The sequence below is a fragment of the Saccoglossus kowalevskii genome, chromosome 20 (assembly GCF_978046115.1).
Source record: "Saccoglossus kowalevskii chromosome 20, keSacKowa6.1, whole genome shotgun sequence".
Taxonomy (NCBI): Eukaryota; Metazoa; Hemichordata; class Enteropneusta; family Harrimaniidae; genus Saccoglossus; species Saccoglossus kowalevskii.
Window position 1 is genome coordinate 19,743,099 of NC_140660.1, and position 60,543 is coordinate 19,803,641.

Here is a 60,543-nt window from a genome sequence, read left to right on the forward strand (position 1 = left end):
GCAAAGGCATATGTAGCTATTTTTCAAAGGTGATAAAAATATATTATCATTTTTCTTATTTTAACTTGTACATGAAGCTAACTTTCTGCATCTGATTTGACGAAATAAGTTAGGGGATCTTTTAGCTAGAACATAATTTAGTACAACAACAAACATCAGTATAGTGTTTTATTATATTTATTGAGTTTATCATATAGGCTACTACATTGATAAGGTGTATATGCTAACTCGTACATAGACAACTCAGTCTATAAAGGAGACAATCCATAATGATTGTTCATGACGTCTATTACTACTTCATTTTCATTTTAATCCCGGGATACCCCATCGTTTTTCCGATGAATTCTCGGTTTTATCTTGATTCTGTTTCTTGATTGCATTATCATAATCTATCGTGTCTCTTCCAATTTTCTTAAGAAGCCCTCCGACTACCATATGTACTTATATCACTGACAGTGATATCAATACCAGCAACATTACAAGTCGAGTTGATGCCATTTCTACGTGGAAATACTCGGTATACATCAATACTCACTGTTGATAGAAAGAAATACGCTGAACATATTCACCAATTTTTATAAAAATGGAATTCAACGAGATGTTAACCGATATTTGATCGAATATTGATGTGATTAAAATGTTCACAGTAGGATTTATTACCCCAGGAATCTTCATACTGCGATATTGGAACAAGTTAATCTAATTGGACTATTGTTTATTCTATAACACCGTTATGTATATAATGCTATTCACAGTGAATATCACTTGAATACAATACCTGAAGCATTTATATTCTATTTTATTAAAAAAACGGAAATATTCAGCCTTACCTGTTATTGTATTGCGATTGAAATTACTGAAAATGGTATGGTATGGTACGTTGTTGCTATAAATACGTCTTGGATAAACAGGATTATGTTAATTGTCGACATGTTTTATTCATCAGGTGGTTATCTCAATGACAGAGGAAGGGGAAATAACATACTCGACTGTAGATCTTTAGACAAAAAGTCGTATAGGGCAATTTACAATTCCGGAGTATGTCCGTACGTCAATATGGAACGTGACATATCTGCTGGGTTGAAAAATCAAATGAACTGTGATTTCTGCTTTTTGATTATTTCATCCTCGCACAACAAACATATGTAATGGGTTGAAATATCCATTAATTGGAACGCTACGTTTTATAAAATGTTGTTAAACGACTTCCTTGTTTGTGAAATATGATTAAGGGCACCTGTTTTTATTTTCACCTCTTTGACATTATCATAATTTTGATAATCGAAAATAAAGTTCAATGAATTTAACGACTTCATTTGTAAGTAAAACGCTTAGGTGTCTGCACACAATGTTCCATATTTAACCATAATAACAGTTAAACTGGTAGTTGAAGGACATCTGCGAGAATACTAAGGGTACAGGAACCTCGACCTCAACCAGGCCTAACTACTGTTAGTGTCCAAGATGCCGTAATTTAACAAAGTGAAACAACATATTTTGCGAGATGTAGGTGGTTGTCGGTGGTGTGTGTTGGACAATAGACCAATGACATATCATACGATACAACATGATGTATCCATAAAACAAAGCATCCAGCTTAGTTCACTCCGTAAAATGTTGGTCGAATCTATGATTTTGCTGCCCAAAACAATTGCTTATATCTAAATAGTTTATTGCGCCTATGAACTACTTATATAAATGCACAGATCACATACATACATACTTTGTAAAGTTTATTCGTAGGAACTTTTTTCAAATATGGTGAATTTGTATATATATATACATTTATCAATATTTAAGTCACCTTTTTGCGTGTATTTTTAGATATCACATTTAAAACAAAATAAACGTCATCGTCATTGAGGTGAAATTCTGGAATAATCAGGGTTGAGTCATTTGTGTAAATAGTGTACTATGTTCAACAAGGTGCCAGACACTGTGTACGTGCTTTCGATGGTTTTAAACACAAACCTTTCTTGTGACAACAAATATTATACAGTTATATGTATGAACGAAACAACAATGTGTGCGTGTAAAGTAGGTATAAAAAGTGAAGAAATTTAAAATCCAGATATTAAAATAAATATATATTTATTTTGTATCCAGGGGTTGTCAAATGTTTGCACATTTGTAATCCAGACATCAAGAGGGCGCTATACTGAATACGAGTGTTAAATATATGTTTAATTTTTAAAATCCAATATGGCTGGAAAAGGCACGTATCCGCTGACTTTTTATTTGTAAAATCATCTATATAGTCTATAATATAATATGACAAGGTTCAAAATGGCAACTTTGTATTTAACTTCAGTACAACAGCCGAAGCAGTTTACCAATAATAATTCTGCAAATTAGGTGCATCAGATCAAACCGGGGTCAATAAGCACAGCAAGGTTGCAAGTTTGGAAGTATGACGTTCAGCGGATCAGCAACTAGTGTCAGTGTTTATGCTAAACTAAATGGGGACGAATATACACATGAAATAGTTCAAATTTGTTGGTTCTGTGGATTATTAAAACAAATCACGAAGATAGAAAATCTAGTAGTTGTTCACACTGCAAGACAAAAATCATAGTACTACATCATGTAAGATGCCTGCTGGAGTGAAGCAGTCAATATAACATTATTGTGGAAGGAATCATAGATGGGATAAATGTCCCACACATGGTATGCAATGTCATAACTGCAAGAAAATGAAGCATTTTTTCATCACATTGCATGCAAAGAAAACTGAAACCTAGACAAATTTACAGCATAGCTAAAAATAAGGTTGACGAATTCGAGAAAATACAGTTACTAACTCTGTCATCGAAATGAAAGTAAGGCCTTTTCCAAAGTAATGTTATGCCGAAATCGTTTATTTAAGGAAGAGAATTGCCAACAAAATCTGGGAGAAACATGTAATATTATTCTAGTGATATTTCTTAGTGACCTGATGAGCTACAGGTACATACAGGTAGAAAAGTCATTATGTACAACAAGGCAACAATAAAGCCTACGGAGAAATTACATCCCTACTTGGCTGCAGAATCATACAGCATATTGTGAAATCCATAGTTGATATTAGCTGATAATAGTCTAGTAAATGGGAATGGTAAATGGTATAAGGCGAGATTTTGAAAAAGTTACCATCATGACCAAAAGTTGAAGTCACGGATATCATCGCACCCAAGCCCTGCAAATGTGAAATCAGTAATGAAAATGTCTAAACCAATAGTTGTAACTGAAATCCATAAATTCGTTGCATTCGTCAGATATCTAAGCATGTTTCTACCAAGACTGATGGAAGTGTGAACCAATAAGAAACAAATAATCCCATGAGACAGCGAGTGATGTTCATCTCAAAACGCAAGTGGCGTATCTGCATGTACGTGAGTGACTAGGATACTACTCATTTTAGCTTATCTTCATGCTGCTACAAGGCTATTCACAGCCCAAATTACTTGCGTCGTAGCTAAAATTTCTCAGCATAGTAAAGGTATGCAAGCACAAGATAAATAAATTTGAAAGCAAAAAATGCAAACCTATTCGAAAAATATTTTGAAAAAATAGTGAAAATTTATTTATATCATAGAAAATATATTATCTATTTTGATCAACTTCATGTTTATGCATTTAAAATCCAAAGAAAATTAACTGGACTCAAGAAAATGATAAGTAATATGTTTATCTACAAGGCAAAAACGTAGAAACCCCAGTACAGTTGAACTATCGAGTCTACGTTTGAGCTATGATCCTATGTAAATGAGCAAGCATCACGTGACGGGCCGTCAGTTCATGTTACAGACAACTAGTTTAGCGCTGGAATAATGTCGCCTGCGTGTTACTACCAATAAATTATGTGGTAATCAATTGATTTGCCCATTGTCTTCAGCCAAAAAATTTTCTTGAGTGGTCCAGGCGAATTATAAACACTTTTCGACAAATAAGGGAATATATAACATTGATACAATAACTTGGAATCATCAACTGTTATTTCGCTCCGGATTTTAGTTAGTGTTCTTCATTATACAGCATGCATATGTACGTAATTATTAGTTTAACCTGGTGGACAAACAGCGCCTCTAGTTGCAGGTTTGGGTAAGCCTAGGTCAGAGGTCAGTTGTGTGTATAGGTATGTAAAAGTTGTCTGCATTACTGCCGTCGAGCACTCCTAATCCTGACTGATTTAAAGCCTCATAATTGTGTTTGCTGGGTCAATCTATAAATACGGTGAGAATATTATTTCTTGCAATTTGCTGTGTTCATGTCAGATTATAGCTCTGCATGAATATTTACTGTATGAATTCAGTGAATGTGAATTTACCCGCTTGAGGGCACTGTTTCTCAAGTCATGTCGTTTATCGTATGCTGTATTTTACTGTATGAATTATTGTGTACAGCAATTCACTTATTGACTGTTTTTGTCTGTTTGCAGTCAATCGTTGCTTGTCATGCAATATTGGGACTGTAATAAATTAGTTGCAAGTAATATTTGTGTATATTGATTTGTTTCATTCGTTGGCAAGTGACGCATTGGCAAGAGACACTCAGCTGACATTCTAATAGCAGTGGGCATTTTCATGGGTCACATGACACTTATATTGGACGCCAAGAATTTTGGAGTTTGTTCATAGTTCGCTACACAATTCATGGAATTGTATGAATGCATTGGAATGTTATTTGTGCTACACTGGTGTCAACAAGGTGTGTAAAATACTCATTATATGGGAGAGAATGTGTTGCTTTATTTAAAAAAAATACATATGGCTAAGATCACTGCCATATATTTTGCAAATAAATGTATAATTTGTGAACTAAAATTACTAATTACCTAAGTGATTAGTCATGGTGTTTGAAGAAAATAATGAGTTCACATGTTTTTCTTTGTCCTAAATTAAAAATATTTGTTTCTGCCATGGTGGGTGAATGTTTGTATTGATAGAACTGTATTTGTTTTCTTTAAAGATTACCTGTAAGAAAACCTGATAGATGGGAAACAATTGACAGTATACACAGCAATATTTAAAGAGAGTACTTCATTGAAACTGCGTAGTAAACATTAAAGGCCACCAAAAGGTGGGTCATTGAGGCAATTGCCTGTCGCTTTTCAGAGAAAACATTTCAGATGAGCGACTGTTAAATTATAAACATCAATAGCTAACTGTATGTACGTTTTTATTTGTAGAGGCGATGGAGACCTCAGAAACCACTTAGATTATAAAATAAAAGATTCTTTAACTTTATATGTCGTATACTTGTAAGCAACACATTTTTTAAATAATGATAATGTAATTTAGTATGGCAGTGGAAAAAATAAACATTTTTTTTTTTATTTACACAATGGACATGATATACCATAACCACCGATGCTCAAGAAGTCTGATTTTTTTTTTGGGGGGGGCTTGAAATGTGTTTTGTGTTTCATACTTCATGTTGTATGTTTTTTAATACCAATTGTTGATACTTTGATTTTGTGCTTCATGGGATATGGCTGTACTTATACACCCAGTGCATGTAAGACATTTAATTTTCAATAACTCATTTATTTTTATAATAATCTTTAATTTGTAATAAAGCGGATTGTGAATAGTGTTTTTTTTAGCAATGTATGTTCATTATTTTCAGAAACCTTTGATTCTAAAAATATATTTATACTCACAATCCAGTGACTGCTGATGATTCTGTTCAAAAAGTATTTACACTAAGCATTTATTTATAGATGCATTTTAACGTGTTTTTTTTATAAATACGCTTTAAAAATATTTATACTACGCGATACATAGTAAAATGCATTTTAAACGCATTTATTTCCAAACAAATATGGATCAATATTATAAACATGTTTAAAACGCATTTTAAACTTTATCAAGTGTCGAAAACATGGCAGTTTAAGGCTATTTAAGTCAAGCAAAAGTTGCAGTGAGAGGCTCACCAGGCAATTAAGCCATTCTGGACGAAAACAAAAGTGGAAATTATATGAATAATTGAATGATACTCAAAAATGAATGAATGAATTAATGAATGAATGAATTAATGAATGAATGAATGAACCTTCCGGAGAATTGCATGATTTTCCTTCCATGTGTTTTTTAAAGTTTCTCACAAAATTCCTCATCTAGGTAAAAGGATAAATTGGCCAATAAAAGAGTACATTCTCATTGAAATGTCAATGCTTTGTTGAAAGACATGGCCACCAAATCCCATGAATATGTTGTCAAGCAAATATTCAAATATACTGACGATGTTATCATCTGTGTGTACATGTTTATCATTAAAAATATTTAAATCGGAGTGGAAATATATAATATTGTATTTCATGAATAATGAATTTCATGTTGAGATGTTGAGCGAGGTATGGTATTATTTTACAGCGTTACTGAATTTCAAAGTTGTTATAAAATAAACTCAAACAAACCACATATTTTGTTTAATCTGCAATTATTATTTATTTTCAACGTTTATGTTTATTGATTATTTGTTATATTACTCCACGTGCAATGAGTGGCATTTGATTTTTAAATGCAACCAGTCTATCTCTCTTTGGGACTTGTGTCTCCGTGCTTCCAAAAACAATGAATACAAGATGAATTTTCTCACTCCAGCTATTTCTTTTTTTCTCTTGATCTTAGTGATAACCTTGTTTCATTTAATGTACGTAACTATTTATACCACATTTCCCATAATTATATAACCCATTTACTCTCTAGTTTACCTAATACCGGATTCTGCCGTAAATTCGTCCTGGGCCGTTAAACGGCAGTTTGGGTTTTCAAAAAAATAAAATAGGACCAAGAAATCGCCCAGGTTGTTGTTTTTTAAATATTTTGGTGTCATTTTTCGGATATTTCAATCTTTCCTGACGCCTAAAATAGAGTCTATTTAAGTTTTTATTTCAAGAGTATGTTTATTGTGACTAGAGTGACATTGTTTCTACAATGAGCTGTTATCATTGTAAACAATGTTAAATTATTAAATTATTCTTCTAATGCTCGGATTAGCTTTTGAAAACAACTATATTTTGACTTGAAAAAAAAATCATCCCGTTTTCCCATCAAAATCCAAGACAAAATATCGTACTACAACATCGGCAAATCTCTTCCGCGTTGCGTTCAGTAACATTAACTTATTTAAATGAGCTATGGTAATTCGAACACGTTGGCATCATCCAGCATTTTGATTGGTTAATTAGCGATTTGACCTATTAGGTCATGCAAGAGAAGAACAACGGCGGATACTCGACAGCATCGATCGTTAAAATGCGACCGGAATCATTTGCCTACCATGAAAATAAGTTATTATAATCAATACTGAGTAATAATCAACAATTGTGAAACGCAGCATGACCGGATTGCGCAACCATGATCATTTGCTGCTACCGTGACGCAATGCAGTTGTGTTCGTTTTTATTTGAAACTTCGTTTAAAATATACTTACCAATAAAATTTAAAAAAATGTATTTGACGTACCAGGTTCTTTAATGTGATTTTTTTGGAGAAAAATGACACTGGGTGACATTGTAATGAAATTTTAGGCGGTCTACTTTTTAATTCAGCAAGAAAAACATGTATCAAATTTTAGATTAGCTTCTGCAATAGATTCTTTCGTCTTGGGTGGCCCAACTGCCGGCGTTCAAGTCCCCAAAAAATATTTGATGATCTTTTTATGAAATTGTTAACCCCAAATTTACGGCAGAATCCGGTATATTCCTAAACACCAACACTTACAATTAACCAACATAACCATGAAAAATATTGCACGATTCAATTAAAACCATCTCTGACGTCACATATTCAACACTAATTCTTTCGCTTCTGAAATCGGATGAAGAAAGGCATGATTTTCGTCATACCAAGGGACTTGATATTAGCGTCCTTGACGAGATATATATTGTAATGCTGCAGTAAATTTGCAAAGAAAATAAACAACTCCATTTTAGCTAACTGTTGACCGAGACAGGCACGTGGAAGGAAATAAATAAATAAATAAATAAATAAATAAATAAATAAATAAATAAATAAATAAATAAATAAATAAATAAATAAATAAATAAATAAATAAATAAAAAGGGATTTGCCTTTTTCGGGTAAGCGTCATGTATATGGTTGGATGATTGGTTATTGAAGTTTGTATCAATGTTATTGTCGAGTATCTGATCTTTGACACACGAATGTTTTGATAGAAAATACAGATGTTTTAGAATATAATACACATGTTTTAAATTTAAACAGTGTGCTTTTTATTAAAACAGTGTATTTTAATGAAAAAAAGAGTCATATTGTCCCTATAAATTATAAAAACTTTTACTATGCACAAAGGTACGAAACATTAAACAATATGATAACTATGCTGGCAGAAACATAATATTTCAAATGTGAAACAGTTTATGTCCGTTTACTTCGAAACACCCGACACCCCTTGTATGTATACCCCGTGGTCTATGTATATTGTTTTGAGTTTACATTTATTTTTTCAATGGAAATTTGCTCGATGATCTACGATTGAATATGCTATTTCTTGGTCTCCCATTATGCCAATATGTTAGAGGTCACGCATCTAGTACTTTTGTGAGGTTATTGTTAATAATAATGTGAGGTAATTACGAGGATAACTCAAAGTATGCAGGAAGACAGTACAGCGGAGAATCGACCGACGCGCAGCAGCGTACTGTCTGCGTGCATAATTTGAGGTATCCTCGAAATAACCTTATTATTATACATCTTTTCCTTCCAAGGATACATTATGGGAATGTCGAAATCAAAAAAGTTTAGAACAGAGTCAGCAAACTACTTTGTGTGGAATCCGTTCAAACTCTGGTGGCAGCTATGTTTGTTTTTATTATTAAACGACGCTTAGGCGCGTAATTATTCCATATTTGGAATTCGCATTTCCACTATGATAGGATGAAAATATCCCATAAAATACCGCAAAATGTCGGGACACTCTGTAACTTATAGCGTTACGGTGACAAATGTATAATAATATTCAGTATTCGCTATGTTACATTCTTTTTGAACTGCTTGTCTCTTTTGGGGATTTCGAAATTCCCAATGATAAGAATATGTCCCACTCGCAAATGATTTCCGGATGTATGTATAGAGCCTCGAACAGAACAAAAATGTGCATAATCTTTAAGCAATTGTTTTAGTTATGTATATATGTACTTACCTATTCCAAATGGCAAGTGTACACGGCTTTGTTGAGTGAAAACTCCATTATTATCCAGATTTCTCTCAGGATCGAACTTCATAGGATTGGGCCAGTATTTTCCGTCTCCCTGCACGGACCACAAGTTTGGCACTACATAAGTTTTCTTGGGAATAAAATAACCACAGATCGATGTGTCTTCATTGGTCATACGAGGGATGCCGAATGGCGAGTTGGGGCGAATTCGAGTAGCTTCAAATAGAACTGCATTTAGGTAATGAAGATTGTATCTGTCATTTGCATCTGAATCTCTATCAGGACCAATTACACGATCTAGTTCTGTTTGTACCTTCTTCTGCACTTCTGGGTGATACACCATCATTAATGTTGTCCATGTGAGTACATCACCAACTGTCTGGTTGCCGAAAAATATGTCGAGTAGGGCTAATATTAAAAAGTCATTGCTGAACTCCAACTCGGGCTGATCACGTCTCGCTTCAATCTCATCCAAGTAGCAGTCGATATAGTTTTTCCTGGCTGGTTTGTAAGAGTTTCCAAGTTTCTTCCGCAGTGCAAGTCTGTTCTCAATTTGACCTCTGATAAATGTACGTGCTACAAATATATGGCTGAGTACCCGTTTAGTGCTTCCAAATGGGATTTTGACCAATAAGGAAAAAATGGTCATCATGACAGCTGGGTTGGTATCCAAGGAGAATCCTTCTAATGCGTCAAAAAATTGTATAGCCTTTTTGTCATTATACTCGAATATATTACCAAAAATAAATTGACACTGGATGTTACAGACAGAATGATGGTAGAATATATCAGGATCAAAGGATTCGCCTTTTTTAGTATCAATCAATTCCTTCATCACACATTTTACCTCTGTTTGAATTATCTTGTAATAGTCATCCGTTTTTCCCCAACCAAACTCACGGATTAAAACTCTAGTAAACTTCCTATGCTCCTGCCAGTGTACACCTCTAGCGTAAGCTATTCCTATAAAAAGATAATTAGCTTTCATTATATACACTCAACCCGTTATATGAAACACATTCTCCACGTTTTCCCTACTTGTCCAGGTCGATTTAGAGCAATAGTTGCCAATATATATATATATATATACAGCGATTTTGTAACGTTTCGTAATATTGAAAGTGGCATAACCATTATGATAGTAGGTTGTTCAGAGCTCGAAACACATCAAATTGGGACAACGCACGCTAGCGACAAAAAGTTCATACCAAATAACTTTTTTCCCTTTTTCATTGATTTATTATGAATCCTGAGAATTGTTATTTCTGGAACAATAAATCTGCTCAATTTCAAAGAATCGAGTAATTATGTCAAAATAATGCTCATTACTATTATAATAATGTGTTAACACGGATATTTAGGGAACTAGGCGCACGAAATGAAAATAATGATGAAGAGTATATATAAAACGTGACACATGTATTCCATCACATTGTCTTAACCGACAATATGCTTCCCCGGTACCGCTATTCATTTTCAATTAGTTAATTTGAAAAGTAGATCTAGAGCAGTACGTGATTGGTGTTCTTTTGAACGCCATAATCTGTCTTTCTTAAATTTGGTTGGCAACATTTTTGCAATTTGGTCGGTAACTCACAGTTGTGTCTGTAAGGATTGAAATAAATTTAATTTTATAATATTCATATGCATATAAAAAGTCTTTCTTACCATGATTATACGGAGCTTTTATTGTGTGTAAAATTGTATTAAAATTGACGTCATAGAATCAAATTACGTATGTCCATCTAATCACTGTAATTCACTGCCCGCGGTTTCTTATTTGGTATAGTACGATATGGCGTAACGAAAAACGTGTCTGCTTACAATGGAGAGGCGCATTTGAAGAGTTGCAATTTCTAATATATCGTGTTTCATGTTATATCTTCGTAAATTTGTCTGTTATTTGACACAGGATTTGATCAGAATTTTCGATAAAATAGATTATCTCTGCGCTCTAAAGTTAAATGTTAAATATTTCTCATTGAATCATTTAACAGTACACATCGTAATCAAATTATATCATTGCTTTTTTGGCCAACCATTTGACTGTTCTCCTTATCTATCTATGTATTTGTAACAGTAGACGAAATGACGGAAAAGAATGTGACACTGTTTAAGAAGCTGGGACAATTATCATGATTCTCTTGTTATCAACAATATCTCAAATTTGAAAATCTCGTTCAAGGGCTTCTTTTGTGGTTAATTTCCAGTTGTTCCACGCTCCTTCTTCTAATAATTAAGTTAGTTGAATTGTTTTTCTCTCGAAAATACGGTTCTCAACGTTTTCCATGCAAATAGGCGAATTTTAAATATAAGTTTGTTGAAGGATGAAATTGAGAGCAATGTTTAATGACCGTAAGATGTTTCTCACCTCTTCCTTGGTTGTCCAGAATCTCAATCTGAATGTTGACAGATCTTTCATTGAAACTCTCGTTCTGTCTCAACAGAGCTTGCTTAATTGCATCATAACCATTCAACACAACCACTTCTTTTGTGCCTAGCTGTAGTCTGTACACGTTGCCGTATCTTTTGGCAATGTTCATCATATCCTGCCAAGGGTTTCGACTCCATATCATGTGCAGGTTTCCGATGATGGACAGGACAGGTGGAAGAGGTGGTAGTATTTTTCCACAGCGATAATTTGACCCTTGTCCATAATGTCCAGGAGATGAATATAAAAATGATGGTGCCTAAAACGATGGTTGTAACATCATTAAGAACTGTACTCATGGTAGCAGCAATTTGTAGACGCCGGACTTCAACTGGCTAACTAATTTTCTTCTTAACTGTCCTAGCAAGACAAGTATCATAAGGTACACGTGATTAATGTGGTAGTGACAGACGGTCGATCGAAAAAAAACTACGGTATCACGGTAAAATTATTTATAGATTTTATAGATTTATTTCCTTTGTAAAAAAGATCGAATTAAAATAGTGTTGATCAAAAGATTATAGTGTTATCGCAAAAAGGCGAAAATTGTATCTTTATATGCATTCTTAACATAAAGTATTATTTTATACTGTCAGTGTGTTATTAATAAATGTGTTATGTGTAATTGCTACCAATGCGTTCTGACGTTTCTAACAATTATCAATCAAAAAATACCACGTGTTTTGGCGTAGAATAATTATGACCAGATACATTTACGTTTGTATAAGAAAAGTTATTTAAGAACCGATCTTGATAAAAATTTGTGTTACGCCAAAACTCCATACAGACGCTATTGTAAATGTGTATAACAACTACTCTGCGTTGTATATATATTTTTCCTTCAATTTTGCAACTCGAAATATTTTTGTATGTAAATTATTAATTTATTTTCATACCATATGAGGCTATTTTCACTAATGCAATATTATTAAAATGTATTTGTATGTCATATATATACTTGAAATTTATCTGTCATTGGCATCGCTACATTTCTTTGAAAATTAATTCCATCGAATCCATGTCCCATGCTACCAATTGAATCAAAACAAGCAGCTTTACGAGCAAGATGTATGAGGCTGTAACTTTCTTCTCCAGAAATGATATAGTGAGTTGATCGTAAACCGGATCACGAATTTCGATGTTATATTTATCCTAGGTATCTGCTTTCATTAACAAAACTGTGTGACATACCAGCACCTTAGTCAACCGAATACGTCGCTCTGGTTGACCAGCAAAATTACATGTCGAGTTGATGCCATTTTTAACCGAAAAAAGTTCCTTTATTGTTGGTCAATACTAAAGCGTTTAATTGTAAACAGATTTTGACATGTAAAACAACAACTTACTAGTAGAAGTCCAACCTATGACGCTGCGTTGAGCTTACATTAACATTATTGTTAGTCATTCTTTGTCACCATGCATTCATGCTTGAATTGTCTATATTAAGTTGGGCACATTACAAATACGACCCTCACTTGACATTGGCTTTTAGTTTTTGGCAATATTTTTGACCAAAGAGCTTTGCAAAACTTTGATAATTTTAAATTTAACTTTTACTATACTGTGGCCTTTGCAAAGCAATATCCCAAAATCTAATCACACCATGCAAAGTATATGCTACAAATGCGTGGGAAGTTTTATTTGAAAAGACCCTCGATACAAATGGTTAACGAGAATTCTTGAAGGGAAAGACTTGTTTTTGTCCTCTCCATTAGAGTTTGATTCTCTTGTGTCATCGCACCACTGTTCCAAATCCATAACATGAATCAGCGAAACAGGAGACTCAATGACATCTGAGAATTGGACACCATTTGAGTGCCTAAACCAAGTTCTGGCAGCCGTTTTCGATTAATTTGCAATTCACACTGATCACAGCCATAATTACCAATTACACATCTTGAAGAATATAGTCACTTTCCCTTTAACGCAAATATCAGAGGTTCATTTATTACTATTTAAAATAGTTTAAATACAAATTACGAGTGTTCAGGTAACAGGTAACGTTTATGTTCCAGTACGTCTACACTTGCTCTTTTGTGGTCACACTTGTTTATAGTTTATCATCTTATATTATGTACAGTCACACAACTATACATTTGCAGTTACTCATCGATCATTTTCATACGTTCATGGGTGATTCATGTGAACTCAGATGGAGGCTTCCGAGGGAGCCCTTTTATGGTGTATGCAAAGGCGTATGTAGCTACTTTTTCAAAGCTGATAAAAAATATATTATCATTTTTCTTATTTTAACTTGTACATGAAGCTAACTTTCTGCATCTGACTTGACAAAGTAACTAAGGGGGATGTTATAGCTAGAACATAATTAAGTACAACAACAAACATCAGTATAGTGTTTTATTATATTTATTGAGTTTATCATATAGGCTACTACATTGATGTGTATATGCTAACTCATACATAGACAATGCAGTCCACTAGGGAAACAATTATGGTTGTTTATGACGTCTATTAATACTTCATTTTCATTTTAATCCCGGGATATCCGATTGTTTTTCTGATGAAATGTCGGTTTTATCTTCATTCTGTTTCTTGATCGCATTATCATCATCTTTCATGTCTCTTCCAATTTCCTTAAGAAGCCCTCCGACTACCATATGTACTTGTTTCACTGACAGTGTTATCAGGACCAGCAACATTACAAGTCGGGTTGATGCCATTTCTACGTGGAAATACACGGTATATATCAATACTCACAGCTGATAAAAAAAAATACGCTGAATATATTCACCAACATTCATAAAAATGGAATTCAACGAGATGTTAACCGATATTTGAACAAACATTGATGTGATTAAAATTTTCACAGTAGGATTTATTACCCCACGAATCTTCATACTGTGATATTGGAACAAGTTAATCTAATTGGACTATTGTTCATTTGATAACACCGTTATGTATATAATGTTATTCACAGTGAATATCACTTGAATACAATATCTGAAGTCTTTCTATTGTATTTTATTAAAAAAACGGAAATATTCAGCCTTACCTGTTATTGTATTGCGATTGAAATTACTTAAAATGGTATGGTATGGTACGTTGTTGCTATAAATACGTATTGGATAATCAGGATTATGTTAATTGTCGACATGTTTTATTCATCAGGTGGTTATCTCAATGACAGAGGGATGGGGAAATAACATACTCGACTGTAGATCTTTAGACAAAACGTCGTATAGGGCAATTTACAATTCCGGAGTATGTCCGTACGTCAATATGGAACATAAATACGTGACATATCTGCTGGGTTGAAAAATCAAATGAACTGCGATTTCTGCTTTTTGATTATTTCATCCTCGCACAACAAACATATGTGATGGGTTGAAATATCCATTAATTGGAACGCTACGTTTTATAAAATGTTGTTAAACGACTTCCTTGTTTGTGAAATATGATTAGGGGCACCTGTTTTTATCTTCACCTCTTTGAAATTATCATAATTTTGATAATCGAAAATAAAGTTCAATGAATTTAACGACTTAACAATAATAACAGTTTAACTGGTAGCTAAAGGACATCTGCGAGAATACTAAGGGTACTGGAACCTCGACCTCAACCAGGCCTAACTACTGTTAATGTTCAAGATGCCGTAATTTAACAAAGTGATACAACAGATTTGGCGAGATGTAGGTGGTTGTCTGAGGTGTGTGTTGGACAATAGACCAATGACATATCATACGATACAACATGATGTATCCATAAAACAAATCATCCAACTTAGTTCACTCCGTAAAATGTTGGTCGAATCTATGATTTTGCTGCCCAAAACAATTGCTTATATCTAAATAAGTTATTGCGCCTATGAACTACTTATATAAATGCACAGTTCACATACATACAGAAACTAGCTTTTGTAAAGTTTATTCGTAGGAACTTTTTTCAAATATGGTGAATTTGCATATTTAAGTCACCTTTTTGCGTGTAATTTTAGATATCACATTTAAAACAAAATAAACGTAATCGTATTGAGGTGAAATTCTGGAATAATCATGGTTGAGTCATTTGTGTAAATAGTGTACTAGTGTACCTGCTTTCGATGATTTTAAACACAAACCTTTCTTGTGACAACAAATATTATTCAGTTATATGTATGAACGAAACAACAATGTTTGCGTCTAGAGTAGGTATAAAAAGTGAAGAAATTTAAAATCCAGATATTAAAATAAATATATATTTGTTTGCACATTTGTAATCCAGACATCAAGAGGGCACTATACTGAATACAAGTGTTAAATATATGTTTAATTTTTAAAATCCAATATGGCTAGAAAAGGCACGTATCCGCTGACGTTTTTATTTGTAAAATCATCTATATCATCTATATAGTCTGTAATATAATTTGACAAATTGGCAACTTTCTATTTAACTTCAGTACAACAGCCGAAGCAGTTTACCAATAAATATTCTGCAAGTTAGGTGCATCAGATCAAACCCGGGGTCAATAAGTACAGCAAAGTTGCAAGTTTGAAAGCATGACGTTCAGCGGATCACCAAGTAGTGTCAGTGTTTTACGCTAAACTGAAGGGGGACGAACGTACAAGTGAAATAGTTCAAATTTGTTGGTTCTGTGGATTATTAAAACAAATCACGAAGATAGAAAATCTAGTAGTTGCAACAAACCTAGACAAATGTACAGTATAGCTGAAAATAAAGTTGATGAATTCGAGAAAGTGACTAACTCTGTCATAGGAATCAAAGTAAGGCCCTTTCCAAAGTAAGGTTATGCCGCGATCAATTATTTAAGTAATAGAATTGCCAACAAAATCTGTGAGAAACATGTAATATTATTCTAGTGATATTTCCTAGTGACCTGAAGAGCTACACATACAGGTAGAAAAGTCATTATGTACAACAAGGCAACAATAAAACCTACGGAGAAATTACATCCCTACTTGGCAGCAGAACCATACAGCATATTGTGAAATCCATAGTTGATATTAGCTGATAATAGTCTAGTAAATGGGAATGGTAAATGGTATAAGGCGAAAGCTACCATCATGACCAAAAGTTCAAGTCACGGATATCATCGCATCCAAACCCTGCAAATGTAAAATCAGTAATGAAAATGTCTAAACCAATAGTTGTAACTGAAATCCTGAAATTCGTTGGATTCGTCAGATATCTAAGCATGTTTTTACCAAGACTGGTGGAAGAGTGAACCATTAAGGAAGAACTAATCCTACGAGACAGCGAGTGATGTCCATCTCAACACAAGTCGTGTATCTAAGACAATGGATTGCTTGAAACATCAGAGGAATGTGAGGAATTAACTAGAAAGTGGGGTTTTGAGCAGAAATCATTTGAGAAAAGCACATGAGAAATATATATCCAATAGACGTTTGGTTAATAGGCCCAAGAGTAATTGAACTAGGGTAATAGACTTTTGATTAATTGACCTATAAGTAACTGATATCTAAGTAATTGACCTTTGAGTAATTAACCTAGGGAAATAGATGTATGGTTAATTGGCCAATAAGTAATTGAACTAGGGTAATAGATTTTTGATTAATTGACCTATAAGTAACTGACATCTAAGTAATTGACCTTTGAGTGATTAACCAATGGAAATAGACGTATTGGCCCAAGAGTAATTGAACTAGGGTAATATACTTTTGATTAATTGACCCATAAGTAACTGATATCAGAGTAATTACGCTTTGAGTATAGAGTATTTGAATTAGGTTAATAAACTTTTGATTAATTGACCTATAAGTAACTGACATCTAAGTAATTGACCTTTGAGTAATTAACCTAGGGAAATAGACTTTCGATTAATTGACCTCCAGGAAATGCATATGTAAAATTCTAGTAGTAACGTGAGAACACCATGTAATCTAGTAATGATTAAATGATTCGGTCGTATTGATAAAAGGCCTCAATACTCGAAAGACTATCTAGAGAACTTAAATAGGAAATTAACATAGTGAACCTTACTTAAAGCGGGGCAATCGTCACCTGCGCATGCGGGAACAGCTATAGCGTGTCGTTGGTTACAAACAAGCGTCTACCTATGAACCTTTGCGATTTAGAACGCGCATGCGCATGTGACGACCCCTTCGCTTTAAATTAGAAGACACTCCAACTTATACTCGAAATCATCATTTCGAAAAATGGGCCCAGCGGATAAAATGATCACATCATTCTAAACTCTACTTTGGGTAAACAGTTCTGTGATATATACAACAGTTACAATACTCCAGTTTCTGGAGTCCTTTGTAACCATCCACGCTGAATGAAAAAACGGACAAAACACGTGACAGAAATACACGAATTTGGGATAGTCGTTTATTCAATATCTCATGTGATTGTTTACGTGCGACTCGTCGAAAAACTAACAACAAATAATATAAAAATTTTAAAAATGGCCTATACCTATGTCGGATTTTAATTCGTAAAATTAAATCAAAACTAATTTCTTCCATCCACCATAGTCTTGTTCGGTGGATCTGAAAATAAAAACACAAAGCGCCCATAAGAAGTGTTACTTTTACACATTAGTTACCATGGTAAAACGGATGACCACCATTGAAACAGATAAATTAACTTATCTCAGCCTATTCAGTTGGTTCAATACATAATTTCAAATTACCTGTACCTTGGTTGTCTGGGACATCATTGTAACTTTAAAATAAATATTCAACACGTGACCCTGTTGCTTGAACACTTAATGCCCGCGGCCAGCTTACGTCTTATACATTGCTGAATGCTCCCTTGTCGTTTCAAGACACCCGTGTTACAATAACATTTCACTGTAATGAGAGTAAATCGCTTACCTGCATCTCACAGCTAGTTTCTGGTCAGCAGTAATACACACAGCAGACTTCCAGTAAATAGAAATACACTGTGCTGTACCATCACACCGTGATTGCCGGCTTCTAATAAAAGAGAAAACAAACGATAGACAAATTCATTAAAATGTTTGTTCTCGTGAACATTTTCTGGCCGATTGTCCCAGTGCAGGCAATGTTTAGATATTGGCCGTGAAATATATTTATTCAAAATACCAAACTTATGCACCACGGAGCTGTACACTGATAGAGTATGGGCTCATCTCATTTTTCAACTAATATACTATACATACTATTCAGATATACTGTCAAAACACTCAACAAACTCAAACGCATCGATGTCGTCCCATAGCAACGTTCACCGACGGTTAACGCACAGCAAATGGTTGTATCGTCTATTCATAGTTCCCTCTTGGAGAACTGATACCGCTAATCATTTGGATGCCAACATAGGCACTTTAATTTGTGTGCATTATATGATGCCTGGCCAAGTACGCCCTCTGTGTTGATATACTTTATTTGAAAATGTCTCCCGTGATCTCGTTGACAGCGAGAATTCACGTGAGTTGCTTTTATTAATTTATCTACTGTTCCACTGTCCTATGTAACCACAGAACACAAGTATATCACATGATGCTCTCGGTTTCAACGAGATTTCGTCGGTCATTTGCAAATAAGATCCCTTTATTATCCACGGTTCATGGAACATCATGAAAAGATGGCGACGGAGATGAGGGGACATGTAGGGAAAATAAAATGCTGAAATAAAACCTAAATTATTTACCACAGTCCAATGCGTCATCCTCGAGGGTAACACAGTACTTGTCGTTGTCATGGTTACTGTCTTTGGTGTATGCTACATCTACAACAAAACACGACTTTGTATATGATGCACATTTTTCATCGACGCTCGTTGGCACCACGACTGTAACCTGGCCCGAAATGTTTTCATCGTCCGCGGAGACAGTCACGTCGGAAGTGCTGTACTCTTCAGACAACGCAGTCGTTTCGTCATCACTGGCGAAGAAGGTACGGAATCCTTCCACATCAACACCGCCTTCACTCTGGGTTAAGTTCGCCTCAAAGGAGAGGGTGGTTTCCAGTACAGATATGGCAACTGACGTCAACGCCACGTCTGAAGAGAAATGTAATGGTTAAAAAATGGAAATAACACCAAATATTGATGTCAATATCTTAAAATAAAATCTGCGCAACTCTTGGCTCAGTTGAAGTTTGTTTGTGAGTGATTCTATCAGATAAATCAAAGAAAGCTTAGAAAGAACTCCCATGTGCTGAGAGTATTGGAGACACATTAAATATAATTCGAAATTACTTAGCTGAAAACTAATTATGCAAATCAGAAAATTAATATGACCAGATTTGAGTGTAAAACTAATGAGGTCTGCGCAATGTAACAGAAAATCTATGTCTCCAAGTTTAATTGAAATGTGATTAGAACCAAAAAATTATGAATTATTATGCTTATTAGGGAATTAATATGAACAGATTTTTACCCCAAACTAATTAGGTTTGTACATTGTCCTAGAGCATCTTTGTACTAAGTTTCATTGAAATGGAATAATTAGAACCGTGAAAACTCCAAAATTTCGACCCCTCTAAAAATTCGCCCGCCTATTTATTTGCCGGGTTTCGGTGTTTTATTTACCTCCAAATTTTCGACTCCACTAAAAATTGTCGACTCATTCTTATTCGAAAATTGCGACCAGTTTTAGTTTTCCCCCAAACGAAAAAAAACGATGTGAGCGTTCAAACGGGACCTTCCTCAAAGGCATGAATCCGGGTTTCTGATTGACTGAGAGATTTTTATTTTATTGGTAACGAAAATATATTCTAAATAAACGAAGTTTCAAATAAAAACGAACACAAAAATCTCGGCATGCTGCGTTTCTGAATTGTTGATTATTACTGTACTCAGTAGTGATTATAATAATGTACACAAAATAAATTTGTTGAATGGTTATGAAATACAAATAAAAGTCAACTTAGTTTCATCGTAAGCGAATGATTCCGGTCTCGTATAAACGTTTGATGCTGTAGGATATCCGCCATGTTCTCTTAGGTCAAATAGGTCAAATCGCTAATTAACCAATCAAAAAGCTGGATGATGCCAACGTGTTCAAATTACCATAACTTATTTAAATATGTTAATGTTATTGAACGCAATGCGGAAGAGATTGATGTTGTAGTACGATATTTTGGCTTGGATTTTGATGCGAAAACGGCATGATTTTTTTTAAATAAAAAAATTAGTTGTTTTTAAAAAATAAACTGGTCATCTGAAGAATAATTTAACATTGTTCACAGTGATAACAGCTCATTCTCGAAAGGAAGCTTACCCGCTCACGCTAGTCACGATAAAAATCATACACGTGTACTCTTGAATAGACAGACGTCAATGACTACGGTAAAACTTAGACTCTATTTTAGCCGGCAGGATTGATTGAAATGTCCGAAAAATGACGCCAAAATACACCTTAAAAGTCCCATTTTATTTTCTTAAATCCCATTTTATTTTTTAATCCAAGGGCGAATTTACGGCAGAATTTGGTCCCTCAAATAAGGGACACGTGAGCTTTGATTCTAACCGGATACATTGCACTGGGTCGGGGAGATCGTTTGCTAAACTTCCATGTATCTTTTGTCCAATGGGTACCTGTACTTCGAACATTCGCAAGTTTTCCTAGGTAGTGCGAGACAGCTTTGTCTTTTGACCTATTAGTTTTGTGCTGACCTCTTCTCCGCGTCTTGATGTTTTGTTTTGCTTGTCATAATACTCACTGATTGATGACTTTGTTTAGATTTTGAGTTACAACTCGGCCACGACCTTTGCTTTTACCGTGAAACATGAGGAAGTTTACGTCAATTGACGGACATTGCATTTTTTAAAAACTAATGAAGCACACTGTCTATCATCCCCATTTTTTTTTGCTGATTTCTATTCTGAAAAATTCGACCGTCCGAAAATGCACCTTAATTTTGACTCTAAAAACACGTCACATTTCTAACACCAATTATTTAAAACCGGTCGAAATTTTTGAGTTTTTACGGTACTTTAGATATCAGTGTGAAAGCTTAAAATTGGTTAATTATGCAAATTAGGTAATTAATATGTACAGATTTTAACCCACAATTATTCAGGTCTGTCTATTGTCCTACAGCATCCATGTACATTCATTGATATGTGATGTATAGTACCTGAGATATCAGTGTGAAAGTTGGTTAATTATGCAAATTAGGTGATTAATATGCACAAATATTTACCGGAAACTAATTGGGTCTGCATAATTCTAGATTCATTGAAATGTGATGATTAGTACTTTAGATATCAGTAGAAAAGCTGAAAATTAATTATGCAAATTAGGTAATTAATATGCACAATTATTTACCCTAAAACTAATCAGGTCTCTGCATAGTCCTAAAGGATCTATGTACCAAGTTTCATTGAAATGCGATGATTAGTACTTGAGATACCCGTGGAAAAGCTGAAAATTAACTAATTATGCAAATTAGGTGATTAATATGCACAAATATTTATCGAAAACAATCAATCTCTGCATAGTCCTTGAGTATGTAAGTATCAAGTTTCATTGAAATGTAATGCTAACTACTTATATCAAATGCTGAAAATTAATTAATTATGCAAATTAGGTAATTAATATGTACTGATATTACCATAAAAACTATCAGGTCTGTGCAGTGTCGTATGACATCTATGTACCAAGTTTCATTGAAATGTGATGATTAGTACTTGAGATATCAGTGGAAAAACCGAAAATTGACTAATCATTATGCAAATTAGGTAATTAGTATCCACGGATTATTACCAAAAACTAATCAAAACCTAGCATTAGTTCAGAGCATCTATGTACCAAGTTTCATCAAAATCCAATGAGTGGTTGTTTAGATATCAGTGGAACAGTCATGGAACCACTAAAAAATAGCTAATTATCATGCAAATTAGGTAATTAATATGCACGGATTTTCACCAAAAATTAATCAAATCTGCGCATATGTTCAGAGCATCTATGTACCAAGTTTGATCAAAATCCAATGAGTGGTTCTTTAGATATCAGTGGAACAGTCATAGAACAGCTAAAAATTAGCTAATTATCATGCAAATTAGGTAATTAACGAGCATGGATTTTTACCAAAACCTAATCAAATCTGCGCATTGGCCCAGAGCATCTATGCACCAAGTTTCATCAAAAACCGATGTATGGTTCTTGAGATAGCAGTGGAACAGTCGGACACACATACACACACACACACATACACACATACACACACACATACAGACACACTAACTGCAAAGACTCACATTTTGTGCTTCGCACATGGGAGTCAAAAATAAGTACACCCAAACAAGCGAACACTGTTCCCAGCATTATCCTTTACCTTTACTGATTCCAAGGGGAGGGATAGCACCATTAGGAAAAGCCACTGCTGGGAATTACTCAGCCTGATTAACATGATGTTCAATGCTCCGACGGTCAAAAGGAGACATTTTATTCACACCCACCCACCCCCTCCCTCCTGTGCAATAGATAACTGCAACCGTTCCAACTTGTTTTGTGGTCCGCAAATTTTGAATTCAGCACGTGCGCATCAAATTAATTCGCCCACGGGCACAATATATTTTCTAAGCTGAAATATGAAAATACAGCAACTATAAGTTAAGGGGTCTTACAAGGAGGCAATACAATTGAAAATATGTTAATATATTCAAAGAGAATGCCCACCAAAAAAATAATTGATTTTCGCATGTTTTACTAAATAACAACAAATTGGTAAATTTTAGTCGATTTCGGAAAATGTCTGCTCAATTGCCGTCCTTACAACGCCTTACTCGAATTGAAATTTAATCTAGTATTGATATGTGTCAAATATTATATATCGGAATAACTACATCCAAAACAAAAATTTATGCAGAGATAATCTTTATAAAGTGGATTTAGACAATTAAATATTTGGCTCAAAATTTGAAATCGTTACCGTGACGTGGCATCCATTTTTTCCAGCTGCCAACGGAATTATTTTATTTTCAAACACTTAATAATTAAATATTTAGTGACTTTTTACAAAAATCTGCAACCTTGAAATGCAAGAGTGATGCCAGTACCGCCGCCATTAAACTAGCACATTGTCCACGGACGCCGTTTGTTCCCATTCATTTCGGCTAGCCGTGAAGACTTTCGGCAGAAAATATTCGAAAAGTGTTTTTGACAGATTTCGGCAACCCGAGGCAAAATTCAAGTGAAATTTAACTTATGTTGCAATGTCCAATTCCTTAGCTGCGCCACTAACTACCATTATCCAATAAGACACATTTCTGTAGAAATGTGTTCATTTTTGAGTATTTTCGCCGTTTTAAACCTGATTCTGTGGGCTTAACGTGCTAAATTATAGAAGGAATCCGTCCCCAGGGTTGAACGTAACTTTCTGTGATATACATTTTACATCCAAATGTAAAATGTAATTTTTGACCATCCGATTTATTTGTGCTTAGCTTTTAGTGGCAGCGTAACATGTGATCAACAAGATATCAGATTCATCAAAGGCTCAAAACAAATGAGAATTGCCACACCCGTTTAATAAATACAGTAAGAGACTAATCACGCCCCAAATTCATCAATCACGCCCTCTGGTGGCGAAGCGCTTCCTTGACGTCACTGAAGCCATTGAATACTGTAAAACATGTTGAAAAAGCGACATACTATTTAAGCGAATTGTGGAAAAAATGTTGATTTATCGAATTCCTCTTGTCTTTGTTGATTTCCTGTTTTCACAATACTTGTCTGTCGTCTGCTAAAACAAATGCGCAGCTATCACCTCCATAAAACAAGGAAAAACTGTCAAGTGTAATAAGAAAGCGCTCCAGATTATTACGTTTTCTGTGTTGTTTACAATGTGTGTGTAAGGAGAAAATAAACGTTGTTTGGCCGCCATTTTGAATTTATAATGAAGTCATTAGCGACATTTTAAATTAGCGAATTTGTTCTCTTGCTAAATTCGCGAAAAAGACATGTTTTACAGTATCTTGTAATCGACAAATATCGATACAAACGCAATGAACTACATTCTTTGTTATCTATATACGTCATAAAACCACCTTGTTACTGGAAGGCGCGATTTTTAAAACAATGTTTATTGGTCACAAAGTTTTACCAGAGTATAATCTGTAAACCGATAAAATAAATGCACAGGGAAATGACTTATGCAGAGAGTTACCAAACTTACGGACAGAAATTCGTTCAATAGTTGGTCACGCGAGAACATATGATTGTCACGTGACAACCTATATGATTCTGTTTACCTGGGCATCGCTTATGTCCTGCCTCGCCGCGGCCGTTACTGTTGCCAAAAGGAAGACATTTAATGTCATTGGACGGATCGTCGTCCTCCGCCATGTCGTACTCCAGTACGAAACACAGGTTGGTGTAATCAAGACAGTCTGCTCCGTCCGTCGTATCTATAGTTACCGGCATTTCTACGTCCACGATTTCGGTTTCGTCAGCGGCAGCCGTGGCAGTTCCTGCATTCTGTATCTGATTAGACGACATGCCGCCAGCTCCGTTTTCGAAATATACCGATACTCCCGTGACCGCAACACCTCCGTTGCTCTGACCGAGAGTAATATCCACTGTAACTGTAGTAGTTGTTGTGGTAGAATACTTTATGCTATTCAAACTATTTGGAGATGTGATATCAACTTCCTCCAGAGATACGTCTGAAAATAAAATAATCGCTCGATTATTATCAATTATTAAAACTGATAATAAACATAGTCAAATTATTTATATTTGTTAATATTTCAGTCATTATTTAATTTTAAAGTGGGAGGGTCGTCACCTGCGCACGCACGGGAATTGAGTCCCAAGCGACGATAGCAACATACGCTAAAAACGCAAAGGATCATGGATAGACGCTTGTTTGTAAACAATGACACGCTATGGCCATCTGACGCATGCGCAGGTAACGACTCCCCCGCTTTAAATCAGCGTACCTTCTTATGGCAAAGAATGTGAAGTGAAGATCGCGATGAGAACAGGCGTGAGATTTGTGTTCTCCCCTCCAATGGTGTTCTATTCTCGCCGTCATCGCGTCAACCCATGGTATTTGGAACAATAGACGAGATGACTAAAGACAAGGGGACATTATTTGCGGTGCAAAAACAAGTTACGTGGCTCTCTCCTTCCCAGCTCGATTTCAGAGGCCGCTTGCGCATAATTATGCCACGCGTGCGTTTTGACATATGCGCACATTTTAGCGCACGAAACAGTGTCAATATTTCGTTTCAAATTCAGTCTATGGTTAATTGTCATTGTCTTAATGGAATTTTCTGTTTACTATCTATCTAATTTAAAAAAAAACACAATGCAAACATTATTGTCTTCAAAACACGCTGGAAATTACGGAAGTTACGACACGCAGTAACCTATGGCGACAAGGTAGCAGATTTGTAACCATAACAATTAGTAAATAATACCAACTAATACTTACCGCCTGCAAGGCATGTCTTCATAATTACCATAAGCACAAGAGACCATTGAAGAGTGCTGAAAAGTAGGAAATTTGAAAAGTTCAAAATTAATGTGTAATTCAGTCAGACATGTCTTCCACGGACATTAATCAGATAATCCAACTATATAATCCTATGCCCCAAAGTGTCTTACTGTTGTCATATTTATATGGTCATGTGATCAGTGTTGCCAGTACAAGACTGTCTGTAATCTTCTTGACGTTGTCATGACAACAGCTCTAGCGCTGTCCTCTGTAAATACAAAATACTAGCTACGGTGAATAATATAAAACAATACAGACATGTTCGAGTGGTACATTCTTGATATTTCAACTCGGCATGTTATGTTTCTAAAACGCGTTCATTGGTAGGATCACAACAATAATTGAACGGTCGTGGAATACTGACAGATAACGCCCGTAATACGATACAGTGATGTCAGGGAGCACGATAGACAATCCATCAATTCGGCTGAATCAACATTTTTTTCTTTTTTCACTTGAAATTCATTTAGATTATTTGTAAAGCACGCCCAATTGTAATTTCTTTTCACTTCCACGTGCCCAGATTACGTGACTTTATGAACGCTCACACGTGAAACACGTGGTTATTTCGTATATTACCTGACCGTGTTTCAACAATAATGCGTAAGCTAGTATCAATTTCACATCCAACACTAAGGTTATAGTGACGTAGATAACAGTGATCTTAATCCAGGGACCTTGTTTTCAAATAAATGGACGTTGCCTTCAACCGACAATTTTGTGGACCTTTCTCAAATTCATTCGAGGTCTCTTTCAAACTCGTGTACCTTTTTTGCGCTCCTAGTTGTTGAAACAATTGTACTCAGTACACACAAATAGCGTTTCGTTCGAAAAGCGAGTGGTACCGACACTAGCGATAGCAGGTGTCACGAGTCACCGCCACTTTGTACAAGACCGGTGCAAATACGTACCTTTTCTCGGTCATAGTGATGAACGTGTTGAAACCACTGCAAAACTGCGGAATAACCTATTTCTATAGATGCTTCAAAACCCGAATGTCACAGTATAGCGAGTGGAGTGTATCCTATTATCAGGGCAGAACAGCGTGTGCGATGGTGGGCGTTGCTATGGCAACTATAACTGTGGTGTTCTCGGTAATCATCAACAAATGACAGTCGTTACAGGGGATTCAAACGAGAGGTTTCTATTGGCCGCTTGAATAACATTCGAACGTTTTCAGATGATGTCGTTGCACACTGTACTTGATTGGCTGGTTTGATTCGACTGTCAATTTGAAATAATTATAAATATAGAAGAAATACATTTGTCACGCCCTTATTATAAGACTCGTAAGTGACACACTGAGGATATCTAATGACTCACCCTCGCATATGAGATTTGTTAAACGATTGTGTTAACTGTTATTTAACTGTTCCGAGACACCAGTTATGGGCGAAACATTTTTAGGGACGCGGAGAAGTTGATGTTGAAGGATTGAAATTACGTATCAAATATAGGCGGCTTTATATAATTCTAACATCAGCACTCTAGCATTGTACCGCGCGGCCAAATAATTTGTAAAATCGTTGATTATTCTTTATACAAAATGTATAAGATCCCAGCATACGTAAATCCTCCCAATTGTATTTGTGTTCTAGCTAGAGGCAAAATAATTTGGAAATTCGGTGATCAGTTTTTATACAAAATTTATAAAAAAACGCATATTGCCTGGGGGCATTTTTGCGTAAATTATCCCAATTGTAGTGTTCTACGCGCGGCAAAATAATTTATAAATTTGTTGATCAGTTTTTACAAGATTAAATATTGTCATTCGCTGTCACCAATTATGATTACAGACGTGTTCTCTCAAACCCCATGGTGAAATTAACACATATTGACTTGTAGAGGGTGTATCATATGTCTTAGACTATTACCTCTGACGAATACTGAGAAAATGTAGTTAATTGGAAATATGCTGTGTTTTTTTGTTTAAAGCTAGTTAATATGTGTTTTATATCAGACAATATTCAAACGATCACACAAAACGAATGAAACACGCTAGTCACGTGGATTTTTGGGTATGTCAAATTAAATGTTTAATTTAAAACAAAGCAAGACAAGTTTTCAATATGTACAATATTAATAATCGTGTACAAATCTGGGGTGGTTATAATTCACCACCCTTCCCAGAATACAGCTGGCCATCCTTGTGTCATTGTGAATCCTATATCTCGACCAATTCCACCCAACCCTTTTCAAACAAACTTTCAAAAACGTGGAAGGTTCGCATCAGTCTCGTTTGAGCATGCACAACAAGCCATCGAGGGAAGTAATCAACTCTCAAATATTCGCATGTAACTGTAAATTGTTCACTTCAGCTACATATATTTTCTGCCGTTACCGACATTGGACATTAGAAGCCATTCGGGCGATTCGTCGCATTAGTAGTCTCGAGGGTGCCTGCAAAGACACCCTGCCTGCTTTGGCATTCGGCTACAGTTTGGGGTTATATAAACTTAAATGAGAGCACAGGGTTTCGTAAAAATTCTCGGGGCGGACATCCGGGCAAGTATTTAACTTGTCCATAGTCCCCATGCCAGCTTGTCACAATTTGATATATGCCTTAACCTTTCCAATTTCTTGTGCGTGCCAAGCAACATTGTTGTGACAAATTAAACATACATTTTGAATGCCACTGATCTATGTGTGTGTTATTCTGTTTCTAGAATGCTCGATGGTGTATAGCATTTGTTGGAGTACTTTGAATTAGGCATACAAATAAGTATTGCCCAATATTTAATGAAGCGTTTTATGGCGCAGATACATGTGATAGTGCAATAAAGGTCGCAGTGTATCATGTGTAAAAAGGGGTGTAGTGTATGAAGTGGTACTGTAATAGAGGTACATATGATAGTGTAATAAAGGTCGCAGTGTATCATGTGTAAAAAGGGGTGTAGTGTATGAAGTGGTACTGTAATAGAGGTGCATATGATAGTGCAATAAAGGTCGCAGTGTATCATGTGTAAAAAGGGATGTAGTGTATGAAGTGGTACTGTAATAGAGGTGCATATGATAGTACAATAAAGGTCGCAGTGTATCATGTGTAAAAAGGGATGTAGTGTATGAAGTGGTACTGTAATAGAGGTACATATGATAGTGCAATAAAGGTCGCAGTGTATCATGTGTAAAATAGGACGTAGTGTATGAAGTGGTACTGTAATAGAGGTACATATGATAGTGCAATAAAGGTCGCAGTGTATCATGTGTAAAAAGGGATGTAGTGTATGAAGTGGTACTGTAATAGAGGTGCATATGATAGTACAATAAAGGTCGCAGTGTATCATGTGTAAAAAGGGATGTAGTGTATAAAGTGGTACTGTAATAGAGGTACATATGATAGTGCAATAAAGGTCGCAGTGTACCATGTGTAAAAAGGGATGTAGTGTATGAAGTGGTACTGTAATAGAGGTACATATGATAGTGCAATAAAGGTCGCAGTGTATCATGTGTAAAAAGGGATGTAGTGTATGAAGTGGTACTGTAATAGAGGTGCATATGATAGTACAATAAAGGTCGCAGTGTATCATGTGTAAAAAGGGATGTAGTGTATAAAGTGGTACTGTAATAGAGGTACATATGATAGTGCAATAAAGGTCGCAGTGTACCATGTGTAAAAAGGGATGTAGTGTATGAAGTGGTACTGTAATAGAGGTACATATGATAGTGCAATAAAGGTCGCAGTGTACCATGTGTAAAAAGGGATGTAGTGTATGAAGTGGTACTGTAATAGAGGTACATATGATAGTGCAATAAAGGTCACAGTGTATCATGTGTAAAAAGGAATGTAGTGTATGAAGTGGTACTAGTATAGAGGTACATATGATAGTGCAATAAAGGTCGCAGTGTATCATGTGTAAAAAGGGATATAGTGTATGAAGTGGTACTGTAATAGAGGTACATATGATAGTGCAATAAAGGTCGCAGTGTATCATGTGTAAAAAGGAACGTAGTGTATGAAGTGGTACTGTAATAGAGGTACGTGTAATAATGCAATAAAGGTCGCAGTGTATCATGTGTAAAAAGGAATGTAGTGTATGAAGTGGTACTGTAATAGAGGTACATATGATAATGCAATAAAGGTCGCAGTGTATCATGTGTAAAAAGGAACGTAGTGTATGAAGTGGTACTGTAATAGAGGTACATATGATAATGCAATAAAGGTCACAGTGTATCATGTGTAAAAAGGGATGTAGTGTATGAAGTGGCACTGTAATAGAGGTACATATGATAGTGCAATAAAGGTCGCAGTGTATTATGTGTAAAAAGGAACGTAGTGTATGAAGTGGTACTGTAATAGAGGTACATATGATAGTGCAATAAAGGTCGCAGTGTATAATGTGTAAAAAGGGATGTAGTGTATGAAGTGGTACTGTAATAGAGGTACATATGATAGTGCAATAAAGGTCGCAGTGTATAATGTGTAAAAAGGGATGTAGTGTATGAAGTGGTACTGTAATAGAGGTACATATGATAGTGCAATAAAGGTCGCAGTGTATAATGTGTAAAAAGGGATGTAGTGTATGAAGTGGTACTGTAATAGAGGTATATATGATAATGCAATACAGGTCGCGGTGTATCACGTTCAAAAGAAAAATAGTGCATTGTGTTTTATGGAGGTTTATTAATGTATCACGTGTAAAGAGTGTCGTAATATATTATGTGTAAAATAGACCGTGGTGGGCAACAGGATTACCGGTATAATGTGCTACAAAAGTATCTACGTACTGATTTAGTTTAAATTTAAAATGACTAAGGACGATTGACATCTTCTGAGTATTTCTTTGCTCCACGGTCTTCACTTTCACATCTCTCACTTTTTCCTAAAACAAAATAATTAAAAGAATATGAGGTTATTACGAGGGTACCTCAAAATATGCACAGAGACAGTTCAGTGGGATTATCGACCGACGCGCAAATACCCCGTAAAATACCGCAAAATTAAGACACGCTTATGGCGTTACGGTGACAGATGTATTATCAGGGGGAAATTCTCTCCACGGGGTTCTCCACACTTGCCAGGGGGAAATCTCGTCTCGTCTCTCTATCTCGTCCCCTTGAGGTATGGGATCGGGAAAGTCACTTTAACTTTACAGTCAAATAAGGCACACACACTCTATAAGACACAGCGCCCTAGGGAAAAATCTCCAAGACTCTCGCAAGGCTGACCCAAGACTCTCTTAGACTGCGTCAAGGCTCGCCCCAAGGCTCTCCAGGACTCCCCTCGACTCTCGGACTGCCTCTCTACTGCGTCTATCGTGCTGTGCTCCCCAAGACCAACTCAAACTCTCTTTATTCATTTTCACAACTCTAACCAATTACAAAGCAGTAAAAGACTATAGGGCGTAACCTTCAATCATAAAGCCAATCATACTAAGCACTGAATACGTCATATCTTTTGATTAATCGTTCACTACATTAATAACTATGGATACCAACTGTTAGAATCGCGACGGTTATCTGGTAATTAGTTCCAAATCACTGAGCCAAGTTCCGTCCAAAACTTCAAATAGGCCTGAACGATAACAGACATAACACAGCAATTCAGCTAATAATCAACTAATTAAGTCGGTCAACAGATACGCAAAAACAAATTCATGACAGTATAATAATGTTTAATAATTCAAACGATTTTCATGAAATTGACATTTTTATTACGGAACGTTATCATTGCGCGTTATATCACCTGTTCTGACAACTTGGACAGTGATTCTTATATATCTTTGATTATTAATTCCAAATTGATTGCGATTATGAGTTATCATTAATGTCACTTTGGCAGCATCATTCGTTAAGTGTCAAATGAAAGCACTAACACGCATGCGCAAAAACGTACATACCAAAACAACATGCACATCTCATACGTGTCAGAAAATGTTAAGATTTAATCGAGCGAATACTTCCTAGCTGTTTTTTTTTAGCGTAAGGTTATTTTGTCCATCGTGGAGAAGGGGAGGCACAACACCGGGGAGTAAAATACAAGTCTATACCAAACCCCGGTGATCTCCTCAAGGTGCTCGCCATCTTGAATGTGCCGTCGTGAGATCCGACTTTCCGTCTTTCTCAACCATTTTCGAACAATTCCCAATAAGCATGTCGAATTAGTTTGGGGACGTACTGCCATACAGCTGTGGTTCGGTCCGATATGGGTATGGCTTAGTGATCCCCTCACGACGGACGAAATAAAATTACGGACACTCAAGAGAAGTACATCTAAGCACTACATCCACACCTTAGACTAATAACAATGCGTTCGAGAATCAATCAGACATGGACAAATGACGTCAGTGTACCAGTTTGATAGGTGATTTTCTGTTCAACTGCGAGATCTCGCGAGATGCATGAAAGACGCGCGTCGAACGTCTGCCGCAAAAATCGAACCATTTGATTTTTGAACTCGAATTTCTTTATTTCGTTGCTCACATCGACCGGCCAATCTTCGACAGAGGAATATTGCTTTTGAATACCCTCACTTAATCGAAATTGTCTGTCATCAAATGTGTACAGCAAATTATTAAGCATGGATATGCCCCCAAAATATGTTCGCGTTTGTCGAATCCCACGCGATGTTTGACGCCACTACGACGCTATGACCTTTGTTTGTCCTGTTTTTACGTTCGATTTCACGCATAACGCGTGATTCTCGCAGTGAACGGAAAATGGTCTATTGGCTGAATGTACTCACCAGTGTGCTGAACTAATTTGGGTATGTAGTCATTCCAGAAGGCACATTCTGCTGCTTTGAGTGCATCGCGAACTTCTAAACCTGGTGATAACTCTTTATACATCAGTCCAGGCACTTTAAAGGAGGGCCACCCACCATTATCTTCATCATCTAGGGCACTTAGATTCGGGTTACTGTAACGCAAAATAGTTAGTTTCAAATGACGTCGCTGATCATTTTATAATCGTTGCATTTCTTTAACCTTTTCACTACCACTCCCCTATTTTCAACACAAATTCACAAAATAGTCCTGTTTATAGTCTGCGTTTTCCTTCAGAAGAATGAAACAAAAATTGCAAAATATTTTTAGTAAAAACTGAAAATTTGCTTGTTATTTATGAACTTAATAATTGTGGTGAAATAATATTATTTGGTTTAACCAATAAACGAAAATGACCGCCGCGAAGTCATTGGAAGCCACGAGACTTGAATTTGTTTTTTCCCCTGCGGACGCGATAAGATAGAATGGAACATTATTTGAGGTGCTTTTCAAACTCTCGCTCTTACCGAGATCTCGGCGGCCATTTGTGTTAAATTAGTTGATTATCTTTGTCATTTACTAGTCATGACAAATCCGAGACTAATGACATTTCACTACACTACCAATATATATATATATATATATATATATACGTTTATGTTTGTGTTCTAACTCCTCTCACAAAAATATGACGGTTTATTTAATATCGCGCCGACGTTCTAGGGGGAGGTTTATATTCAGAATTAATTCAAAATAACGTTCTAGTATGAATGAATGTTTTTACCAATCCATAATTGTTATCAATTCATCTAGGCATATTTACCCCGTTTTGGCGAAATTTGTCCAATATTTCATTATTTCCAGCGACAACTGCACTTCAACTTCTGGCATGGGCCACTGCACCACGACATCCTCTCCATCTTGGCGGCCCATCCATATCCCTGGCAGGAAATGATACCCAAACACAAACGGTATGTCGTCACCGTGGAACGCCGTCTCCGCCCAAGCAACTTGGTATACGTTACGCGCTGGCGTGTGCGTCATGTGATACAAGTAAACAGATTGTCCAGCGGCGTAATGAGCGCGTGCCGCTACGTCAGCAGGGCAAACAAATATGTGGTCACCTAACATCTGGCAAAGCGCGTCTAAGTAGTCAGCGTCCTCGTTATCTACGTGCTCCCAGTCGACGTACAAGAGTCGTATCGCATCAAGCACGGCCGGATTTGCCTTCTCAGGGTGCCTTAGAAGCAATGGGAGTAAAACATCATATGTGGTTTTATTTAGCATCACATGATTTTCATTTTCTAGTCCAGCAAACATCACAAGCAGAAAAATAACTCCTTCATTCTCCATCGAACCCAGCATTATATCCACTTTATTGAATGACTTGTCTCGCAGAAGATCGTGACTACTCTTAGCCATGAATTCATTGCCATATGCCGGTGATACTGGCAACGTTTCGAGGTCCGAGTGATTCAGTATAGCCTGCGTTCCTACAGTTCGTAGGCAAGCTACTAACTCTTCGGAAGATTCACCGTCACATCCAACCAGCTTTCCAAGTCCATGGGCTAACATATTCTGGACGGAGGACGGAAGGGCAGTGTCGGTGTTAGCCACACCACTCTGAAATTATACAATCACAAATTATACACACTTTATTCCCATCGCCTAGTTAAAATGAAAGAGTATCATTTTCGAAACAACCAACTAACCAGACAAACATGAATAATTCCTTAAAGGGCGTTGGTCGTCGCGCCGCGTTCTGTTTGATATGGGACTCATGGCGACGTATACAATGCGTGTTTACTTCAAATTCGAACGCGCGCTGCGCGACGACCACCACCTTTTAAGAAGTTATTGATGTTTGTCAGTTTAAACGAGCCGATTCCACAAGCCTAACATCTTAACTGATTTTTAAAAAAAAATCGGACGCATTCTGGCATCAGATTACTCTGACTGTATGTACCGCGGAATCGTGTGTCTGATCAGTTTTTTTATTTATTTTATTGTTTTTAAATTGAACTTCCATAATATTAATAGAACTAGATTTATTAGATCTGCTAGTGTTAACACCCATCGGATAAGTTGGATGAGTTTGGTTCTGAATAGATAAATGCGATTGCGTAAAACCGCTTTGAAAGTTTTTCCCAACTCAGAAGGCACTCTGTTAGCATAGATACAAAATACATGTCCTCCCTAAAATCGCTACCCTGCTGTATACATTGTATAGAGTTCACATAATAATCTTCTAAATTCTTTTTCGCAAAAAAGACAAAATTGTGTTTTTCAATAGGTTTGTTTACTTGAGGAATCAGAGGATGACCAGAAATGGGAATGGTAACAAATCTTTTAAACAAAAGCAACTAAATCCAGATTTCTGATAAAATACAATCGCCTGGTTCATGTTTGAAGAACTGCCACTTAAAAACTCAAGATTTGTTTCCATTGACGTGTTCGGTTATTTGACAAGAAACAACATGAGAATCCATCAATAACTTTCGGAGTTATGTATATTTGATCATTCGTCCTTTTGCAAATTTCATGAAAATAAAAATCAGTCTGTATTTATTTTAGTTATCAATTAAAAAAATCATTTTCGAAATTGCGGTTTCTGAGGCAACCACATCCATACCTGTACCAAAATTATATGAAGGCATATTAATCAAATGAATTTGTAACTGTAAATTGCTGAATGATAAGTAAGTATATGTAAACCATCTACTAGACCTCTACATGTACATGGTATTCAGAACTATTTTTGTCATCTCAACTTCTAAACAACTTAAAGGGCGGTAGTCGTCGCGCCACGCATGCGCGAGATATATGGGTCTCATATAAACAAAGATGGCGACTTAGTTTGACTGTTGCGTATATCAGCGAGTACAAACTGAGACGTTACCAAGCTTTAATTAGGTATTTTTTATGTGATTTGAAGGTATCGAAGGAGTCCCGGGTGGTAATTGGTGCAAGTCGCGCCCAGGACAAACCTCATACTTGTGATTTCCATTTGAAGAGCGCTAGGCTAGGCTAGGGAAAATCAATATTTATCAACACAAATGTCGCACATGCGCAGCGCGACGACCACCGCGCTCTGAGTTGTATTCGTATTCATCTTCGAGAATCCGAGTAATACTACGAGTTGAATCCGAATTCTTTTCATAAATGAGTGTTTGTGCTCGCGTGCCACGATTAATAATTAATTAATTAATTAATTAATAAACCGGTCCTAAAAATTACGCAATTGTAAAAATGGTTTTAACATGCCTGCATTATAGCTCTATGAAAGAGACCGTTGGCAAGTGGTGACAATACTAGTAGGTGCGCACTCATAGCGCCGGCGCTTTCTCCAAATATGGTCACGCAATCCGGATCCCCACCAAAGGCTGCAAAATTACACAAAAAGAAAATTGTTATTATTACTTTAGAATTGTGAATTCAAAATCAATGAGGTGAGTCTTAATATTTTTCTCATGGATATCACGGAAGAAACGATAGTACAATAGGCCTGATTCGCCAATGACAACCGAAATCACGCGGAGAGCGACAACCACGTGACCTGTTTATGTCACATGACTTGTTTCATGACTTGCGTCCACTCTGCCACTAACTCATTTATGGTAGTTATCCATTACATACATTAGGAACTTTTCTCCCATAATGCATTGCATATATCTAGAGTAACACGCTCAATCAAGTAATTTTAACTTTAAAAAAAACATGTACACACTAATATTCCAACAATCATACCTGCAATATTATTCTGAACCCATCGTAAGGCTTCAATTTGATCCAGGAGGCCATTGTTGCCAGGTAAGACGTCATCACCTAGATACAAATAAACACAAATACGTCAATGTTATTCCATACACGTGGCATATGTGTGATGACTAATAATGACCACAAACTTGATTTATCTGTAAAAATCTCAGTTACACGTACGGTAATTTGTACGGCTGCAATGAACGTTAGTGTATTGCTGGAGTACGCGTGCGTATGACGTGCATTCTGTATTAGTCATTGTTATTATTAGCAGGGTCCAGGGCGGGTTTTGAGTGGCGCAACGCATCGTGGCTACAACTAGGGCGTCTCCTGCTTCATCAATCACTGGCGTCCGAGGAATAGAAGTAGATGCGCACGATACTAGACAAACTAATAAAGCTAAGAAGAACAACATTTATCTTTAAAAAAATCAGTAGACAGCCAAATTATATTACTCCCACTCTCTTTGGAAAGACAATCGTTCCTTGGTGCATATGACATGCATTTATGTGCATTAGTATTCTGGATATATTCATCCATTTGATTGATTTCAGTCAATATAGAAAAAATGTGATTAAAGCGCGGTGGTCGTCGCGCAGCACGTGTTCGAATTTCATGTAAATAAACAATGTATTTTACACGCGTTGTATACGTCGCTATGAGTTCCATGTCGAACAGGACGCGGCGCGACGACTGCCGCCCTTTAAATATACTGCAGCTTGGAAGTAAAATACACAAACAATGCAATAATAATTGCTATATTATGCCATCATTTTAATTGTCTGAATACGCTGTTCTGATTGGACTAGAGCGTGTTTTAGTTGAGCAAGTTGTGAGGATATACCACGGATTTCCGTGTTTACAACTTGGCCCGAACATGAATTACACACAAGAAGGATAAATATTGCTGTCTACTGAATTATTGCGACCTGCGGGTATCTTGGTTAACAAGAGATGCTACACGAGAAACTCAATATGTCTGAATTATACAAACGACGCCGAAGAAAAGATTGCCGTCTGCAGTGGCTCGATCGAGAGCTCGGAAGTTCCTCAAAATGTAGACGGGCGTACAGCACTAATCGGCGTCTGTATTTTTGTTTAAATTGTGTCGTCTGAGATGATTTTATCTATATCAACGTGCACACGAAGAAAAACGAATAAACCTCGCAACTCCGAAATACGAATACCAAATATTCTCACGGTTCGAAATACTTTTAACTGCTGTATTTTAGTTTCTGACCAATTTCATGTAACTACGGTTGCAGGTAAATAGTTTCGGATGCTGTATCACATGTGGGCGTTTTGGTGTTTTCGATTAAAGCGGGGGAGTCGTCACCTGCGCATGCGTCAGGTGGCCATAGCGTCTCATTGTTTACAAACAAGCGTCTACCCATGAGCCCTTGCGTTTTAGCGTGTGTTGTAATCGTCGTTTGGGACTCAATTCCCGCGCGTGCGCAGGTGACGACCCTTCCGCTTTAAATTGTCGATTTTTTTTAATATTCTGATTATTATCAACTGGTAACACATCAATATATTGTAATATTGATAGACCGAAATATTTTGAAATATATGATGCCATGGCAAACTATGTTGGCCACTATGGTATCATATGAAAGTTTACGTTTTTATCGTCGCTTGGAACTCAATTCCCGCGTTAATTTCCATGTCCCAAAATTACATTTAAAATTAAGCTAGTATAATATACTGGCGATAGAACACCGCCGCAGTCGGGCATACCACTAGATATTGGGAAATCGCAAATTGTGCAATATATCTTTGTATACAGACTGTGGCAGTAGTGTACTTGCTTATTTACCTGTGCTCAGAAAACCGAAAGCACCCACCCGGTAATTGAGCGTAACAACGATGACGTCATTCAATGCCACCAGAGCTGTTGCGTCATACATGTGACTTCCTGAGCCAATCATAAAACCACCACCATGAATCCATATCATAACTGCAGCTTTTACGGTCTGTACCAGTGAACAAAAAAATGGTTACATATTTCCGTTTCCATGGAAATAAAAAAAATAATTAAGCGCTATTATAGCTGCCATTTTGTATTAAAAATCGGTAAAATGTTGAGCTCGGAAGATGTTCTAGTTTCAAAACACCGTTCGATTTTTTTTTTTGAGTAAATTTGGGGCCACGCATACGCGAGATATATGGGTCTCATATAAACAAAGATGGCGACTTTGACTGTTGTGCAGATCAATGAGTACAAACTGAGACGTTACGAAGCTTTAATTGGGTATTTTGTAGGTGATTGGAAGGTATCGAAGGAGTCACCGGCGGTAATTAGTGCAAGTCGCGCCAAGGAAAACCCTCATACTTGTGATTCACATTAGAAAAGCGCATTGGATTGTGGGAAAATCAATGTTTATCAACAAAAATGTCGCACATGCGCAGCGCGACGACTACCGCGTTTTAATGAAAAATATAAATATTATAAATTAATAGACCTTTTTTACAATTAACACATTCACTATTTTTTTTTTCAATACATCAAAATTTAGATGTTTACTTTAAAAAAAATATCTTGCACTTCTCTTAAATGAAAACAAAGAAAAAAAACGATTTAATTTCATGTGGCAAATCGTTTCATGATTTTGTATCTTCACATTTCAATGAATTATAGCGAGCCAGGTCGGCATATGTATTGTACATTTTTTTTCACTTCCCCCTCTACCCGACATCTCGCGCACTAACGTATACCAGTTCATTAGCATAATTGTAAATTACCGAGTATTCAGTATAGATTTGAAATCAGTCACTTAGAAAAAAAAAAGGTCACATAACAGCAGAGCATTTCAGTTTAACTCACTCTTGGTTGAGGCACGAATACATTCAGGAATAAGCAATCTTCGTCTTGCAGTTTCTCCGGGGGTACAATTTCCATCGTGATTTGCGGACAGGACGCCCCGTAGTCAGCAGCATCGTACTCCCCTTGCCACGGTGTCTTGGGTTTAGGCGGTGCAAACCTCAGGTCACCGACCGGTGGTTCAGCGTACGGTATACCTTTGAAGACGTGTACTGTACGCCTGACATCGGTGTCTTTGTGACTGAATTCCGTCGCCCTGCCTCTCACTAAACCAGATGTTGTTTCAACAGTTGGATCTCTCGCCCTCCCAACAGCCACAAACGTAAGAAACACGCTGAGAACTGACGCGAAATTCATTATTGGAACAGCAACCACAAAGCACAATCTTTCACTGTCGAACAATGACCTTTGTTTGACCTTTACCCTCAAATTGAGTTTGCAAGACTGATAGCACTAACCAATCAAATTCAACGAATCGTTTGCGTTTACGTGTACCCCTATATCACAACTGCAGCTTTTACGGTCTGTACCAGCGAACGACATTCCTGTTAGAACGGGAATGGGGGTATGAAAGTCGCCAGGAGCGATAGGGGGAATGTGGTGTAGCATTTAGTTCGGTGTAGACATATCTGTTAGCAGAGAAGCCTGGGGATGGAGGTATACAACTCGCTACGGACCCCAAAGAGAGTGGGGAGTATCTAAATTCCTCTAAATGCATACAAACATTTACAAAAAATAACCTATTCCCGGTACAAAAATAACAGAAGCAAAACCTATTTGCGATGGGATTCCCTGGAATTCTGAATGCTGGAAAAAAAATATTCCCTTATTTTGTTTTGTTTTTTGATTTTAATAACCCTAAATACCATATATGCGTAGACGCGACTAATTTTTCGAAAACCACTCACAATGCACGTTTTTGTGTTGCAGCACTGCGTACCGAGCTCCTATGTTCATACACAGGGACTGTGGTTTCTAGTATTCAAGTGCCTCTGCCTGCTACGCATCGCCGTCGTTCACCACGCCCTCTTGTGGCAGCTTCTATACTGCACCATCTCCAGTTGAAAAACTTACTCTGACTCACTGGCACGAGAACGTTAATGATACGCACGGAATTCAACACCCGATGTTTCTAATCAATATATGCAAAACAGATCGCTTATTGAGTCGATCATACATGTACTACCTTATTCTTTATAAATACACAATCCTGCACAGATGTGCAAACAAACCCAGAACCAGAGATCCCAACCTGACATTTTTTCTCTCCAGTTGGTACATGCTACGATGACGTCACAGGTATCCACGCACTCCCGCGAAGTTACGGGTAATATACATTTTTGTATTTTTTGAACTCGAACTTTAATTTACAAATGTAACTCGAACAATTCAATCATTTTTTTATATACCACACTACATTACATGCATTAAGGAAGAATTATATATTTTGCACATAGTTTGTAATCTGTAAACTGTGAAGACACACTTTGTACTATAAAATGGACATGTAAAAGTGATCACGCCACGCAGTTGGTACTACAAACTTTGGTAAAACACTAACCCATGCCGTCCAATAACGTACCATCACAGTTCTATTATAAAAATGATCATGACCACATTTGAAAATCATACAAAAATGTCAGGTTGTGTTAAAGCGGAGGGGTAGTCACCTGCGCACGCGCGGGATTTAAGTCCCAGGCGACGATAACACACGCTAAAAACGCATGGAAGACGCTACACAATGACATGCTATGGCCATCTGGCGCATGCGCAGGTGACAACTCCCTCGCTTTAAGAATGAATATCGAGTTTAGATGAAATGGAGTAAGAACGAGGTAACTCCAAATAAATGTTACTGTGCTGGTGAGCAACATGTCTATTGTAAAATAACAACCTAGTGTGGACTTGTTTGGAATAAATATTTGATGTCAGCCTGCAATGTACTAGATGGATCTGTGATAACATGCCACACAAGACCGCAATCAATTCGAAAATTAGTCCCCAGCTGGAGAAGAAACGTCTCGAGCTGCAGAAAAAAATCTCACTCGAGTCACGAAAACAGATACGATGTACAACAGGGTATTCGCCAGCCATCAGTCCACCCACTAAACGGACTGGCAATTTTTTTTTCAAATTTTTATGTTTTTTCCTATTGTTCTTTGATAATTTTATCAAAATATATCCAAAACCATCTACATTTCATGAAGTTGAATTGATTGGGACTGGCAGTTGCAAATTCTTGGCAATATAGAGACTAATAAATACAAACGATATAAACATTTTGTTATTTGTGTATTCACCCTAAAATGAGCATGAACTTCTGGTAAGTCTAAAGTTTATCAATTATCTGTTGGAATGCACATTAAAGGTCAAAAATCCTCTGAAACTGAAAAAAAAAAACATTCCATAATCTACCGTGTGCGGCGCACTTTAACGTCACGCAAATGTGACCAATTATTATATATTTTACTTAGTCGTATATTATTTGTAGCTGATGTGTAATTTTTTACTGTGCATAATGAACACATGCAATGTCATCACTTTTTGTTCCGAGAGATATAATTTTCCATTTGAACAATTGGGTGTGAAAGTCAGGTAAATCAGCTTTTGTGGTTAACGTAGCGTTTACCAATTACCACATTGTGATTATTATACATTGCCAGTTATTCGAATACAATCACTGACGACCACATGACCCAATCAGTAACAAACACCTTGCACGGATCGTCACGTGACACAGTGACACGATGAGGTCTAAATGTCGTACCCCGGTATATATCACACAGTATCTTTCCATCAGAGTTCAGCTTCCGCAGACAATTCCGATCACTTGCGTAGATATTATTATGCCTATCTATTGCGATAGAGTTGTACGATTCGTTGAGGTTAAGCATCAAAATATGGTTGCCTTCTGGACTAAAAGTGCGCAGAGACTCGCCGTAGTGAACGAGCACATTCCCTTTATTGTTGACAGTCAGGGATTTGATGTGACTCGATTGGTCATCTGATACTACAACCGACTTGATGTGATCGTCATTTGCATATGCAAATATTTCCATGTTTCTTTGATCAGCTACATAAATGAATCCCTTGTTCTCGTTTAATGCAATCGCACTTGGGTTGTGCAGCTTATCCTGGCCAAAGTACCTGACTCTGGTGTCACAGACAACAACTTGGTGGTTGCTATCATCAATTATAATGTATGAATTATGCTTAGTAACTGCCACTTCAATGGGCGAGAACGGTTTGTCAAATCCAACCAGTTGGATATCTTCTTTATACACGCCTTTTCGGTCTAAAATAACAATTTTATGATTCCGGGGGTCGGTAATTACAATGTTACCTTGGTAATCGATGTTTACACTACCTACATTGACGTCATCTACGATGTTGATTTGGTCCGTTTGTCTCCACCGTGGATGGACATCAATGCAATGAGGTGAGCCCTGGATGTGACGTCCAGCTAAGGTCACAGACAGTCGATGCCTGCCTTCAGAGCTACATTTGAACTCGCCAGTTAATCTTCTGTGTTCGCCGTTTGTCTCAAATGAGCTACTTATTTTCATTTTCGTAATGTTGTAGTCGGATAATTCAATCACTTCGGCTTTCATGCTCTTCAAAACTACAACCCTTCCCTTGTTATGCTTCGCCTCTGTAATATATATATGGACCGTTTCGTCTGCCTTGATTAGTTCTGGTAGCAACTCAGTGTCTAAATGCAGTTCCCCGGGATCTACACATGTTTCCTTGCCCAAGTCAGTTTGCAAATCGTTGTAGCTGACAACTCCCAAATGACCAGTCAGCATCACACCACCCAATGTAAAATAGGGAAGCTGGTTTTCTGTATCTTCTTCATCTTCAAAGATTTTCTGTACTCTACGTTGATAATTGAAATTGTCCGTCATTATTGGTTTATCTCCTGATTGTAACAACCCCTCGATTGCTCGTCTACGTGATTTTAAATGTTTATATTCTGATTGCAGGTCTGTTATTTTCATTTTAGCATCAGTCTCAGCCAGCTTACATTTTGTGTTGAAATCATCTAAGAGAGATTGCTCCTCGTCATCCAATTTCTTGGTAATTTCCATACATGTTCTCGTCTTCTGTTGTGCAATCAGGTGTTTCTGATCTTCAGACAGATGCTTTAACCTGAAAAGTGCTTGCCTAGCTTGATTTTCACTTTCTTTTAAACGTACTTCCTCCATTTGCAAATGTTCCACTTGTTTCTTTAATGAAATACATGCGTGTCCTTGTGATGCATGATGTTCGTCTTTACACTCACTACACACAGGTGTTGAGCATTGCGTGCAATAATATTCCAATGGCATTCCATCATGCACAGTACACGTGATGTCAGGAGGCACCAGGCTTTCATTCTCATCTCTCACTATATCATACTCTTCGAGGTCAAGCACACGATGGCCTGCAATGGCGGGTATGTTTGCATGCGCTCTAGCACATGTTTTGCAAATGTTTCTAGCACAGTCCACACATCTGTGTTCCTGTTTGCATTTCTGACAAATTTCACATTTGGAATAGTCTGTTTTTTTATCCGGACAACTGCTCTGGCTGTCTTTTTCTCGCATTTCAATAATGTCGATGATCCCATTGATTTGCGCACAAGACGGAAATGAAGTGACTCCCCCAGGGGGAATTTTGCACTGATGCTTACAGAGAGGACAGGAAAAGACTGGATCGTCATCAACATATGTAATCAGACAAGGTTCGCAAAATGAATGATAACATGGCAGAATTTTAGCGTTTTTGTATCGCTCCATACAAATCGTACAGTTCAAATAACGATCTGCTATTTCATTTTGCGTGTCCTGTAACATGGTAGCCATTTTTTTCAATCTTTGCTGGTGGTCTTAGTCGGATCTGAAAAATAAAATAATAATAATAAAATTATTGATCTATGACCCAATTAGATAATTGTTTTAATCTAATAGTTTGTTTTAATTTAATTTAATTTAGATGTCGTTGTCCGGAAATTCCAATTAAGCCTCCGCATTTCATTAAATGAAAGTAACATAACTTCAAGTATCTGTGCTCCTTTTACTTTTCTACGTCTAGAACCGACGGTCGTCTTTATACTCGTCCATGCAAATTTATTCAAATACGGCTACAAATCTGACAAATGAGTGGCAACCATTACTCTTATGTGTTGTCTCACAATTTCGAGAAGAGCATGAATTATAGCGTGCAGAATTTTTCATAACATTGAGACGCTCCCACCACTCACTTTCTTTTCTTTTTATTCTCCGGGTACAGAGCATGCCCGGCGGGGCACTTGTCATGTCGAGAGAGGCGCATGTGCGTTCACAATTTTGTGAAGAAATTGATATATTTGTTGACGTTTCTGCTGAAAACCCAAACTGAACTGCAAAAATGGTGCAAAATCACAAAGCTTTCCATAAGACTTGAATGAAAACTGAATTTATTATCTGGAATTTTGGCCAAATTGGGACGGCAACACTGTAAACATGAGTTCTGTTAAGGAAAGTAAAGCCCAGTAAAGAAAAAAGTCTGATCAACGTGTTCCTGGTTTTGAAGTGCATGTTATCGGAACCAAATAATTTATGTTTATTAGGGGGGGTTCAGTTTGTTAAGAAATACTGTAAAACATGTCTTTTTATCTTGCATGCTATTTTAGCTAATTTAGCTAATTCGCAATTTCGCTAATTAGAATGAAGTATATTCTCACAATGAGACTGTTGGCACTTTAGCTGAATCATAAGATTCGGTTAATTCATGCATTGAGTCAAATTCGCCAAAATGGTATGTAGCTATTTCATAGTGTTTTACAGTAAATTCAGTGTTCCTCTAAAAACGTTTTTGATCTCTCAAAATCCGCATTTTATAGAAAATAGGTAATTTTGTATTTGAAAATGATAGGGGTTGTTTTGATATCGCGTATCACGGATATAGCCTACTTTTACTAGTCAAGTACACCCCACCCCAGGGGAGCATGCCTATAAAAAATGTACTCGGAGTTAACCTCTGTAGTACAGTCTATATTTATATACCAGCCACATTGAATCACACCATTGTTTTGCAGCCATTGCATACAGGTTACCATAGCGACCCTGCGTAACAATTGACTATACCAACATATAACATGCGAAGTGAAAGTCAAATCGGCAAAGTAATTGTTTATGTTACGTCCAGGAGCAACCGCATACAACTTTAGTCAAAATAAAGGTTACGTTATTTACTGTACAATGGTTATAGCCCTGAGCCGGGGGGGGGGGGGGGGTAAGCGTATTCATCTCGTGTCAGCCACTTTTTGAATGAGGCCACCGAGGTATTCATGTCGTCAGTACGTGCGATACAATGTTCTATTTAGGTAAGTCGAAATCGAAATCTTCCTTAATACTGGTTCATTTGACAAAAATACATGGTATTTTACTACTGTGAATACGGAATACTGCACAGAACAAACGTACGTACCAGGTTGCAATCCGGTATGCCAGTTTGTCGTAGAGGGTTGCGATAGTTTGTTCACCTTTTCACGCCGGATCGTGTCATATACGGTAAAGTGACTTGTCTACATTGCCTTCGTGCAGATATCTGAAAGTACAAAGTATGCTGGTCCTCAGCGGTACTGCAGGCCATCCAATGAAAAGAGCGATTGTCGGTGTTGAAGACTACGCGTTGTTAACCAGTGGGTGCGTTGACCTCGTTTGAGGTCACGTGGCATAGTGACTTGACCTCCTTCGATGCACGTGTGCAAAAGGATTTTCAGTAGTGTAACATGTTTTCAAGTTATTGCGATCACATAATTACTGCGTTAAATGCTGCCATACTATAAATACATTATTTATTTATTTATTTATTTATTTATTTATTTATTTATTTATTTATTTATTTATTTATTTATTTATTTATTTATTTATTTATTTATTTATTTTATCAGAATTCTCTAACGCGCATAACTTTCGTTTGAATTGAAATCTAAATTTATAAATAGTTACCAACAGTAACAGTTAACAACATTCACTGGTTGTCCGTAATAAATGCACGGTATTAAGTTGATTTTTAAAGACATTACACCGATATATAGAGAAGCATTTCGTGAATTGTTTATTCCTAATTATATCGTTATGCAATAGTTAAATGGATATGTATTCAATGCTGGGAAACAATTAGTAATCACATCTGGATTTGGAGTAGTTTTAATAAAATAGTGCTTGTGAAATCGTATACTGTGTTCAGATTGTTTTAGACAGTGGTGTTACGTTGTCAGCGTCCAGACATATCAAAAACATTTGAATCCTTACAATCCATGAACAGGGTCGGCGTTTTCAGGTCGAGTGGAAGACTTCATTTTCATAGCCTCCGCCGGATTATGACACAAATACCCTTATTGATACTGCTGTGTATAACGTATTGGTTACTGTTACTGCTATGAATATGGCCGTTATCAATGTTATTACGTATTGGTTACTGACACTGCTATGAATAAGTCCGTTATCAAAGGTATAACGTATTGGTTACTGTTACTGCTATGAATATGGCCGTTATCAATGTTATTACGTATTGGTTACTGACACTGCTATGAATAAGTCCGTTATCAATGGTATAACGTATTTGTCACTGATACTGATATGAATAAGCTCGTTATCAATGATGTAACGTAGTGGTTACTGATACTGCAATGAATAAGTCTGTTATAAATGGTATAACGTATTTGTCAGCTGATACTTCTATGAATAAGCTCGTTATCAATGATGTAACGTAGTGGTTGCTGACACTGCTATGAATAAGTCCGTTATCAATGTTATAACGTATTTGTCACTGATACTTCTATGAATAAGTTCGTTATCAATGATGTAACGTAGTGGTTACTGACACTGCTATGAATAAGTCCGTTGTCAATGTTATAACGTATTGGTCACTGATACTGCAATGAATAAACTCGTTATCAATGATGTAACGTAGTGGTTACTGACACTGCAATGAATAAGTCTGTTATAAATGGTATAACGTATTTGTCACTGATACTTCTATGAATAAGCTCGTTATCAATGATGTAACGTAGTGGTTACTGCCACTGCTATGAATAAGTCCGTTATCAATGGTGTAACGTAGTGGTTACTGACACTGCTATGAATAAGCTTGTTATCAATGATGTAACGTAGTGGTTACTGACACTGCTATGAATAAGTCTGTTATCAATGTTATAACGTATTGGTCACTGATACTACAATGAATAAGCTCGTTATCAATGATGTAACGTAGTGGTTACTGACACTGCAATGAATAAGTCTGTTATAAATGGTATAACGTATTTGTCAGCTGATACTTCTATGAATAAGCTCGTTATCAATGATGTAACGTAGTGGTTACTGACACTGCTATGAATAAGTCCGTTATCAATGGTGTAACGTAGTGGTTACTGACACTGCTATGAATAAGCTTGTTATCAATGATGTAACGTAGTGGTTACTGACACTGCTATGAATAAGTCTGTTATCAATGTTATAACGTATTGGTCACTGATACTGCAATGAATAAGCTCGTTATCAATGATGTAACGTAGTGGTTACTGACACTGCAATGAATAAGTCTGTTATAAATGGTATAACGTATTTGTCAGCTGATACTTCTATGAATAAGCTCGTTATCAATGATGTAACATAGTGGTTACTGACACTGATATGAATAAGTCCGTTATCAATGTTATAACGTATTGGTCACTGATACTGCTATGAATAAGCTCGTTATCAATGATGCAACGTAGTGGTTACTGACACTGCTAGGAATAAGTCCGTTATCAATGGTGTAACGTATTGGTTACTGACACTGTTATGAATACGTCCGTTATCAATGGTGTTCACTCGTGAAAGTACACCGCATCACTCGTGAAAATAACTTCCATACGCAACGAACGCCACGGGGAGGGTGTGGGGTTCTGTTATAGTACGTGTTAACGTTGTCATGCAATATTATTATGTCTTTACAATTTGATCACCCATAGTTAACATTCCAATGTGGCATTCTACGTATGATGTCATAATGAATGTTCTGCATTCTTTCGTTGTAAGTTAAAGAGTTCTAACCAATCATATTAACGGATCGTCACAGTGCCGCCACGTCACGTGGTTGCATGGACTGGGATACTATATATATATTTATTAAATTATTTTTTTAGAGATATAATATCTAAAGAAAAAGCAAAATTGTGCAAACAATCTTTTTTGTTATTAATCGGTGGTTGATGCTTGCGTGCCGGGCCACATAAAGTATCAACACAACTTTTCCCAATTATTACATTGGCATCGCATCTTTGTGCAGCAGTCAACGTATTAGACATACCAGTATCAATCTCTAAATATACAATTTATGGACATTAACATGCCATTGTCATTATAATAATTATTACTTGGTTGATCACACCAAATGTTCACACAAATGTTACTTCAAACAAATGCAATTAATTGTATTACGTCATACCACTTAAACGTGCATAACCCAATGTATAATTGGTCCAGGGCAATATAATAAACAAAGTTTATACAATAAAGTATTACTATTGACCTGTTTTATTATTACTTATATCATGATCAAATAAATTCTAAATAAAATTGAAAATAATACAAATCAAGCACTAGAATGTTCTTGAAATGTGTATACAGTACGTTGGTAATATAAAAAAATACTTGTTACGCCTCCCACGGCAATGAAATTTAACATTACGAAAATAAACTGTAGTTACGTATTTGCTTTATTGTTGTTGCATAGGCTTTCATACATTACACTGGTGTGTCCAAGAAAGTCACATTTTACTAATTCATATACAATACATTTAACTGTTTACATGCGTTGATATTTGAAAACATGAATTATTGTGGCAAATATTCGTGTAGAGAACAATAGAAAACAATATAATGCATATATTTGTGAACCGCTCAAATGTTTGACTATGAGGGCGCTGCACATTATAACATTATACTGAGTTAAACGTATTAACCATTGTAACTTCCCGGGGAAACACACAGTGATTCGTGTTTGCGTTTAACTAATAAGGCACTAAAGCTTGAAATTAATTGTAGTAATCAATTTTACAAATCAACTCAATGATATTAATGTTCTTATTCTCATCCTGGAAAATTGTATGTGGTTATTTTATTTTTAAATGTTAACATAGTGTTGCATAACATCTTGTTTGGAAATAAAACATCAGAAACAACAACAAGTGCTAAAAAGAATATTTTTTAAAATAAGACAATGATTACATTTTCAAGTTAAAAAAAACCAAGAATACTCACACGCAAATTTCGGGCGGTACTGTCTCTTATTGACATATAATAATATAACAAATAAGTCACGTGGCTTATATTTAGATGTAAAATATAGAACAGTTAAATCTTAGTCTTAGTCAACGTTTAGTTGTATACCTCGGCGTCCATATATTATCTTACTGATTAGAGAAAGTTTTCCAAAATCCCTTCCCAAGATATTGAATTACAGAACAAATAATTTTGGATAAATATAGATAAAATAGATTCTAATGATTTTGCAAAAAAAAACCTTCATTATTGATTACAAATGTACTTCTAATAAATTGATTGAATTGAAAAGAAGAGTCTGTTAAATGCCATCCAAACTTAACCCAATCTATTCAGCTTTCCATTCAACGTATTTATAATTATTCTGAATTATGCGTTCATATTTAATTATACACAATCAATTCCGATTCTTCAAGAACAATTACTTTGCATGGGGTGTCCTTTGTGATGACTATGGCTTTGACTTCAGAAACGGGATTTCTAGTTTTTCTGGAATATAGAACACAGACACTCTCTTCTCGGTCATTGAACTTCTTTAATGTATAAGTCGTAGTGGTTATTTTATCGTCGTAAGTATCATAGTGGATATCATACACTCTGTCAGTGAGATACATATTGTTATACCTGTCGATCCCAATGTACATTGAACGAGTACGATCCCATCTATTATGTAGATTTACCTGGGACAGATACTCCCCATATTTATTATATCGTAGTACGCATTGACTAAAACAAATGAGCATCATTCCTTGGCTGTCAATTGCCAATGAAGAAATATCGACCGGATCTTCAAAAGAAAAATTAACCGATTTTATATGTTTACCATCCGCATATCTAAAAATCTCCATCTTATCTATTTTTGATTGTGGTTTATCAACCACATAAACATAGCCCACATTCTCATTTAAAGCAATTATAGAGGGCGCACTGAGCTTATTCTCTCCAAAACATCTCACACTCTCCTCAAGTACAACGACTTGATGATTTGCTTTATCTGTGAATAAGTACGTGTTATCATTTGCTACAGCTGTTGCTGTTGGTGTGAAAGGTTTGCTAAAACCGAATAACTGAATATCTTCTTTATGATTGCCTTTGATATCCAATACTTCGACTTTATTCTTTAGTGGGTGAGCAAGTAATATGTTACCTAATTGGTCCACAGACACATTGGTAATTTCTTTATCAACTTCGTTGCTTTGGATTTGTTTCCATCCAGGAAGTATATTTAAAGTGTATGGCGATCCATGAATATGAATACCATTGACACACACGCTTAATGTATGTTTCCCTGCTTCTTTAAATTCAAAATTTGCCGACAGTGTTCTATATTTACCTTGTGACTCAAATGAATTACTTATTTGAATGTGCTGCTTCTCACATTGTTGTTCATCAGCTTCATTTACGATGACTCCTTTTAGGTTTTTAGCAACAACAATATTTCCTTTGTCATGCCATCTTTCTCTAATTGAAAGGTAGACTGTTTCACCAACTCTGTATTCTTCACTCAATGTGGTTGTGTCAAGCATAAGTTCAGTGAGGTCTAGAATATTCTCCAAACCAGCATTACATTGTACATACCCCAAACTACCATGTACGGTCAGGTCGTCAGGATAAAATGATGGTGGTTCAATTTTCGGCATTTGAACGGCTGTAGGAGTTACTAACTTTGGCTTGTCTGCGGCTGGTACATCAGCCTTTGTGTTTCCCTTGCTTGGCATGAACGACTGAAGTGCACTCACACGAGCTTTGCTCATTTTCACTTTTGACTGTAACTTGTTGATTTCTTGCTGCATGCTCAATTCAGATTGCTGTTGCCTGGACTTCAACGTATCCAGCAAGACCTTTTCCTCTTTGTCCACGTGATCGATCAGTTTTTTACGCATTGTAGACGCATATGTTTGTATCTGTCGTGTCTGCTCGCAACAATCGCTGGTAAAATTTGACAGTTGTTGATGAACCATTGTTTCTTGCTGACTTAAAGCATTTCTATCCGCATCTAACTTCTCGAGTTGTGTGCATAATGTCACTGAAATATGTCCAGGTCTTGTATGGCCATCGTTTAGACATACACTACATACAGGTACTTCACACACACACTACAATAGTGTGTCAAAACTACACTAGAGTGTGTCTCACAGAAACACGTCTTCGGAATAAGGCTAGTGTCATTGTCCTTTATATACTCATATTCCTCAATATTGAGCAGTCGATGGCGAATGGTCGCAGGTATAATCCCATGTGCTTTAGAACATGCCTTACAGATGCATAATGCACATTCAATACATCTATTTATTTGAACCGCTTGTAGACAAATTTCACATGATTTTGACCCTGTTGTTGAGCGTGTACCAGATTTTGTAGGTGCATCGTTATCCTTCATAAGTTCAATAATACCATTAATTGTAACTGAAGGTTTAAATGTACTTACACCTCCCACTGGAACGCAGCATTCCTCTGCACATAGTGGGCAAGCGAATACTTGTTCTTGTCCCACGTGCTTTACCAAACATTCTTCACAGAATGAATGACTGCATGGCAAGAGTCTAGCATTCCTGTATTGTTCCATACAAATACTGCAATTCAAAAACTGTTCTGTTATTTTGTCCTGTGTTTCTGGGAACCTAGCGGCCATGATTTCTTGATTGTTGTTCCCTGTCTAGAGATGTCACTGTCAATTTACTTCAATCCTGTAAGCAAGTAATATAGAAAAATGAAATAAAACAACGTTGAATTAATATATTTCACTAGTGTCAAACACTAGTGTCATTAAAACACGTGTAAACAATGAGAGTAAAGTAAATAAAGAAACTTAGACAATTGTTTATGAAATTCCGAATGCCCAAATGCCCATCAGCTTTCGAAACATAACATTGTGAATTTGAAACACCCAAGCAATGAAGGCGCACTACATCTGACAGGATCACTGTTAACACGTATATGAAATCATTAAAAACTATGTCAAGTATATCCACAATAATTATTTTATAACACAAATACCACATATTCACAAAATGTTACCACACATTTACTAAATCAAGGAAAAAATGATCTATTGGTTAAAGTATGAATGTGTTAACACAATTCCTATAGCAGTTGAGAGCGGAACCAATTAATTTAATTAACCCTATTTTATTTCATGTTACGAACACTAGGACTTTCTCACGTTAGTAGTCATTATGCATTAGTAATGTGGATATTTTAGAGAATTTTTTTTCTATTACTATGTGATTGTTTTCGACCCACATTGAATGGTTGTAATTCTGATAATATCTGTTGTGACATGACAGATATTGTGAACCTAGAATACGTGAGAATGAAATGCACAACGCTCGAGTTCAGTACAACACTGATGTCATTAATATTTAACATGTGCACGTGTTGACTTATGCCGTGATATATTAACTAATTCACAACCTAGACGGGTCAGGCCTTTGAAAAGTTTTTTTTTTTAATATTTAGGAGATCGCCATTATATATATTATGTGTACGTGTGTAGATGTGTATGATATATAGCAGTATTGTATCAGAAGCGATATCTGGGGGAAGGTAAACTCTCACATGTGAGTGTTAAAATGGGGCGAGAAGGCTAACAAGAAGCATCGTCTGGTTTATACATTACCGTCACTTTAAATTAAAATTGATATTTCAACCACATAAAATCATACAAATACAATTACGTAAGTTCAAACTTACTAAATGGTTCGCTAGCACCGGTTATCTTGCTGCTGTTCGGGAGTGTATGTCGCTCGACGCTGATGGAACCGAAGTACTTGACAAATATACCTGTTAATTATAAACCACGTGAGATATCGCGTGATGTTACCACTGGCAAAGTTCACGCATGGTAACGACAGATAATATTTAGAGGCGACATAGAAGCAATGACTTATTCGTGACCTGTGTGAAAAGGATATACCGTACTAATATTAATTAAAAAGAAACAAGTATAACAAGATCTTTAATTATGTTTACAAATGAGAGAAAGACAGTGTTTGGCCATCAACATCTTATTTTTTGGCCTAGTTCCTATAACTGGATCATTGACTATAGAAACGCCCAAATTAAACACATGACGGGTAAAAATAAAGGGTCTGACATTTATGATTTAATTTGCGTGGAATGTTTCAAAGTCATTATCATATATCATAATGGTGCGTATTTGTTCATTCGTCATAAATTTAGTATTCCTTTTTCTAGGTTTACCTCATGAAGCAGAATAAATACACCACATTGGACAATATATTAACGGAATGAATCTACTAATCCAGAGAACGCCCAACATTGTCACCATTACGATGACATAGATGTTATCAACATTTAAATGAATACAGGAATATTAAGTGGAATAAATGAAGGTCCTTGTTTTTAAGCATTCTATTTCATATAAATTATACAAGTTTTCATTCTTGTGAATACAATGTTTTCATTCAAACAATGTTTTCATTCAAGCAATCGTATGCATGTGCACCGATGATGCCAACATTGTTGTCGGGCACATTCCCTGAATATTTTAGTTGTTTCGCGCATACTTTCAAAACTGAAGTTCGTGGACTTACTTTTTAGCCGGTGGCAGTAGGTTTACGTCTTAGCTGTAAATATTATCACTGCTCAAAAATCGCACACGAAACTGCTTTTTTTCGAAGGTAATTCATGCTTCTTTAGTACAGTTGTTTCCACCTCTTGTATAATTTAACATAGGGTACTATAAATAATCCTTATCCTTTGATAAATAGGATATTATCGCCAAATTTCAATGTGCATTCGTTGACCCGATGTTGGGCATACTTCGAAGGTTCGTATCCGTTAAATTGTGAATACTATTACAATTACACGAGGTCAATTATTTTATTTCACATATGCATTGCTTAGTTTGTATTTTAAACAAAATACTGCTACATATTGTTTGTTGCTAGTTCAGTTGGTTATTTTGAATTAGTCAAAGTGTTAAACTGCAAGTGTCCTGTGATTCTGTTATTATTTTACAAATGGGCTTCCCCTGTGGATCCAATTTAAATAGACTAGACATTGTAGATTAAGAAGTATAATGTTTCGTTTAGTGAGATATCAGATGCCGTTCATCGTTATTGTCACCCGTTGCTGGGAAGGTTACTCCACCTTCCACAGTGCATATCATAAAGTGGGACTACACTCCCTATATGCTTCACCAAAGGTCATGACAGAATTCTTCTGCTATGCTCTATACAAATACTGCACTTCAAGAACTGCCCTGAAAGTTATTTGTGTGTGATCTTCGATGTGATAGCCATCTTAATATTTTGAACGAACTTAAATCTACGATAAATAATTATAAATATTTATAATGAAAAAGGTATCTCCTTGTATTCACATATTCACATATCTATCTCATAATAACATGCCTAAAACTATTTATGACGTAGTAGGAGTCGTGAAATACACAAGCTATTGCTTAAACCATATATTGTGGACACGCCTTCAACTTAAAGCGGTCACCTGCGAGAGTCGTCATCTACGCATGCAGCAGACGGCCATAGCCTGTCTTTGTTTACAAATAAGCGTCTACCCATGAGCCTTTGTGCTTTAGGCGTGCCTTGTTTTCGTCGATTGGAACTCAATCCCCGCGCATGCGCAGATGACGACCCTTCCGCTTTAATGTTTATTTGTTGAATCGACGATACTACGTAATGGTAGTGTAAGATGGGTCATCACATGAGTCATCACTCAAACCAAATTCAAATATATTGACACTAATGCAGGAAGCGTGTTGCCCGGTGAATAAGTAAGTAACTCACTTTAAGGTAGCAGGATAGTTTTTTTGCAAGAAAAATGTAAACACCTATAATCGGAATAAATTTTACAAGAAACCATACAATCTATATATGTTTAGAAAGCTCTTGACTTGTATTTTCCTACTATTAATATTTTGTGAACATTGTGTTTGTTTTAGCGTCACGTGATTCTGAAAATCAGCGGGGCTGATAATTTAACTAACGTGAATAAAATTTTAATTGTCATCTCTACAGTCATTCATGCGATCAAAAACTTTACACTGTTTTGAAGCAAAGGTCATGAAGTTTAAATCCGTATTTCTATTTTTTGCAATAAGTTTTTTTTTCTTTCCGAAAATCACAAATTTCAAGCACGTTTTTTGGTGTTAAAGTTAGAGTATAACGGTGGTTTGCACGAGGTTTGTGAAAAAACGCAATAGAATTTTGCAAATATGCAAATACGGATATGAAGCCAACATATCCAAGAGTAAGAAAAGTTAAACGGCGACATCGTAGCGCTATTCACTGAAACGCCATTTAAAATTAGGTCAACGGTAATTGCCAAAAACCGAACACCGAGAAATCGGCACTTTTATGATTTCAAACTTCAATCAACGTTAACTCCCGTTTTAGGAGCAAAATTTACATGGGTTAATTGTAAATGAAATGCTTTGAAAGTTGTTTTCGGGAAAAATCATGAACCGACATTTATATCTGTGAAAAACTTTGTTTTTTGGCCGTTTTCTTTCACGCTATGGAGTTTTGTGACGGTCTGTGCTGATAACGAACGGTGACGTCATTCATTAAAGCTTGGATTATGCAAAGTGGGCGGTTCTGTTTCCGAGTAACAAACAATACAGACACTACACTTGGCAGTTGAAGTGTTTGCAAATACAGTGTATTTATTTTTCGGCCGTTGTGTTTGTAAACTTATTAGTTCAAGCATGATGCCACGAGTTTCGAAGTCTCCTGGAGGCAGCTCGTACATACTGGCGAAAGGGTGTACCCGTTACTGGTTGAGGTAACCCCTAATAGCTTGACAGTTTCAACAGAGCGCGCCGTCCCTTTCCAGTCGCTTGCATTCCAATGGCAGCCTTTCTATTTATTTCGAAAACTGCCCCCTTCTTTCGGGATGACGGGAAGCTAGGCTGGCTCAGTTGCGATCGAATACAATCTCCTTGCGTGCAAAGAAATTCAAACTGACTGCCTAGACCGTGACGCCTGCGCTCCACTATTGAGATATTGCCTACTTTGCAAAATTGACAAATCTCTTTTTCTAGGGCGCCATTCAACAGTGACATGTCAACGAGTCGAAGCTCGCCGTCTTCAAACGATCGGCCGTGACATTCACTCTCACTTTCTTCTTCTACGTCGGAAGGTAACAATATTTTCCTGCGAGATACAGACATCTCTCGAACGTTTTGAACAGGAGTATCACCCACTATATCGAAATCTGATTCATCGGACTCTCAGTATCACGGTAAAACTTTCTTCGCCCACTTCATGGCTGACACTGGTTTCGACGGGGAAATCCGTTCTGTACGAACCCAGCATCGTCTCTTTCAACATCTTTTTTGACAGGAGTGATCATTCTTTTGACGTTTTTCTTCTTTCTTCCTCGCTTTCTTTTTCTTGGAAAGTTTCGCGTGCTTACTATCTCGTCCATAATTAGTGAATGACAACTAAACTAAAGAATTACTGACAACCCTCTCCTTCTTTGCATATTTTGCACATTAATGAAGGAAGCTGCCCTGTTTTTTAATTGGTGTGAATAGAATAATTGTAAAATGTGACCCAGTGATGTATGCCGGCATTTAGCATTTCCTGTGCTACATGTATTAAAAATCAAATCCCGAAAAACAGAGTTTTACCGTCGCAGTAACCTCCGGTCTTATACTTGTAGATGAATCTCTTCAAAATTTAATTGTAACCGGACTCACTGTTATCATCTATAAAAACTACCTAGATTTTAGATGATACTTTTATTTTTTACCGAAGTCGTACGAAAAAGTCAACCCTTGCCTTGCGTGAAACACTGGCCCACTATCCGATGTCAAGACCTCGGCCGGGGGGGGGGGGGGCACGCTACTATTTCGTTGCCGTGCATTTTGTTCGCATGAGCACATTAGATAAAACAACCAAGTATTTATCAGACAGATTTATTACATGTAACATAATTTACGAATTTAGAAAAACCTAAGCATGCAAGTATGCCTACTTGGTGAAAACTCCTGTGAAAAATGGATTATATAAACCAGGTCCAAGCATATTCTTATCATTGATCAACCTTTACATGTAGTTTGTGGCCTGTTACCACAATTTTCATGCAATGCATAGCCACCACAGATGACCATATTTTATTGTTTGCAACCATATTTTGTAAAAGGGAGCCCCCTCCCAATGTAACTGCATTACTTCTGGACTAGGAAAGTAACCCCGTGGTCAGACACCTATCAATGACAAAGCCAAGAAAAAATATTACAGAAATTTATTGTAAGTTTTTATTCTGTTAACATATAGTTACATTGAAGTGGTACATTCATGTACTTTTTTGTTTATTCAAAATTTGTTGTTCAAAAGCGATTGTTTTGTCTTTGCTGTACTTCCTGTCTAGAAAGGCAGCAGTGCACACATCTTATCAGCTGTGTGTAAACTACAAACAGATATCTTATCAGTTGTTTGTAAATAGCAAATAAAGAAAGTGGCTCAACTTAAAACTATTTACCCTCAGTTCAGTTATGTTTGTAAACCATGCATATTAATGAGATGCACTAGTTTGGTGTACACTGGATAAACAAAAACTTGGCCATTTGTTTGCACACAAGAAAAAAATCAGTTTACTTGTACAAGATATTTTTTTTCAATAAAATAAAAACACCAATGTATGTAGCATGCCTTAGGGAGCTATTCGTGTGATTTTCATACAAAAATGTGAAAAGTGCTCAAAAAACTATTCTGCTACCTTAATGTAGCGCCAATTGTCCAAAGCTGTCATTCTAGTTAATTATTAACTAATCACACGATGCTATCGCTGTCAATACCCATACAGGGCGATGACCTGTACGTATATATGGTTCATTGGTTATGACGAAACTTCAGATAAGACACGTGACCAGCTAAAATTAAGGGACACACCAATATGGAGAAATGGTTTCAGCCATACATTTACCATTTCAACAATCATGGTCGCCATTACAGACATGACAGAATATAAATTGTCTTAAGAATCATGGCTCTGAATCACGGACATAAATTACAAGTCCGCAAAGTAATACAGGTGAATAATATTCATTAAGCCATGATTTGTAATTCGATTTCTCTACCTACTTGCTTTAAAATGCATGAAAGTTTTAATGACAAGATGGCATTTCATTGATTTTAGTCGAAGTTCATACTCAGGGAAGACTGAATTCTGTTTGTTTTTTTCTTTTTTACAGATACTTGAGAAGGAAGACGCAATCTGATTAAAATAAGATCCTAGTTTTGACTTTTTTTGTATATTTATTTTATTTTATTTTGATCTACTATTTATTTTTTGAAGTGTTGGTAATTGCGAAAGCCAACAATGATCTGTGCGTATGTAAGTCCCGCACAAATCTTGCCAATCCAATCCAACAGCCAACCACAGTCCCCCTTTTATACAGGCTGTCGCTTGATTACTTTTCAGTGTAGTGATACTCTACGGGCAATCTTTCTGTACATTAAATTTTCCCACTTGAATGAACCATTAATAGAAAAATACTAGTATATTTTTATTTACAAAAGATATTCCACAGCATTTATAATGTTTGTCATTACATTGAATATTTTTTTCACAACAAATGTGTACACTTCCTGATACATCTTCGCCAGCCAAGGTTCATTTATTCCGTCATCGCTTCAATTTTACATCAATCACTGAGCATAATGATATGGAATGGAAGCAAAAGATAAGTAAATCGTAATGATTAGAACACTGTTAACAGCTATAGTAAACAATGCAAACTTATTTTAAATTGTATAACTGTCACCGGCCCACGGCATCGACACAGAATATTGGAGCAAACAATATTTACTGATCAATTGCGATGTGTTCCAAATAAAAAATATATTATCCCAGTCTAAATCAGCTCAATTACTTTAATAAAGAGTTATTGTATAATGTACAAAATGTTGATACATTTTGATGAATATTTACAGCTACGGCTTCAATACTGTAGACGATTTTGGCCCTATCGTCAACAAAACATCACCCGTCTTCAGGGCAAGCGACTGGAAAAAGATACCGGTGTTCGGTCGAACCGATGGAAACATAATCGTCACTCCCAGAATAACTACGCAAAATAACGACCTAAACTCGAACCATTCGAGCCACAATATAAACATAAAAAATAACTTTCGTTGCATTTGACAATGATAAACTTACCGAATAGCCGTGTTTTTCCGGATCGTTTTCGTCGCAGACATCGGTATAATCCGTCATTTTATTTGAGTGTGTTTGCCACCTGAATCTGTCCGGTGACGTCATCAGGTGCGCTATAGAAGGTCTGTGATTCGTTGACTAAAATCGTCGATAGTGGGTCTCGTTGAAATTTCGTTACATAGGCAGAGGCTCAGATGTATGTAGGACGGAATAATAAAAATCACAAAATCAAAATCAAAGTAAAATAATAAAATAAAAAGGCATTAATAACAATTTATAATACAATTAAAATAAGTTTATAGCCAAAATAATTAAAGCCCGTACACTACATCAGATTTTAATCAGATTGGTACTACCTTACTTTATAAATACATAATCCTGCACAGATGTGCACACGAACCCAGAACCAGAGATCCCAAACCGACCTTCTTTCGTCCCAGTTAGTACATGTTACGACGACGTCACAGTTATCCACGCACACCTGCGAAGTTACGGGTAATATACATTTCTGTTTTTGTTGAACTCGAACTTTAATTTACAAATGTAACTCGAACAATTCAATCATTTTTGTATATACACACTACATTACATGCATTAATGAAGAGTTATATATTTTGCACATAGTATGTAATCTGTAAACTGTTAAGACACACTTTGTACTATAAAATGGACATGTAAAAGTGATCACGCCACGCAGTTGGTACTACAAACTTTGGTAAAACACTAACCCATGTCTTCAAATAACGTACCATCACAGTTCTATTATAAAAATGATCATGACCACATTTGAAAATCATACTAAAATGTCAGGTTGTGTTAAAGCGGAGGGGTA

At 36.4% G+C, this 60,543-nt stretch overlaps 4 protein-coding genes and 1 long non-coding RNA gene across 5 annotated transcripts; all 5 read right to left on the reverse strand.

Moving 5' to 3' along the window:
• Positions 1-7,778: 7,778 nt before the first annotated feature.
• Positions 7,779-12,620, reverse strand: LOC102810398 (cytochrome P450 2C23-like). The gene is made up of 4 exons (XM_085494425.1): positions 12,552-12,620; positions 11,534-11,852; positions 9,147-10,125; positions 7,779-7,947 (listed from the first exon to the last, which is right to left on the reverse strand). Exons 1-4 carry the CDS (start codon positions 12,618-12,620, stop codon positions 7,779-7,781), a joined length of 1,536 nt encoding a protein of 511 aa, XP_085350551.1.
• Positions 12,621-13,944: 1,324 nt separating this feature from the next.
• On the reverse strand, positions 13,945-14,627 carry LOC144356511 (uncharacterized). The gene is made up of 2 exons (XR_013421441.1): positions 14,607-14,627; positions 13,945-14,276 (listed from the first exon to the last, which is right to left on the reverse strand). It is a non-coding gene; the product is annotated as an uncharacterized LOC144356511 (long non-coding RNA).
• A 13,373-nt stretch (positions 14,628-28,000) lies between these two features.
• Positions 28,001-38,422, reverse strand: LOC100368509 (acetylcholinesterase-like). Its single transcript, XM_085494426.1, has 6 exons — positions 38,266-38,422; positions 36,438-36,515; positions 35,955-36,073; positions 33,514-34,313; positions 32,672-32,844; positions 28,001-30,809 (listed from the first exon to the last, which is right to left on the reverse strand). Exons 1-6 carry the CDS (start codon positions 38,402-38,404, stop codon positions 30,739-30,741), a joined length of 1,380 nt encoding a protein of 459 aa, XP_085350552.1. The 5' UTR covers positions 38,405-38,422; the 3' UTR covers positions 28,001-30,738.
• Positions 38,423-39,198: 776 nt separating this feature from the next.
• On the reverse strand, positions 39,199-39,657 carry LOC146730101 (acetylcholinesterase-like). Its single transcript, XM_085494260.1, has one exon. It carries the CDS (start codon positions 39,625-39,627, stop codon positions 39,265-39,267), a length of 363 nt encoding a protein of 120 aa, XP_085350386.1. The 5' UTR covers positions 39,628-39,657; the 3' UTR covers positions 39,199-39,264.
• A 950-nt stretch (positions 39,658-40,607) lies between these two features.
• On the reverse strand, positions 40,608-45,949 carry LOC146730102 (uncharacterized). Its single transcript, XM_085494303.1, has 2 exons — positions 45,721-45,949; positions 40,608-44,148 (listed from the first exon to the last, which is right to left on the reverse strand). The coding sequence occupies exon 2, from the start codon at positions 44,112-44,114 to the stop codon at positions 41,934-41,936; it is 2,181 nt and encodes a 726-aa protein (XP_085350429.1). The 5' UTR covers positions 44,115-44,148; positions 45,721-45,949; the 3' UTR covers positions 40,608-41,933.
• Between the last annotated feature and the right edge of the window lie 14,594 nt (positions 45,950-60,543).

What these genes read in the sequence shown, in the direction of transcription:
- LOC102810398 (XM_085494425.1), bottom strand. Translation starts at nt 12,620, where the DNA reads ATGGGACATGGATTCGATGGAATTAATTTTCAAAGAAATGTAGCGATG. An exon ending in CAATGACAGATAAATTTCAA is followed by an intron (nt 11,853 to 12,551) that starts GTATATATATGA and finishes CCATCGTTTTAG; the next exon opens with GCACCATCATTTTTATATTC. An exon ending in CACTTGCCATTTGGAATAGG is followed by an intron (nt 7,948 to 9,146) that starts TAAGTACATATA and finishes TATTTATTTCCT; the next exon opens with TCCACGTGCCTGTCTCGGTC.
- LOC100368509 (XM_085494426.1), bottom strand. Translation starts at nt 38,404, where the DNA reads ATGATATGGATTCATGGTGGTGGTTTTATGATTGGCTCAGGAAGTCAC. An exon ending in TTTCGGTTTTCTGAGCACAG is followed by an intron (nt 36,516 to 38,265) that starts GTAAATAAGCAA and finishes ATTTGTATCTAG; the next exon opens with GTGATGACGTCTTACCTGGC. An exon ending in TTCATAGAGCTATAATGCAG is followed by an intron (nt 34,314 to 35,954) that starts GCATGTTAAAAC and finishes GTATAATTTCAG; the next exon opens with AGTGGTGTGGCTAACACCGA.
- LOC146730101 (XM_085494260.1), bottom strand. Translation starts at nt 39,627, where the DNA reads ATGAATTTCGCGTCAGTTCTCAGCGTGTTTCTTACGTTTGTGGCTGTT.
- LOC146730102 (XM_085494303.1), bottom strand. Translation starts at nt 44,114, where the DNA reads ATGGCTACCATGTTACAGGACACGCAAAATGAAATAGCAGATCGTTAT.